The sequence below is a fragment of the Pinus tabuliformis genome, chromosome 7, assembly GCF_031772625.1.
Source record: "Pinus tabuliformis cultivar Carrire ecotype Pingquan chromosome 7, CPIR1, whole genome shotgun sequence".
Lineage (NCBI taxonomy): Eukaryota > Viridiplantae > Streptophyta > Pinopsida > Pinales > Pinaceae > Pinus > Pinus tabuliformis.
Genome location: NC_142293.1, coordinates 347,023,650 through 347,095,738, shown reverse-complemented (window position 1 = coordinate 347,095,738; position 72,089 = coordinate 347,023,650).

Here is a 72,089-nt window from a genome sequence, read left to right as displayed (position 1 = left end):
TTTGTAGATTATTTACAGATATTTGGGTGTTCTATGCATATTCATATACCAAAGGACAAAAGAAAGAAGCTGGATCTTGTTGATGGTGCTGGACCTGCCAACATGTCAAGGGGATCTCCCCGGTAAGAAGTCCAACTTAGACCTCAGACCGTTTAGTGTAGGAATCCCAATAGTGTGTCGTAAGGTAATGCCTTGACCGCGATGTCGCATATAGGCAAGTAAGATAACGCTGTCAGTAGCAAGGGTGTAACTGATGCAGTGGGTCAAGGAAGGTGTATGATAGGTTCTAACACTTCGAAGGGAGAAGAAGGTGAAGGTGAGTTCCAGGTTGAAAGGGATCAGTCCCAACTCGGCTAGGAACACACAACACAAAAGGACATGCACAGCTTCCGGTGAAGCAGTCCACTTGGATGCAGAAGTCACATCATACAAGGTAAGATAACATGTACAACACTCATGGACTAGTCTGAGAGGAGTGCAACGGTTGTTACAGAAAGGTTCATGTGAAAGGTTTGTCTGATGTCTGGCAGAGCAGTCGACACAGACGGTGACAACATTAACAACATATACAACACATTAACAACAAGATTCATATAATTGCATATGAATTAGTTCATACACAAGTACACAAGTTAAACAACATATATCATTAAAGCAACCAGAGCATTCCAACAACAATAACAACATATGCATGAAAATGTGTTGGCTCTTATTATATAAAGAAGTGTAAGTATCAATCATACAATACATCCATGTAAACCTACTAGCCCCAACAGTGGAACGTTACAGCCACATCTGCCTACTCCTCCAAAGAGATGTACTAGCTCCGTGCAGTGGAGAAGCCAAGGCACATTACAATACTATCCAAGTCTTCTTCAAGATAGTCTTAGTAGAAGCTTGGCTGACCAAAAGCCTATACAATGAGTTATGAGGGACTATTTATAGCAAAGGGTGGGGTGACCCTTGACATTCCCCTTTGTGACAGTTCAACTACCCTCATGACTCTTCACCTACTCTATGACTGTTACATCCAACCATTGACACTTGACTTACAGTTGACATGACTCAACATTACAATGCACAAGTACTCATGTGAGACAACATGGCTTGAGAAAGCCTCGAAAGACATCACTGACACTCGATCCGCTGTGATGAGACCAACTCTTTGACATGCTTGTGATGGTGAAGGTGGTGAGCTGTTGCCAAGCTTGGTCGTCCATGATGGTGTGCAGGCATCTCATGGTGACATCTTGCTAAAGCAAAATCTTGCCTCCATTACAACCAGTGCATTGGTTTGGTCCCTTCATATAACTCATCTGCTAACATGCACATGGTCTTCTTGGGTATGTTTGAACCAGAAACACACTAATGCATAGTGTCCCTGCTGATCTTCAAGTGTGTGCTGGTGGTCATGCACATCAACTTTCCGAAGTACATGTTCAACCCCAGTTGAACTTGCTTCTTGTCTTTGCCTTGGTGAGTGTGTTGAATGGGTTGGATTGCATGCGTGCGCTGAATGACATGCATGCGACTGAATCCCGTGCATGCGATCAATGACACTGCCCACCATGTCTGCTTTGTGTCAGCTGCTGGGATGGATCCTTAACTTGTACGGGCGCAGTTTCATTCGTGAGTGCATGTTGCGCCCACTTCATAACTGAAGTCTCCAAATTTGCTTTCATCATCAATGGACCTGCTTGAGCTTGCAACCTTGTTCCGCCTTTGTGTTGTCAACAACCCTCCTCTTGCATTTGTTTCATTTGGTATGATGTCTTCAGCTGTTGTTCATGATGTTGCTTGTTGTGATGATATTGTTGTCATATCTTGATGTCCTTGTCTATGAAAAATTTGATGTGATCGTGGGTAGGCAAGTCCATGGACACTTGATCGACTGCATCCCCAAGTGTGCTCTAAACGGTGTCTTCGTCTCTACTCTCCTGGAAACCATTGTACCTATACTGCTGAGAGGCAGATGAACAATTGGGATACCTGGAGACATGGAAACACTCATGGTAAGTAATATGTCAGTCGAAAACCAAAATGAAAATGAGAATTGACTTGCAACATACCTGGGTGCATGATTATGAAGGTTGCGCAATTTCGGCCGGGAGGTTGGGAGACCGACTGCCAAGACTGCACAAGGCACAATCTATGCTACTAGGAGACTGACTGACTGTTGGAAATGTGCAATGCACAGTCCATTTTGGCCACTGACCGCTAGGATTATGCAATTCACAATTCCAACTGGGAAGGACTACTGGCCCAAGGACAAATTTGTGCAATTTCTTAGGCCAAGCAGCCACTATCCTCCAGAAATGCGCAAAACAGTCCTGGAGGCTAGTGTTGGGTTGAACGCACAAACGTGGAAATGAAGGTGAGCCTTCCCTCCCTGGATTGCGCAATGCAGCCTTGGTGAAGGCAAAGTCGGACCAAGGTTGGACCGACTCGCTGACGAGCAACTGGAAGCAACTAAGACAATAAATGCATGGTGACAATAAGTGATAGTAGAAGTGATTGACAATGCATGCAAAACATGAATGAAAGATTAAGCAAACAGATCAACATGCATGTGGGTGAGGCAGCTCGCCGGTTGGGCGAATATCCATGAAAAACAGTTTCATGCATGCGACAACATTGAGATAGCAACAAAAACTGAAACAAAGCTAGGACAAGCTATTATATATGTAAATGACAACAAGCGTTCAAAGAAATCAAGAAAATAGTACTCCCACAAGTGAAAACACAAAAAGCGACAGAAATGCAACACAAGGCATGGGAAGCGGGCTTACCCCAAAACAACTAAGTTGAATGTGCCGACTGCTCCTAGATGTGAGGAATGAGCTCTACAGTGTCTGGTTGATGCGTTTTGATAACATCGAGGTTGTGATGTGCATGCCACGAATCTAGGGGAAGCGCCACTTGGTGGGAGGTTTCGGAATTGCTCCTTGCATGTAACCTCCAACTGCTAAACATAGATCCCTGAAATAAGGGATGCCTTTGCATGCTGCCTTGGGAGAAACATCCCATGTATGAAAGTTTGTTTTTCTCAGTCCCGAAGGGAACCGGTCAACTCAGCTGCACATGCAAGAGACTATTGGAGAAAAAATACGCATTTCTGGCTGGGAGCTAGGCTGACTGCCTAGGAGTTCTGTGCAATTTCTGGGCAGAGCAACTGACTGCTGCCCAAATTTGCACAAATCCTGGGCTGAACAACCTGTTGTTGGGAAAATTTGTGCAAATCCTGCTGGCAGGTTTGGCTAGCAGGATTTCGCAATCTTGGAGCCCAGCAGGCTGTTAGAGAGGATTGCGCAATTCCTGGAGGGAAGGCTAGTTGCCCTCCATAAATGCACAATTTTCAAGGGGAAGCTACTCAACCTGCAGCTGGACCAAGTCTGGGTGAGTAGCCTGTGAGGGGAATGGATCAACTGTGATCGATAGGCTGCCTTTGTGTGAGGAAAACACTTGAAGCTTGAGTACTTGACGAAGCAATACAAAGTGTTGTGTAAGGTTAGTAAGGAGGCTCCAAAACAGGCTAAGGCAAAATTTTGGAGGGTGGTTGTAGCCACTACAACACTTGGCGACACACTGGTAGAACTTAAGCTCTCTGAATGGACCTTGTTTGTGAAAAGCAAGTCTAACACCTCCGGAAGTATTGTTCAACTCTCAGCTCATCTTGGCTTCACATTAGCTTGATTGTAAGATGTAGCATCTGCTAGACTCTTGGTCAATTGACACACATTCCAAACCAAGGCAACACAACTGTTTCTATTGGGGTTGAGGGGTATACAGGTGCACAAGCAGTATAGTTGTCAAAGTCTTAGTTTCATCGCTGGTGTTGCTCCATTCCCTGTAGGCCTAGACAGTACCTCGGTGGAGTCACATAGGAACACAAGCATGGCTCTGCTACCAGCGAGCCTGGTCAGTACCCGGGCAGAGTTACTTGCATCACCTCCTTGCATAGGAAGCCTTTCTCTTCTTTCGCCTTATTCATTTCTCATTTCTCATTTTTGAATTTTCATTTTTTTCATTTTTCACTGTGCATAACACTTATTCATTTTAGAGGCGGAAGAGGGATCCCAACTTATTGAGATCAGAAGAGGTTGTTCCAGAAGAGAAGTAGTTTATTGTATCTCTAACATGCCTGATAAGGTTTTCCCCCTTACCTTACTCTACTTGACTGAGTTGACAAGGGTTAACCCAAAAACAATCGACTAGAGAAGGTGACACTAGTTAGCGTGCAAGAGTTGTGTTTACACCAAGGTTCACTTCGAACAATACGTATTTTCCTTCGATGTATCATGGAATAAAAGTAACAAGCTCATCATACAGAGGCAATATGATAGATAACCAAGTAGTGATAGCTATACAAGCCCTCTTATACTTTACCCAGCTCGCTTCAAGAGTCATACATGGTTTCATGCAAAACTAACCTATGAATGAAACAAGCGAACGAACTAACAATCAACAAAGCAAATCAAGAGTAGAAGCAAAAATGAAAGCGAAGAAAGTAAACAAATAAGCAAACAAAGCACGTAAGTAAACAAGCAGGCAAGCAAACAACTGAAAGAAAATACTACTCCTACTCCTATACTAATGGTACATGGACCTGATCACGTGAAGTGATACTTCCAATGCAGCCATCGGCGCATTGGTAGACCCATGTTGGTGAAGGCTTGGTTCGCAAGCAACCCATTTGTGTGAACCAGCAAGAAAGAAAAATATAACAATGGAGACAACCACACTTTGTGATTTAAAGTGCCCATGGGACATAAGTGAGTGCATGTGCATGATGGGCAGTCCACGGACTTATCATGGTGTTGTGTGACACTACGTGCAACTTTGAAGCATAACCACACTCTTGACTGTGACATGCAAGCAAAAGAAAGAAACAAAGGTAACTTGCGTCGTGCATGAGTACTTGAAATGTAAGACTCCTCCAATGCATGAGCAATGGGATCGTGTAGTTCGAGTGGAGGGAGTAAAATTTGAGTTTTGCATTGATATTGAGTGCATGCAGATGAGTGATGAGGAGCCTTGAGTGTTTGAACAATTTCCTTATTAGAAACGAAACCAACCTCAGGAAAGTGAGGGCATGACATAACCATTAGCTTGGGCTGAAGTGCCTCGACAGCCTGTGGGGTTTCGACTTCATTGATAGATTGATATTTATAGACCAGTGGCTTAGACAGATTAACAATGAGTGAATCAAAATCGTGATCAGATGATGAGGTGAAGAGATCACGAAAACCAAGATCAGAAAATTCAGGATGTTGGTCGGCATCCTCATGGTTTGATGAATCACATAGAGGGGTAGATGAGGAGGAAGGATGTTCACCCTCTGCGTTTTCGGAAAAAGCAGATGAAATATCAAGTGGATTTCCAATGAATGTTTGGCCCTCTCCGTTGTTGGATGATGGGATAACATACAGTATGTCCTGCGAAAGATCAACAATGGGTGCATTCGTGGATGAAGACACACATGCGAAATCATGGATGGCGGGTTCACCAACGATGTTAGGAAAGAACAGAGGGGGCTTAGACGGAAGGGAGTCATTCTTCACCAAGTGTTGATACTCAAGATCCCACTCATACTCTTCATGAATGACAGTGCATGTTGGTTGTGCAACACCAACTCCGTCAATGGGTTGTTCCTCGTTCACAACAAGTGAAGAGTCTGAAATGGATGAACACAAGACAACATCATCCGGAGGAACACCCGAGTACGAAGACGAAGGTCAAAGAAAAGAATGCATATGAGAACTTGAAGGACTCACAACCAAATCTGTGCAAAAATTGAGTGAAGTGATGTTGGGAGAGTGTGAAGGATGAACAGGTGTGTGAGCATGATCCTCAACATCATTGGGAAATGGTGGAGCTGTTGAATGAGAGGAAGGTGGACAATCAGTCAAGACAGTGACCGCATCCACATGAGATTACGCAGCTCCATCAATGAAGAATGTTGAGCAAGGTTTGATACCAAGCTTCCTCTTAGGACAGGCAGATTTATTAAGGCAATACTTGAACCAGTCCCAAAGATAAGAAAATTTCATGTGGCTCCTCGGAGCTTGAAACTGCAAGTCACAGAAGCACTGCCAAAAATCAATAACAGATTCATGCAGAGCCCTTTGTTGCTGTAACAGTTTCCGGTCAAGATGGTCTGGATCAAAATGATAAAACATGTCTTCAATAAGATCACAAAAGTTCTCAAATGAGTGCACGGTGTCAGCTGGTAGGCTGAGCACCCAATGAAATGGAGATTCGCGAAGTGTGTATGCAAGCAGCAAACCGACCTGTTCATCAGAAAACTCATCTTCCTCATAAATCATGGAAAGAAAGTTATATAAGTGTTCAGGCCAGGCCACTTTGCCTTCACCATCATACATGTGAGTGGACAAGAGATCGAAAAGCTTCCCTGAGATGGAGACATCTTCACGATTCAAAAAACACCTCAGGGGAAGAAGAGTGCAAGACTCCATGAAATATATGCAAAGGTTCAAAAATGGATGACCGTACACAGTTTGTCATCAGGCCCTCCTTCTAGCGCAAAAAATGTTAATGGTGCTAGACCTGCCAACATGTCAAGGGGATCTCCCTGGTAAGAAGTCCCAATTAGACCTCAAATCGTTTGGTGTAAGAGTCCCAGCAATGGGTTGTAAGGTAATGCCTTGACCGCGATGTCGCACAGAGGCAAGTAAGATAACTCTGTCAGTATCAAGGGTGTAACTAATGCAGTGAGTCAAAGAAGGTGTATGAGAGGTTCTAACACTTCGAAGGGAGAAGAAGGTGAAGGTGAGTTCCAAGTTGAAAGGGATCAGTCCCAACTCAGCTAGGAACACACAACAAAAAAGGAAATGCACAGCTTTTGGCGAAGCAGTCCACTCAGATGTGGCAGTCACATCATACAAGGTAAGATAACACGTACAACACTCACGGAACAATTCAAGATGAGTGCGATGGTTGTTACAACAAGGTTCATGTGAGAGGCCTGTCTGATGTCTGGCAGAGTAGTCGACACAGATGGTGACAACATTAACAACATATACAACACATTAACAACAAGATTCATATAATTTCATGTGAATCAGTTCATACACAAGTACGTAAGTTAAACAACATATATCATTAAAGAAACTGGAGCAGTCCAACTACAATAACAACATATGCATGAAAATATGCTGGCTCTTATTATATAAAGAAGTGTAAGTCTCAATCATACAATACATCCATGTAAAACTGCAAGCCCCAATAGTGGAACGTTACGGCCACATCCACCTGCACCTCCAAAGAGATGTACTAGCTCCATGCAGTGGAGAAGCCAAGGCGCGTTAAAATATTGTCCAAGCCTTCTTCAAGATAGCCTTAGTAGAAGCTTGGCTGACCAAAAGCCTATACAATGAGGACTATTTATAGCAAAGGGTGGGGTGACCCTTGACATTCCCCTTTGTGACAAAACTACCCTCATGACTCTTCACCTACTCTATGACTGTTACATCCAACCATTGACACTTGAATTACACTTGACATGACTCAAAATTACAATGCACATGTACTCATGTGAGACAACATGGCTTGAGCAATCCTTTCAAGGCATCACTGACACTCTGTCTGCTGTGATGAGACCAACTCTTTGACATGCTTGTGATGGTGAAAGTGGTGAGCTGATGCCAAGCTTGGTCGTCTGCGATGATGCGCATGCACCTCATGGTGAAATCTTGCTGAAGTGAACCCTTGCCTCCGTTGCAACCAGTGCATTGGTTCGCCCCTTCATCCAACTTGTCTGCTAACATGCACATTATCTTCTTAGGTATGGTTGAATCGAAAACACACTAATGCATAGTGTCCGTGTTGATCTTCAAGTGTGTGCTGGTGGTCATGCACATCAACTTGCCGAAGTACATGTTTAGCCCCAGTTGGACTTTCTTCTTGTCTTCACCTTGGTAAGTGTGTTGAATGGGTTGGATTACATGCGTGCACTGAATGTGATGCATGCGATTGAATCCCTTACATGCAATCAACGACACTGCTCACCATGTCTGCTCTATATTGGGATGGATCCTTAACTTGTGCGGGCACAGTTTCATCCGTGAGTGCATGTTGCGCCCACTTCATAGCTGTAGTCTCCAAAGTTTCTTTCATCATCAATGGACCTGCTTGAGATTGCAACCTTCTTCCGCCTCCGTGTTGTCAACAACCCTCCTCTTGCATCCGTTGCATTTGGTATGTTGTCTTCAGCTGTTGTTCATGATGTTTCTCACTGTGATTCTACTGCTGTCATATCTTGATGTCCTTGTCTATGAACAACTTGATGTCTTCGTGGGTAGGCAAGTCCATGGACACTTGATTGAATGGATCCACAAGTGTGCTATGAGCGGTGTCTTCATCTTTGCTCTCCTGGAAACCATTGTACCTGTACTGCTGAGAGGTAGATGAACATATGGGATATGTAGAGACATGGAAACACTCATGGCAAGCAATTTGTTAGCTGAAAACCAAAATGAACATGAGAATTGACTTGCAACATACCTGGGTGCATGATCATGAAGGTTGCGTAATTTCGGCCAGGAGGTTGGGAGACCGAATGCCAAGACTACACAAGGCATAGTATGGGTTGTTGGGAGACTGACTGACTGCTGGAACTGCGCAATGCATAGTCCAGTCTGGCTGCTGACTGTTGAGATTGCACAATTCTAGCTGGGAAGGACTGCTGGCCTAGGGAAAAATTTGCCCAATTTCTTAGGCCAAGTAGCCATTTTCCTCCAGAAATGTGTAAAAGAGTCCTGGAGGCCAGTGCTGGGCAGGAATGTGCAAATCTGGAGAGGAAGGTGAGCCTTCCCTCCCCAGATTGTGTAATGCAGCCTTGGTGAAGGCAGAGTCCAGGCTAAGGTTGGCCCAACTCTTCGACGGGCAACTGAATGAAACTAAGAGAGTAAATGCATGGTGAAACTAAGTGATAGTAGAAGTGATTGACAATGCATGAAAAACATGAATGAACGGTTCGACAAACAGATCAACATGCACGTGGGTGAGGCAGTTCATCGGTTGAGCGAACGTCCGTGCAAAACAGTTTCATGCATGCGACAGCAATGAAAACTGAAACAGAGCTAGGACAAGCTAGTATATATGTAAATGACAACAAGCGTTCAAAGAAATAAAGAAAACAATAATCCCACAAGAAAAAACACAAAAAGCAACAAAAATGCAGCACAAGGTATGGGAAGCGGGCTTACCCCAAAACAACTGAGCTGAATGTGCCTATTGTTCCTAGATGTGAGGAATGAGCTCTGTAGCGTTCGATTGATGACTTTTGATAACATCGATATTGTGACGCGCATGCCACGAATCTAGGGGAAGTGACACTTGGTGGGAGGTTTTAGAATTGCTCCTTGCATGTAACCTCCAACTGCTAAACATAGATCCCTAAAACAAGGGATGCCTTTGCATGCTGCCTTGGGAGAAACAACCCATGCATGCAAGTCTATTTTTCTCAGTCCTTGAGGGAATCGGTCAACTCAGCTGCACATGCAAGAGAATGCTTCACTGGTGGGAGCTGGGCTGACTGCCTAGGAGGTTTGCACAATTTCTGGGAAGAGCAGCTGACTGCTGCCTAGATTTGCGCAAATCCTGGGTTGAACATCCTGTTGCTGGAAAAATTTTCGCAAATCGTGCTGGGAGGGTTGGCTAGCAGGATTGCACAATCCTGGAGCCCAGCAGGTTGTTAGAGAGGATTGCGCAATTCCTGGAGGAAAGGTTGGTTGCCCTCCAGAAATGTGCAATTTCCAAGGGGACGATGCTCAACCTGCAGCTGGACCAAGTCCGGGTGAGCAGCTTGTGAGGGGAAAGGATCAACCGTGATCAATAGGTTGCCTTTGTGCAAGGAAAACACTTAAATCTTGAGTACTTGATGAAGCAAGACAAAGTGTTGTCTAAGGTTGGTAGGGAGGCTCCAAAACAGGCTAAGGCAAAATTTTGGAGGGTGGTTGTAGCCGCTACAACAGATCCTTCCAGTATGAAAGGTATATTTGTTGGGTATAGTAACTCATCGAAAGCTTATAGAATCTATATGAAAGATGGACATCACATTGAAGTTAGTCATGATGTCATATTTGATGAGATTATAGCATTCAAGAAGTCAAAAGAACTTTCTATAGATTCCGATGATGAAGAAATTCTGATATTTGAAGAGGAAGTTGACAACGAAGGAGAAGAATCACACCATGAAGAAGAAGGGCCTAGTGAACCTGTTCAACCTGTGGTCATTCCAGAAACAACGAAAATACCTAATTGGTTGAAATCCACACTACTTAATGTCGAAGGTCATGGGGCAGCATAAGGATCATTTAGAGAAAGTAAGAGACCCAATAAATATTATGGGTACGTTGCATACATGAAAAAAATAATAGAAGCAGAACCATCCACCTTTGAAGAGGTTGTAGAACATTGAGAATAGAAGGATTCCATGAATGAAGAGTATCAATCTATAATGAAGAATGGAGTCTGGGAGATTGACCTAGGTCTGAAGACAAATCTTTGGTTACTTCCAAGTGGATCTATAAGATCAAGCATGCAACTGATGGAAGAATAGATAAGTATAAAGCAAGATTTGTGGCTAGAGGTTTCTCTCAACTTGAAGGCATCGACTATGAAGAGACATTTGCTTCAACACCAAGATATAGAACGATTCGATCATTAGTCCCTTTGGCAACATCAATGGGATGGAACAAACACCAAATGGATGTCAAGACTGTGTTTCTGAATGGAACCATAGATGAATAAGTCTATAAGAACAAACCTTGGGATTTGAAGTCAAAGATATGAAGGCATATGTTTGAAGATTGAAGAAAGCATTATATGGCCTCAAGCAAGCACCAAGGGCATGGTATGTTAGAATGGATGCATACCTACAGAGAATAGGCTTCACAAAAAGTTTTGCTGACTCTTTTATATTAAGTTTGAAAATAATGAAGCTATAATTATTCTTCTGTATGTAGATGATATTATCTTAAAAGGTGTAGAAGGTCGAATTGAAGAATGTAAGAAGAAACTAGCAACAAAATTTGACATGAAGGATCTTAGGCTGATGCATTACTATTTGGGACTAGAAGTCTGGAAAGGACTGAATGAAATCTATTTGGGTCAAGGAAAGTATGTGATTGAAATTCTAAAGAAATTCGACATGATGGAATGTAAACCTATGACCACTCTGATGATCACAAACTTGAAGAGACCAAGGAGTTCTGAATCAAGCCCTGTGGATCCTTCGAGGTATAGACAACTTGTTGGCTCATTGATGTACTTGGTGAATACTCAACCAGACATATGTTTTGTGGTTAATGTGCTCAGCCAATTCCAAGTGGAGCTGAAGCATGATCATTGGATAACAACAACGCATATTCTGAGATATCTGCGAGGAACCATCAACTATTTTCTAAAATATGATATAAGGTATGATGTCCAATTGATTGGATATACATATTCTGAATGGGGAGGCAGTGAATAGGATGGAAGAAGCACTACGGGAGGATGTTTCAGTTTAAGATCCTCCATGGTCTCATGGATGAGCAGAAAGCAAGACACCATTTCTTTGAGTAGTGCTGAGGCTGAATATGTTGCAACATGTGAAGTAAGCAGAGACACAGTATGGTTAAGAAAGATGCTATCTGACTGTTTGAAGGATAGATGAACCCTATAATGATACCTTGTGATAACACCAGTTGTATTTGTTTGTATGAGAATCCAATGTTTCATGGAAAGACAAAGCACATCAACAACAATTATCACTATATTCGAGAGCTAGTACAAAATGGTGTGCTGCAACTACGGTATATCTCCACTGATGAACAGGTAGCTAACATGTTGATGAAATCAATTTTGAACAAGAAGCTTGTATACTTAAGGGAAAAGCTTGGTTTGGTTGATTTGACCTCCCTAATTGAGAGGGTGTTAAAATTGGCAACTAGGGCCAAACTCCATGTGGGTCATCTTATTTATGGCAACTGATATTTTTCTTGGACTCCTCTCATCGAGAGGTGTAGGATTGATTTAAATATCATCCGATTTCGATAAGTATTCATGGAGATATGAATTTATTTGTGTTATGGGACAATTCGTCAAGGTCAGTCAACAACTAAACTGCCCCCACTTGTGCTCCACATTTTGGTATAAATACAAGTGCTTTGCAAGTCATTTGTACACACACCTCCCTTGAAATTTCTTCTTCTCCACTTGTTTTGGGTTTTAGTGGAAAGAAGAATCTCTAAGGGATAAACATTGTCCTAGAGGATGCCCTAAACGCTGTCCTAGATGATGACCTAACAGCTCTACGCATGACCTAGATCTAGGATGCTGTCATATTGTGAAGAAACAACCCTAACCTCTACGTTGTCAAGGAAGACAACCCTCACATAATACGTTATCCCAAGGGTGACCCTAACTGCAGTTATGGAGATGCCCTAAATACAAAGCCATGGAAATGAAGGCAGAAACCCTAACCGCAGGTCTAAGGAGAAGAGATGCCCTAAACTTAGTTTCTATGCTGCCTAATGGATATTGCACCTAAACGCTATCCTAGAAGAAGTGCTATACACATGGAATTCCCTTCCTGTCATGAAAGGAAAATCCCTTATCCTATATGCAGTCATGAAAGGAATACCATTTCTGTCATGGAAGGAATGCTCTCACATGTAAATGATGAGATAAAGAAGCCACACCTTCAGCTATCCTTAACGCTATTCTAAATAAGGATTCTCTATTTGCTGTTTGGATTAATCACAATCATGAATGATAGATGCAACTCTTATGATGAATGTTGTAACATTATAGACATCATAGTATATGACAACAAGATGTACAGTGTAGCAATGGTACAACAATGGGACAACAAAGGCTACATGGTGCAACAATGGGACAACAAAGGCTACATGGTGCAGCAATGGTACAAAAATGGTACAATAATGGGATAGAAAATGGCTACATGGTACAACAATGGGACAACAAAGGCTACACGGTGCAACAATGGGGCAACAAAGGCTACATGGTGCAACAATGGTACAACAATGGGACAGCAAAGGCTACATGGTGCAGCAATGGGACAACAAATACATGGTGCTGCAATGGTACAACAATGGGACATCAAAGGCAACTTGGTGCAGTATGGTGCAACAATGGGACAACATGGTAATAATGGTAATATAGCAGTAGAAAGAATGTATTGTAGCAGTAGGATGATGAGGTATTGCAACAATAGGATGATGAGGTATTGCCGCATGCATTTGGATGTAGCATAGTGCAACAGTACAGTGATGGGTATAATCATGATTAGTGAAGCATGATGAGATGAAGCATAGTGATGATGGGTGCAACATGGTGCATCACAGTGAGGTGCATCACGATGATGAGGTGCAACACAATGATAGGTGCAACATGGTGATGGAGTCACCTTGGAGAATCAATTGAAGCATCATGTCTTCAACTGAGTTCAGCTATCACATGTATAATCTTATTAGAGATGATCTATGCTCTTATTTAGATAAGTCAAAGTGTTGACTTCTGTTGCAAATGTACTCTCTCTCTCTACTGAACTATCAAAGAACATATAAGAATAATTGATCAAGGGTTTCCCCACATTGGGGTTTTTCCCTGGCTAGCGCCACATCTTGTGTCCTCTTGTCTTGGCTTGTCTTTTGCGATCTATGTTTATGTTCTATGTGCAATTTACTTTAATGCTGATGTGATTGCTAATCTGGAAAATATATTAAGCTAACTATGAAAATTGAAAAAATTACTCTAAGCATAGAACATACCTAAAATTAACAGAGGGAAAGGTATACACTACATTTTTGTCTTCACTTGGGAAGAAATAATGGAGGATTGGGTAACCATCTGGCATTCGAGACTCTTTGAGAATGTGGTAGGGCATTTAAGATAAGAGTAGTCGTGGACAAATATTCTTTGAGGATTAGCTATCCAAGATAAGAATAGTCCAATGGAAGGTCATACTCTGTGAACACCCAGGTGGAGTATATACCGTGGGATACAATGATGAATGGTGTATATACATCATTGGTCTCGCCAAAATTGTGCTCTGATCTTGTGGAGAGATAGAATTGTTAGTCAAGGCCTTGCTATGTGAAAATGCTAGTTAATATGATGCTAGAAGAATGGGTTACGAATTTGACTCTTCTTATGAGATCTCTTCAGATTGAGAATGACCATGTACCTCTTATGAATACCTCCCTAGTTAAGAGGGAGTGTTGGAAAATGTGTAACTAGCTTCGATCTTCATAAATGTGAAATATATTATTGTAAATATAAAATGAAAAATAAGTTATTATTATTATTATTGGAGCATGGGTTTCATGCTCAAGTTCTTTTATTTTATAGGTCAAGCACCCATTGAGTGCTTCTAGGGTTTTTCTTAGGTATAAGAGTCATTGTCATATATTGAAGACCCTATGGGCACATTGTAAATTGTAAAGAAAAAATCATTTTGTCTTTAAAGTGTAAAAATACCTCCAAGATCAAGTTGGCCTAATGAGCTGTCAAGTCGACCTACATGAAGAGCCACGTCCACCCTTGAAGAAGCCTATATATAAAGGAACTCATCATCCACTTGGATCACTCACTCACTCATCTCTTATTTGAAGAATAAGAAGAAGAAGAAGAATTCGAAGAAGGAAGTGCGAAGAAGTCGAAGTGTTTCTAGGTCTTATCTATTTCTCTTGGGAAGATCAAAGTTAGGGTTTCTACACTAGGATCTATTATGGTTCGATTTTGGAAGCAAAAGAGAAGGGAAGGCAAGCGAAGGTCTCTTATGGCATCTTAGTAGCCTTAAGACTCAAGACAAGGCAAGCGAATTAAAGATGAAGGCTATTAGAGGGAGATAGAAGTCTCCTAGAGAAGCAACAACAGTTGCAGCAGTTGCTGGGGAGCAGAATTTCATATCTATTGGGAGGTTGAAGATATTGTAGTAGGAGGTCGTGGTAGACTTAATATTGGAGGGTATTTTTCTGATTCTCTAGGTTAGGTTATTCATCAATTGAAATATCTAAGAAAAGAAGAGATTTACGGGTTTTACGCTCAAGAGGAGGGGTTTTTCCCTTGGTTTGCAGCCTATATACTGTGTCATTGTTCTTACTATTTTGATAGATGTTTGATGTATTGCACATTGGAATAATAACGAACAAAGCTAATAAGTAAAATATAACACAAACATTTATCAAGTTAAGAGAATTAACATATTCATTTCCCTATTGAATTCTCAACACAAATTACTGTCATATTCATAAATAAGGAAGTACTTGTTAGTATTCACTATCCATGCCTATGCCCCTTCCTCAGATTCACCATTACATGCTGGGGGTTTGATTTTATTAAACTCCCTTTGAAGTTATGTTTTTTGTCTTTTTTCCAGTTTAGATGGTTTTCCCTAAGAGACATTATCATATTCGTCTTCCTCTATTCCTTTATCACCTTCAGGTTCTGGTGTAGGACTTTTCTTGGGAATATTATCCTCCTTCCACCTATGTGATTCTACTTTATTTATGTTATTAGGGGTTGGGGCTGAGTTCATTTGATTTTTGCCTATCAATTAAGCTCTTAATTTTTCTTTCTTGGCATCTCATCAGTCGTTCATTATTAACTGTCATGGTGGCTATTTCTGCTCTTAAATTCTACATTGTTTCATACAACATTGTAGACATGGACATGAGTTCTTCACCTACTAGTCGCGCCTACATTTATGGGTTAGGTTCTGGTAAGGGTGCTAAACATGGTCGTGTAGGTAGTGTTTTCATGTCATCGATTCTTCTCTTCTCCCTCTATGAAACACAATACATAGTTTGTTATTATCTATGTTTACACTTGAGTAGGCCAAAGTGTTGTAACATGTCTTTTATCTAATACCACATATAACACCCCCCTTTTAATAATGATAAGTTAACATAGTAATTTTTATATGCATGTAACTTTATTGTAATGAAGAGGATTACTTTTTAATCCTAGAAAAAACTAAGTCAATTACACGTCTTCTTTGTACATTACATATATTTGATTCCATATATGTATGCCTTTTCTGATTCTACCTCTGGTATATCCATGGAATTTTTATTCAATTCTACAATTCTTTCTTGCTTGCTTTTAGCTTGATTTTAAACATTACTTTCTTTTCCTCTATTATTATCATACTAGGATGATCCACATGCCTAAATATAATTCTTGAGCAGTAATCCCCTTTAGGTTCATGTGGATATCCTTTAAAGGGTGCATATATATGTTTATACACTACCCTAGACACTCAATATATATATATATATATATATATATATATATAAACTTTTTTTAATAAATATTGCAAATCAATTGTATACCTCAGATGTATGAAGGCCAAGCATGGAGTTTGTCAATATTCTATATATAGTCTTAGTAACATTAACCCCTTCAGATTCTTGTAGTCCTGTTTAATCTGCCACTATTTGTATATGTGGTTCCAAGGTTTTGATATATATCTCAAGTCTCATAAATGTTTATGACAATTATTGTATTGCAAAGTTCGCTCTTGCATGTGTATAATGTTTACATACCAACTGTCATATGAAAAAGGCATTTAGTTGCCAGTCCATGGGATTGGTTGTCATAATATATGATCAAGATTTGTTATGTTGATTGGATGGTGAGGATGGGTTATTTGGTGGTTAGGGTAACCACCCACCCTCGTCCCTCCGGTGATCCCTCATTCTCAGCAATACTCCTAGAGAAAATGCTATGTTGTAGGTTTCCCTCGATACCATAGGGTTTCTTTTTTCTTCAAGTATTTTGTGAAATGTTTCAACCTCCAGAATGTGAATCTCATGATTTTCGTTGATGGCACAATAGTTTTCCCTCAGCTGGCTCGCATACGAGACTGCACTAGTAGTTATCTATGTCCTTTCTCTTTGTTTTCATAATTATCATCTCTAACCAGAGTAATAAATTTTGGTTGTTCTCAAAAGGTATGGGTTTAGTCTTCTCAACTTCATTGTTAGGATGGCTATTGTATACACCAATATTTGTTCTCCACTTTACTTATGAGCTTGAGGATATGCGTTTGGCTTAACCCTTTCAAGAATTTGCTCGACCTTTGACTTAGTAGGTGTGTGTCCTTACTTCTCGGGGTTTCTTATTGTAGTTATATTTATGGAAGACTGCGACTTCCATTCGATTTTTATAACCAAGCCTCACCAATATATGGTTTTTGTTTCCTATTTGCATTTTTTCAATGGTAGAGGATGGTCATCACTCTTACTACTTCTAGGCCAGGGTCTAACTTATAGTCGTGTTATATTATGCTCATTTTCCATTCTTCCTTTTTAAAATGGTTACTCGGGCTCATTGCCCTTATTTTGTGACAGGTAAAGTGATGTTGTCTTATTATTTAGAGGGTTACTGGTTTAGAAGAAATTCATATCCATTTTCAGATTTTAGCTAATGGATTCACTGCTCTTTCTAGGTTACCGTGCACAACTGTATAACATGTTGGTTACCTTTGCCAAAAATGAACACTAGCCCTTAGGGTTTGGGTTCGATTCGAGTCATATTTGTGTTAAATTGAATGTAGTTTTCACTTTTTCATTATTACATCACACACACACACACACACACACACACACACACACATATATATATATATATACTTTGTGGATAGAGGTCATGGCCTAAGGCACTGTTCGGCAGAGGACTTGTTTATTCCAAGTCTTTCAATATTCACAGGGTACTATTTTTTTGGGTGTTGTTGTGCACTGTATATTTTAATGCAGTAATGAACAAAACAACAAGTTTTAACTTTAGAATGTATTGTTTTTATTATGCCCTTATTGTGGCTCATTGGTTTGAATGGTCTGTATCGTTATTATTTTCCTTTACCTTATATACAAGAACATGAATAGTTTTACAATGATACACATTGTCTTAAAACCCTGGCAAAGTAGTTATGGTTATCAAATTTGTTTTGTTTAAATTATAGCTATTACCAATGTTCTTATGTAATTGTTGTTTAGTTATATCTAATAACTTTTACTATTTCAATCAATTCTTTCTACATATGTGCCATCTATGTTATTCTAATCTCTTGCAACTACTCTGTCTAATTTAATTTTTTTTTACCCTTTCATACTAAATTACTCAAATTACTAGATCCTTTATCTATACTTAATCATTCAGAAATTTGAATGTAAACTTTCTTTTCACACAAAACAAAAAAAAAAACTTTCTTTTCACACATGCCTAAAGAAAATTAACTTACTTTTCACACAAACCCACATAAAATAATGCATTCCAACATATTCACTTATCTGGTTGCTAATATTTATGTTTGCGAAAAAAACCACAATGGGTAAAAGATGCTCCTCCCAACCAATGAGAACAAATTTCCTCTAACCAGATCTACACTGGAGGTGATTTCACATCCAAGAAAATTACCCTGATAGTGGCCAACAACATTTGAATTTCAAAATAAACCCACCCATCAAATTTAATGATTTTAACACCTCCCCAACCCATTTTCACAATTTCAAGAAAAAACCTTGATGATTTTGTAAACTTTTAAACTGTAATTGATGGGAAAAACACCTCATGGCAAGCGATTTTCCCATCGAATTCCATGCCTCGTGGCCAAACTTGGTCCAATACATGATTCTCTTTTGGCAGTGTCCTACCTTCCTTTGAAAACGTCCTGTTTGAGGAAATATTAGCTTAGAAACTAATTATTTGGGTCTCCTCCAACAGGCTCCAAACAAACAAGGTTGCTTCAGGATTTTCCCCTCACCCCTCAACCAACCTTTTTTTCCATTTTGACATGTTCTATCTCTAAGGAGAGGAAGTACAGGCAAGTAATTGCCTCTGCCCATGGAGATTCTTAGGCCTTTCCTAATTGTCCTCTAATTGTTTGGGATGTGAAACTCTCTTTAGGATCTTTTCTTGCATTGTAATTTCACATGGTTAACTATATGCTATTTTTTATGTTATTATTAAAACAAAAGATAATTTATACACATTAGGTTTTCATATTTGACCCTCAACATGGGTCCCATAGTCTGTAAAAGTAAGTCTGATAGCAAAAGTAAAGATATTTATAGGTTACTGGGGGTATTACATCTCTCCCCCTTAATCTGAACACAATCCTCAATGTTCCCTGGACCTTATAACAGGTTGGGATATGCTTCACACATAAAAGTTTCATCTTCCCAGGTGGCCTCTTTCAGGCTGAAGTGCTTCCGCAACACTTTAACATCGGTGATTACTTGCTTCCATAGCATAGTTTCTCTCTGATCTAGTATGGATCAAAGAGGAATTCTCTCGACCTACATCCACAACCATTTTGATAACTATTAGCTTCTATTAATTGCCATTAAGTAAACATACACAATTATTTAAATTTACATTATCTAACTACACATTTTGCCAATCAATAACATGCTTAGGATCATGTACATATTTTTTTAACAAAAAGACATGAAACACATTGTATATACGTATGTGACCTGGTAAATCTAGTCAATAGGCCACAAAACCGATCCTTTGAGTATTTTGAATGATTCGTAGAATCAGGGGATTAATTTCACACAAGTTCCCCATCTTAAAGTGCTCTTTCTCTTTCTCTTGCTCTTTCTCTGTAGGTTCGTCTTTTATCTGCACATGTTTTCTGCTGGTCTTGGGTATCTTTCAAATTTCCTCATACCTTCTTCACGGTCTGTTCCATTTCTTTTAACACGTGCGACACCAACACCAATCTATCCTCTGGATAACTCCAATTAAGGGGTGTCCTACATCTTCACCCATATAATACCTTGAAAGGGATCATTCTTAAAGAGGCATGATAGTTTTTATTATACGTGAATTCTACCAAGTGGATGTATTCTTCCCATTTGATAGGTTTTTGCATGACATACAATCATATCATGTCCTCCAATGCTTGATTTACCCTTTCCGTTTTCCCATCATTTTGCGGGTGATAAGTGGTGGTAAATTGCATCTGGGTACCGAATCCTATAAATAAATCTTTCCAAAAAGCTGAAGTAAATTTTACATCTCGACAAGAGATTATTGTCTTAGGTATGCCATGTAAGTGGAAGAATTCCCTCATAAATATATCAACAATTTGAACCGCCTTATAGATAGATTGTACTAGAATAAAATGTGTAGTTTTACTTAATTTATCTACCCCACCATTATTTAGTCATTTTCCCTTTTTGATTTGGGTAAACTAGTGATGAAATCTATGGTGATAGTTTACCATTTCCACTTAGGGATGGGTAAGGGGTGAAACAGAACAACTGGATGTTAGTGTTCTGCTTTCACCTACTGACACTTTAGAAATTTCGCTAGGTATTCAACTGCTCCCTTTTTTATTCAGCTGCTTACTTTTTTATGACAAGCAAAAAATAATCCTTTCTTACAACAATGATCAATTTTTGATACCGAGGGTGGTCAACATAATGGATTTTATGATATTCATCCAAAATCAGTTTTTTTTTTTTTTTGATTAGGTACATATTTTTTTTTATAAATCAACATGCCATCACTGTTATTATCGTATCCTAACTACTTCTTAGTGTTGTTTTTTTGCTTAATTTTCCGTTGTAGAAATTGATATCCTAAATTCTTTAAGACTGCAACTTTAATCTAATCTGAAATATCATATTTTACTTGACTAAACAAGATTTCATAGATAAAATTCACCTTCCTAGTTAGAGAATCCACCACCCAGTTTCTTTACTTTTCAAATGCTTAATGTCAAACTCGCTTAGAAAAGTGGTCCACTGCCCTTTCCAAGAATTAAGTGTAGGTTGTTTGAAAAAGTTCACTAAGCTACTATGATCACTCATCAAAGTAAACTTCTTTCCTAAACTATAATGTCACCATACATTCAAAAGTGTGAATCACCGTCGTTAACTTTAAGTCATAGGTTCAATACCTTTTCTCATGTTCCTTCAGTTTTCGAGACTCGTAGGCTACCACCCCACCTTCTTGCATCAACACTCTCCCTACTCCTTGGCAAGCATCTATACAAACAACAAATTATTTTTCAGGGTTTGCAATTCTCAAAATAAGAGTTGCAGTCAACAATTGTTTCAGCTAATCAAAGCTATCTTAGCATGCCAAGGTCTAATTATATGGTCTATGTTTCTTTTGTAATGAGGTGATGGGGTTGGCTACCTTTGAAAATCCAACTATAACGTGATGGTAGTAGCCTGCTAATCCCATAAAGGACCTAATATTCATGACATTCTTAGGAACAGGCCACTCCATAATCATATTTATCTTTTCCAGATTCACGACTATCCCTTTTTGGGTGATCACATGCCCTAAATATTGTATCTTGTCCTTAAAGAACTCACACTTACTATATTTAGCATACAATTGATTATCACACAAAGTTTGCAATATTATATGCACATGTTGCTTATGCTCTAGACTCTTTGAATAAACTAATATATCATCAATAAAGATTAACATGAACATATCTAGATATGGGTGAAATATGTCAATCATCAAGCACATAAATGTGGTTGAGGCATTAGTAAGCCCAAAAGGAAAGGCCACGAACTCATAGTGCCCATATCGTGTCCTATATGCGGTCTTACATATATCTTCCTCTTTCATTTGTATTTGATGGTATCCCAAGCACAAATAAGTTTTAGAAAATACAGTTGTGCCCTTAACTTGCTTGAACAAATCATCAGTTCGAGGTAGTAGGTACTTGTTCTTAATTTTTAATTTATTTAATCGTCGATAATCAATGCATAACCTCAGGGAATTGTCTTTCTTTCTGACAAAAGCACAAAAGCTCCCCATGGCGACACATTGGGACGAATGTACTTTTTGTCTAACAACCCTTGTAATTACATTTTTAACTCAGTTAATTCTAGAATGCTCATGTGATATTAGACATCGGTATGGCCATCGAGACTGCTCAATTATGAATCAATGTCTCATTTAGGGGGCAGCCCAAGAATCTCCTGAAGAAATATGTCTATGAAATTATGAATAATAGGGAGATTTTCCAAGTTTGTTGTCGTTTCTTTAATATGATATGGAAACAAATATTAGATATAATATATAACATTTTTAAATTTTATATTAACAATTTTTATTTAAAAATTTTGAAAAAACTTTATAACACATTCTGGATTTTGTTAAAAGAACATGGTAAACACTTGAAATATTTAAAATCTAACCTTTATAATATCTTTAATCAAATAATATCAAGGCAAAGAATTGAACTGGTGACTTCACCGGGGCAGGGAATTGAACCGTTGACTTCACATCAAGGAGTGTCTTAAGAGAGCACCCGATCACCATCTAATCAAGCACTGTCTTAAGAGAGCACCCATCACCATCTATCAAAGACCCGTGGACATATCAATAGTGATTATTAAATATCACAAAAAAAAAGTTTACTAAATAATTAGTTTTGAATTTCTTAATATATTATATTTATAGCAAATTATAAATAATTGTTAAAATAATATTATAGGGAGATTAAATTGATTCTATAAATTTTGAATCTAATTATATTGTATTATTTAAATATAATTGTAATAAAATATTGTTTTTTTAAACATAATTTTATATTTTTTTAATAGTTATAACTTCACCGATATTAAAATTATATAAAAATCTTGTGAATGAAATCATTACTAACCAATCTCAAAATTATACCAACCTAGATCCATATTAACTTAGGATCTACCAAGTTCCCATAAATTTCATTTCACTTTAAAAGAGCTTTGAATCTCAAGAAATTCGATCCCTTTGTGCCGGGTTAGTTTAATTATTAATTATAATTATAAATTATAAATTATAAATTATAATTATAATTATAAATATAAATATAATTATCAATTTTATGTTTTTATTTTTATCAATTTTATTTTGACCAAGTAAAAATGTTAAAAATTACATCTCTACTCTACTGGATTTAGATGTTTACATAGGAGTTAAGTTTACGCTGAATTTCAAATATAATTTTTTTTAATAATAAAAAGTGGATAAAGTGAGAGAAAATCTTCCATAAAATATAATATTAAAGTATTATATTTTAACTAATATTTATTACTGCTCTCACTTAGTCAAAGGTTCTTTAAATAGTTAAACTTAGATTTCCTAATAAATTATATAATTAATTATAAATAATTGTTAAAATAATATTATAAAAAAATTAAATTGATTTTATAAATTATGAATTTAATTATATAATATGATTTAAATATAATTATAATAAAATATTGTCTTGACTATAATTTTATATTTTTTTAATAATTATAACTTCACCCAAAAAAAAAACAAACTAACTTGTAGTGAATTCACTACTAACCAATCTCAAAATTATATAAAAATCTCTTCCATCTCCAATGATCTCATGCTAGAGTCGATTAAATGCATCCAAAAAAACATGAATATGTAATTAATATGGTACTTGTTAGGTTTTTTGGGATATATTTATGAAATTATATTACAGTTAATATATTTGATATTTTAATAGAAAAAGTTTTATATAATTTTCTAATTACTAATAATTATTTAAATTTTTAAAATAAAAAATCAGATGATATTTAATAATATTTGTTTAAATTTATTCCCGGATGCGGGTGCTCTCCACGTGTAGAAGACCAGTGGCTCGTCACATGGGCAGGTGTCAGCCCGGACGAGCCACGCACAACCTGGCCGTTGGCTTCATTAAGACGCCGGAAGGTGAATTCAAGCGAGGTTTGATGCAAGTCTTGTCTGCATTCATTGTTTACCTGCAACTTGGAGTGATGGCGCTTCATAAGCTCGATACCCCTGCCGCTCTCCGGTATTCCCTCGAAGTGTCGGGGCAAACGCTGGCAGAGAAGGAACATTCTCTGGTTCTTTGGTGGATTTCTCAGAGGAATTCCTGCTTGGTCGTGAATTGGACAATGCAGCGTGAACGGCCCAGAATGAGTAGCCGCCGAGGAAGTTCACGGGGTCGTGCCTCATCTCACCGGCCTGCCATCTCGCCCTCCTCCTTAGTGGAAACAACCTCCAACCAGAACCGGAGCCAAGGCAGACCAGCAGGCCGTGGCAATGTGCATGGGTGGGGAGAAAGAATGGACTGCGGCCATACAGAGCATCCTGCGGTCAGATACAGAATTCCTTGCACTCTGGCGAATACTACTCTCATCGTTTCTGTTTCTGTTGAACATTGTAGCAATTTCAGAGAACAATTGGAAGACATGCATGGTTACCCTTCTCAGGTTCAAAGGACGGCACCCATAGTAGATATGCAGGTGCCAGCTGTTGATATGCAGCGCCCTACAAGAGAAAGCATCCCCCCAGCTACTCAGGCTACCTGCGCAGGCCCCAGTGAACCGGCTCAGAGGACTCTGCTCTCCGACTTGGAAGAATCTCAGAAATCCAAATGCAAAGTGGAGGATGAGCCACACACCACAGACGATGATTAACTCCGCCAACAGTTCGCTCTTCGCTGCCTGGAAAGGAAAGCTTCTCTCTGTGTCTGTTCGTCTTTTCTGTTCTTAGTGTCTGTTCGTCTTTATGTTGGTCCATATGTTCTCTGTGTCGGAAATATGCAAAGTCAAGGGTCGCAATGTTAGTAATGTTCGTCATACAATCTAATTTTTGTACCTGTTCCACTCTGGATATGTCCGAATATGAGAAAATGCCATTCTCTCTGGAGACGCAGGGCCACAGCCCTGTTGTAAAACTGCTGTAGTTTTTGCCTTTTTGTAATATAATAGCATAGCCTGACTTAGAAAAAAAAAAAAATATTTGTTTAAATTTATTTACTAATTATTTATATTAAATTATATTATAAAAATAATTAATAAAGCTTTTACTTTTTCCTTTAGTTTATCCCCATTAAAAAATATTAAATCAATCTTTACTCTTCAAATTCTGACCGCTTTAAATTTGATATGTGTAGGTATGCCAGATTCTATTTGTCATATCAATTTCCCAGCAGTACCAGTGCAAGCAAAGCAAAGGCCGTTGCCAGTCCTGCCGGTAACATTAGAGCCGATATCAACTTACAACACTTACCAACAAAAATACATGATGATCAACAAGTGACTATGAATAAAATTTATGAACAGAATTAGCATGCCAACTAGGCACTAATACCTCAGGTGTACCATATAGCAATATTTCCAATTTCTTGTTAATGCCTGAATCTCTCCATAAGTGCAGTATTTTGGTTCGGTCGACATTACACAAAATAAAATGAATCCTAGCAAGGCCAGCTAAGCAGTAATACGTCAGGCACAACAGATAGTAGTATTTCCACTTTGCCGTACTGTGTATATGAGTCTTTACTTGAGGGCAACAAATAAATCGCTTGTCTGACAAAAAGCATATTTAGAGGTCAATATTTATTGGAGGGTTAAAATTTTTATGGTTCAATTAAAGATAAATTCTCACCAATTTTGTTGTGAAAAAGGGGTTGGAAAAGGTCAAAAGAAGTGTGGGAGGAAGTGTGGGAGGCAAAGGTACGTATTTTTTGTTTTTGTGGAAAAGTGGTAACATAAAAGCATGTCATTTTAGAAGGTGAGGCCTTCAAAGACAGCAGGGAAATATGCAAATATTCTGGCAGCTAGCTCTTGGGATAATTTATTTAGGGAGGCGTTTGTCTAGGTGCGTTTATTGTGAGGCTTCACAAGAAAAGAGCCAAATGGGTGCATTTATTGTGAGGCTTCACAAGAAAAGAACTAAATACCTCAACTAGATGAGGAAGCAATCGGTCCCATAGGCTAGCCTAGTGGACTTTAAATAATTTTCTTTCTTTCTAGTGAGTAAAAGTGTACTTGCATTAATTACATCCTAGTGAGAATGGTCTTGTCCACAATCTGCATTAACTGCATCAACCACAAGTTACGCGAACAATGGAGTCACCAAAAATTCGCCGAGAATGGGGATATGGGCATGGTGTATGTTATGGGCATGGGTATGGTGGCGCTGCTATCGGGTGTATTGTCGAGAAGCTTTATTGTGAGGTTTTACAGGAAAAGAGCCAAATACATTAACTAGATGAAGAAACACTCTGTCTTATAGGCTATCTTTAGCCTTGTGGACTTTAAAATATTTTTTTTCTTTCAAATTTTCTTTTCGAAATTTTTTAGTGAGAGTGCTTAGTTTGAAATTGTGAGCACCCAAGAGAAGCCTCTTGGACTTCAAAATATTTTTCCTTTTTTCAATTTTCTAGTGAGAGTGCTTAGTTTGAAATCTTAAGCATCCAATAAAAGCAGCCTTATAGACTTTAAAATAAATTTTTTTATTTCAAATTTTCTTTCCAAAATTTTCCAGTAAAAGTGCTTAGTTTAAAATCGTGAGCACCCAATAAAAGTGTACCTGCGTTAACTACATCCGAGTGAGAGCGGTCTTGTCCACAATCTGCATTAACTGCATCAACCACGAGTTGTTAAGCCTGCGGGAATAAAACAATGCATTCACCCGAAATTCGATCGGGAATCCAGTATATGGGCATGGTGTATGTTATGGGCATGGTATAGTGGAGCTGTTCTTAGGTGCATTCTTGAAAGCGTTTATTGTGAAGTTTTATAGGGAAAAAGTCTAATATATCAAACAAATGAAAAAAGAATCTGTCCCATAAATTATTTTTAACTTAATATATATATATATTTATATATATTATTTTTTTAATTTTCTAATAAAAAATACTTAATTTAAAACCTTGAGCACCTCATAAAACCTTGACCACCCATAAAAATGTACCTGCATTAACTACAGCTTCTCCACAATCTGCATTAACTGCATAAATACGAGTTGTTACAGTGGTTACGCCTGCGAGAATAGGAACAATGGAATCACCAAAAATTCACCGGAATCGGGGATATGGGCATGGTGAATGTTATGGGCATGGGTATGGTGGAGATACTACGAGTGCATTAAAGACATGATAGCAAGCCCGTTATTTGTTTCTCAATAAATTTTCACATTATTATCCTTTTAAAAAATAAAAAATTTCTCCGTATCTAACTTCAACTTGAGTCACATAAAAATTAAAAAGTCGTAGTTTTCAAAAAAAAAAAAAAAATACACCAAAACGACGAATCTTAGATGTCACAGCGACATAACAAAGATATTGTATATTTATATAAACTTGTTGTTTAGCTCATTAAGTAAATAATTAAATTGAATAGTAGGTATCGTTTCATGATTTGCTGACAACCATCCATTCTTAAAATGGACATCGCGTAAGCCACGGTCTGGATTAGATCCATAATCATGTTTACAATCATCATATAATCCAATGAAGCTTTTAAAGTGGACAACCAATAACTGACATGTTTTCACTGTGACCTTTACTTTACCAAAGAGTGCTCCGCACACCACACTAAATAGATAAGGATATGACAATGTTCACGATGAAATATATCATGAGATATGGACTCAATGCAACTAAAGTCCAAAAACATGAAGATAGGGATGGGGTGGTATAAGGACCAAAAAAAATGAACTCATAACAAACTTTTTCAAATGAGCTGCCCACATAATCAAATGTGATTTATCATAATAGATAAAAGAGATTGGGTATGTGGGAAGAAAGGGAGGGGATATCCACTCCACTTTCTTGGCCCTCATTATGGTTCTCGGAAAAAGATTCTATCTAATTCGTTTATAAATGTAATTTACAATGTGTTTTAAATTTATTACAATTAAGTTAAAATATGTTATAAGTAATATGGAATTTACAAGTAAAATAGGTCTATATTTTATATATATTTTAAAAAATGAGTTTTGATTATGTTTTAATTTTTTTTGTTTAGTTAAGAGTTTATTTTTTTTTGGAAGTAAGGAAATAGGTTAACTCTCTAAGATCTATAGACATTTGGTAGGAGTGAAGTCTGCCCTCTTATGGACCACCCATGGGTAGCTCTAGGTAGCGTGATTTTACTTGAATAACAATGATGAGTTAGCCTGTAGCGTGGTTTTATTTAAATAACAGTGATGAGTCAACCAACAAACAATGATGGTTGTCCCATTGTTGGTTTGACAACCAAATTATGATATGGGCATGGTTTTACTTAAATAAGAGTGATGAGTCAACCTACAGACAACAATTGATGGTTGTCCCACTGTTGGTTTGACAACCAAGTTACGATTGGTTTTCCCATTGTTTATATATATATATGGAAGTATGGAATTGAAATAAGAAAAAATGAAGATTAAACATATGAAAAAATTGAAAATGACCAATGTTTTTCTCTATATTTTCTATAACGTTTATGTAAGATTTTTAGTAAATTTATGTTTTTCAATAAGATGGATACAAATTTGTATATAGAAGCATGAGGCTAGCTTTCAATTTTCATGAAATATTCACAAAATTATCTTAAGGTAATCCGTAAAATGTCGTGCATATTCTATTGGAAAGTTTGTTGCAACAAAATTGACAAAATATATTGAAAATCTAAAATCTATATTCCGAGGGTTAATTTTCCTTAGATTCCTAGATTTATTAAATTATTGTTTATTGTGTATGCATGCAAAATACAAAATGCGGAAAATAGAGAACAAATACAACAATCACTCACAAAACCACAATAACACAAGATATGACCCGTGAAACCTTTTCGAGAGAAAAACTAGCTAGAAGGTGAGCTTGCTCTACTCTCCTTTTTTTAATGGAAAGGGTACAAATACAAAGGAGCAAGATCTGTGGCCTGTGGGATACTACAAAACATAAACACTCTCTATTATGCCTTCTCTCTATCCACTTTGAGCTACTTTGCTCAACTATGGAACAGAATGCTCTAGAATAGAATCAAACCCCTTTTCCTCTAAGTGGCCCAATTATAACACAACCTGATAGCCTACCAGTGGTTAAGTTTGACTTCATCAACTCTCAGTTAAAGTTACAATATTGACTCGTATAGATTCTTCTTTATCATGTTCGCGTGGCTAGCCCATTTTCAATGAGTAATGGGGATGACGTGGCATCCCCTCGAATCATGGCAGTCAAAATAGGAAGGTCAACTTTTGGGTGGCATAACATTTGCATGCATATTATGTTTGAGGTATTTCTTGCACATTTAGAAAAGCATCTAAGTGTAGAATAGTGCCAAGGGGTCTGACATAAGTGAAAGTTTTTGGTCCCCAAAAATCTTTAGGAAATGCCTCAAAATTCCTCTAAAAGGTTTAAACCCCAATTTTCTAGTTTGGGACCCACTAATAAAAATTGTCATGTGAGTTGATTCCTACAAATTTTCCTCTCTTAAAGCATCAATATGGATGAAAAATAATATAAGGATCCCATCCAAATCATACCTCCACATTTTGCAAGTCTTTTGGTCCCCAAAATATTTCACTGAATGAGGTGAGGAAAATTTTCCTCTACCTTCTCCCTAGAGTACCATTTAGCCTTATTTAGAAGTTATCCTTTCAACACAATTAGTTAAAGGTCATGTTGCCCTTATCTTGTACTTCTACACCTCTTCTACAAAGTTATATCCTCTATCAAATTTGCCTCAACATTTGGTATTAAATCCTCTATAGAAGGTAAGAATTGTTCCTCTTCCTGATCCAACATTGAAGACTCATAGAGTTTCACATTTTCTACATTCACCACTGAGAAAATGGGAATGTATGCGGGTAGATTGAATCAATCAATGTTATATCCCACCTATTCCAATATCTCAAAGGGACCATATCCCATAGCCTTGATTTTCTTACCATGACCCTGTAGCCTTTCCTTGTTCAGTCGTAACCATACTTTGTCTCCCATTCTTAATGACTTCTCTGTTCTGTGTTGATCATGCCTGTCTTGTAGTTTTCCTATGAATTCTGTAGTGTCTCTTGTACTTGTAGATAGATCTACTTGATCTTCTCAACAATTTTTTCTACTCTTAAGGCATCCCCTGTAAGATCCTCCCTCACTCCTCCTTGTTGTCCATATGTATTATCCAAAGGTGAAGGTGGAAAATATAAAAAACAAGTTTCAAATGGGGACTTACTATCGAAGTGTGGGCTGCTCTATTACGAGAGTGTTGTATATATAACATATTTTCATCCCAAGTCTGTAGATGCTTTTGATTGTAACCCCTCAAAAGGTGCACCAAAGTCTTATTGACTACTTCTGTTTACATATATGTTTATGGATGGAACATTGTATGCCTCTTCAACATCATATGAATTTTCTCCCACAATGTGGTCCAAAATGCACTGAGAAATATTGTGCTCCTGTATGAAATGATGTTCCTTGGGATTCCAAAGTGCGCCCAAACTTGTCTAAAGAACAAGTTTTTTACTTCTTTCCCACTTATGGTCTTTTATAGGGCATGGAAACACACATCTTCCTGAACCTATCAACTACCACAAACAAGTAGACATGTCCCTTCCTATTTGTTGGTAAACCTCCCAGAAAGTTCATAGAATTTCTTTCCTAAGGACGAGTGGCTATAGGTAAGGGATGGTATAGACCTTGTTTCTTGTTATTCAACTTGTTAGTACAAAAGGCATACATCCTCTCGTGAACCTGACTACATCTTCTTGCATCCTAGGTTAGCACATATACCTCTATAAGTTGGCCACTATCTCCCCTACACCAAAATTCCCTGCAATTTTCTAGATATCTTCTTCTCTGACTCAAACCTAGTGATACCCTGACTTTAAGTATAGCTTGGTGAAGTATTTTGCTTATTGTAACTAGTCCAACAAATCATCTATCCGAGGTTGGGGGTACTTGTTCTGACATGTATTTTTTTTAACACCTTAATCAATACAAATCCACCAAGTCCCATCATTTTTTGGTGCAATTATGATGGATGACCCACATGGTGAGGTACTTGGTTGAATGCCACCTTGTTCCAATAGCTACTACAAGTGATTCTTCACCTGGTTAGCTTCTATAATGGACTGTAACGCTCCCTCCCACCCCTTGGACTAATCCTAGTTGAATGGGAGGTGTTACCTTTAATCAATCCAACCTCCATGGTCTCATTATGAAGACGGGGTTACAAGATTTCTTCTTTCCCCAAAGTGTGTGGAACTCACTTTGGACAATTCCATCACATTCCGCTCGTTGAGAGATTTATGACAATATAAATTTTCCATAGTCTGACCTTTGGATTGAAAGTTGTGCCCATTTAGCGTTTAACCTTACCACATCAATGAGGATCAACCACGCGACACCCATGTGGCATTGCCACCTCAATCAAGGCCCAACATGGTGCTTCCACGTCATAGTGCCACAGTGCCACTACACTATCGCACCACAACCCAAAGAGTTTTCTACTCCAAACATTTGTGGCACAACATGAATATCTTCATCATGTAATAGGGATAGTCTCCATCTTGCAAATTCCTTCTCCTTCGCAGATTCTTGTCAACCTGCGTGCAACCTTTGAAATGCACTCCAGAATACCTCTGCAATCCTGAGCTCTAAGGTGATGTGGCTCCCAACCACATGTATTACTGCGTTAGTACCACATGCTAACCCCAAGTTAGGTGGTACCACAAACCACTACCATGTGTCACCTAGATGCTACATCAACCTACCCTCCACATCACATGATCCTACTGTGTCGTGCTGAAATCATGTGGATGTCAGGGTGACATCATCTTGCCATGTGGCATCCATTAATGGTGCCACATATCACCCAAAATATGATCACTTGGCCATCTAAAGGGCCATAGCTATATGCCATGTGTCATGTGTCAACATGCCATGTTAGTAATCTTGCCACGCCACTCATACATCTCATGTGTATCCCACATGGCACCCACCACCTCAACATGCCACATAAAAAATCTTGTCATGTCCCTCATACATGTCATGTGTATCCCACGTGGCATACACCACCTCAACTTAGGTCAAGGGTCCTGAATATTTGTGCTAAGTGATACTTTCTTGTTTAAGGATGGATAGGGTTTTCTGTTGCACCCTCCGTCAACAACGCCAATGCACCCACTTGGAAGAACCCACTATCACACCTTCATGATGCAATGATAAAATCAGTGGCAGGTGATGGGAAGTTTCCTATCCTACACCTTTTTTCAACTATGCCAACTCCCACTTGGACCTTATGGAAAACTTTGTGTGATGTGACATGGATTCCTCATTAAGTAATGGGAATTTTGCCATCTAGTGCTCTCATTATCTCTACACCTTCGTAGTTTTATTATTCTTCCTTAATGAATTATCAAGGTCCATTCTGCCTTAATACAAGCATGTTCTTTGCAAACCCAAGCTCAAAGTCTTAAGGACTTCAACGACCCTACATAGCCATTCTTGGAACATGTAATGCAAGATTCAAGTATTGGACCGTAACCCTAAAAAAAAGGCAACAACGCATCATTCACAACATAAATCCACACAACCTCTTAATATGCCATATGTAGCACTTTAATAATAGATTTCATTGTCTCTAAGATACAAAGACTCCTTTTACATTATAACATACAACCCATGGATTTACACAGACCACAAAAATTTAACGAGGTTTATTAAACAAACATACACAATATTGACTGAAAGCCTTCAATAGCCTTTACACAACAATTGTTCAATATATTCACACATATCATATAATGGAAATCATACAAACCATAATTATTTGGTCATGTCAAACAAGCAAACATAAGAATGTAAGTAACTCTGCCATTTAGGAGCATATCAGTATCATAGGGATCTAAAAGTCCCTTACAACAATGAGAACCATTCACATAATCATCACATTGCAATACACAAGAATGCATATTCCTCATTGATAGAAATGATAGATGCATTATCATGTAATAACATTAATCATCATTCATATTGCATCGGCTTGCACATGACACAAGCAAGCAACTTATCTTAGTAGCTGGATGACTGAAAATTGAGAGAGGGACTTCAACTCTCCTCCCTGCCAGAGGCCAACTTCATTACTACCCTTTCTTGTAGTTAACCACCCTCGATCCAAATTCAAAGCCTGAGGATTAAAGTGTGCAAGGGAAATTCACACGAGTCAAGTCACAACACATGGGATACGAAAGCACACAGTTCCTCCACTTGACACCTAGGGGTCCATAGAGCACAATGTCTCCACCCAAACAACACTTTAGGGAATCTAGAACACACAATGCTCCACCCAAAAATCACTACAAGAATCCAGAGCCCATGGTGTCTCCACCCAAAGTGACTCCACCTACAATCCAACAAGAATCCAAAGCAAACAATGCCTCCACTTGATAGCTTTCACAGGAATCCAGAGTCTAGCTTTGGGTCTCCACCTTTTAAAACGACAAGAGAGTTCCCAAAGTACTGAGTGTATCCACCTACTAACCAGGAGTCCAGAGTCAATTTTTTCTCTACCTTCTTGACACCACAACTTCTTCTTTCTCAACTGTCATTCAAATAGCTTCCACACCTAAGCTTACATTAATCTTCTTCAAGTGCTTCACATGTACTACTAATGTGTAGTCCTTCTTAATGCAATGCAACTATCGTTCTTGGGTATTCTCATGCATTCCTGAACATGCTTGCACTTTCTCTTATCACTCTGCATCTCCTCTTTGAATAATGTTTGAATCCCTTTTTCCTCATTTGTTTGTTTTGTTGCATGTTGACTAGGGCCAATACGTCCCACGAGACTAGATCATTCTTTTCTCAGGTGCCCATATGCTAGTTTTAATGCTTGTAACTTTTCCTTTAATTCATAAGGGATATAGGTGGCCAATATATGTAAGCTTCCAAGCTTAACTATTCCCCTAAGAAATTACCAAGTAGCTTCTCCTCCACAGACTCTAAATCCATGTCCATTCTTAGTCTAGTCACCATTTATAATTTACATCAATTTCAATAATAGTATTTACATTAAGGGTTAAAAAAGGGATATTACAAACCCCACCCCTTATAGGAGCACCATCCTCAATGTTCTATACCCAAAGATAGACTTTACAATGAGCTTTATATACAAACAACTCTCTTTACATTTTATTACTCAATAAACAAAAATGGGTATGACACCCTCATTTGCTCAACCATTTCCCGGGTGGCTTCATTTGGTCCAAAGTGCTTCCATTGCACATTTATCTACTCAATTACTTGATTTTGGAGCGTGGTATTCCTCCAATCTGGGATGCACATTATCTATAGATGGAATTCTCCACTAGATTCCACTTGTATCACAAACTAATCAATAACATGAATAACATTATGTACACACTTTTTAAGAAAAGTATTATAGAAAACATCATGTACCTTCGCTACGGGTGGCAAACCCAATCTACCACTCTTTTGTTGATCTAAAATGGTCCACAAAATCTTGGTGCTAACTTAGCACAAGATCTGATCTTTAACAAACTTTTCCTTGGTTTGATGTGGAGGTAAACATGTTCCCTGTAACACCCTCCTCCCATATTTACCCAAGTTAACTAGTCCACTGGAGTAAATATGTGACGAAGAGTTACTATGATATGATTCAAATCCTCATGTACTTTTAAGGAAGTGGAATCGACACAACAAAAAACAAACTAACCTTTCTTAGGAGCTATAAGACCTCCAAGGACTAACCAACCACTCCAAGTGCTCAACCGATGAGTTAGCTTTCTTTTTGTTGAGCTAGAACCCCGATCGCTCCCATGACAAGCCCTCCAAGCGATTGAAACTCTCTAGTCGCTCCCACAATAAGGCCTCCATGTGACTCCAACCTTTTCCAGGTAGTTATGTGCAAGAAACCCCGAATTCAGAGCCATTTTTTTAGGGCTAGGGCTTAGACCTCTGCCTAGAACTTGATGAAATTCTCAGAAATGATAAGTAATAAGAAGACAGGGCCTCTAATATGAAAATTGAATAAGGACCTAAACTCATCCTAACCATGACATGCCTTTCGTCAAACACATCATAAATATGTAATGTACAAGTCATATAAATACATCTGAACATAGGGACCTCATACTTATCTGAGATTCGTTAAGAAGGTTTGATTCCCTCTCATAATAGTTGCATTATCATCTATTAGGTCATACATTAATTAAAATTTCATTTACTAATAAAAACATAATGAGAGCCATAACCAAAGTCTGTCATAAACCATGCTTATAACCATCATATAACCAACATAATAACAATGATAGCACAACCATTAAAACCACATAATAACAAGTACATTTACACATGGAACACAAGAGGAAAGAGCTCTTATTAACATATGCAAAGGCCAACCAAGTCAGGGACTTCCACATACCACCCAACCATAGATTGGGCTTAACCAAATATTTCATTCATCCAATCACCCTCGTGCCATATTCCAAGCATGAATGTGGGACTCACAACAAAACTAACTAGGGCTTCCTCAGGTTTTACCGTATATCCCTCCAATACCCGTCAAGGATTCCTAGGCCTGAAATCCTCACATATACAACCAGGATTTACCGCAATCCCGCCAAGGGATTCCTAGGCCCAAACAATAAAAATACACTACTAGGGTTTATTGCAATCCCACCATATATTGGTCCAGGGATCATTAGGCCTATATAAGCATGGATTCCTTTCGACCTCTCCATCTAAACCGTGAAGGAATTTGTCTGTCTCCACCCTCTAGGATTTACCGTATATCCCGCCATTTACCGATCAAGGATTCCTAGGCCCAGTGAGGGTACACACAACCAGGTTTTACCACAATCCCACCTTTACCAGTATAGGGATTCCTAGGCCTTGTGATTTTTCCTACGACAACCACACTCCGTTTTGAAACAATCCAGAAATCCATCTCAACCAAGTAAGAGAAACCTCATCACACCATGGATATCCGTAAATGGTAAGGCAAGGATGAAAACCACTGTCACACCTCACAAAACCGATGCCAGTGACAACAAGAGAACCAAGAACACACATGCATGCCAAAGCTAGCAAGGAAATTATACATGCAACTCAATACCCACAAGTAATCCCATTGTAGCTGCTTGATCCAACTCTTTCTTGCTTGATCTTTGCTTCCATTTTCTTTCTTGTCCTTCCTTTGCCTTCCTTCCTCCAATGCTAGAGTGCTCTGAGAATTTTCTAAGTGTGCAAGAGTACGAGAGAGTAGAGAGAATAGAGAGAGCTCCAAAAATGAACTGACAAAGTGTTGTGAACTAATTCTCAAAAGCCTTTTTATTAATGAGGCCCATATTTTCTTCAATTTCCATTATTTTTCCTTCATTTTCCTCCTCACGTGCAACCTATGTCCTTTCACATTCCTTTTCTCCTAATTTCCTTTATTTTCATAAATAAAATGCCAATTAATGGCTCTTTTACTTTCAATTCCTTTGCTAATTTTCCCTTAGCCATATTAAACCAAATGAGCAACCATTAGGATGTTTTTCCTAACATTCAACTTGGAATTAGTGTCCTGTTAGAAAAATATATATTACAGAGCAATGGAACACATAAAATATTGCAGAAATATAAACACAGAAAACACATAAAACAAGAGAGACACAAATATACGTGGTTCACCCAATTTGGGCTATGTCCATGGAGAAACAGCCAGTCCTTCTTTTATTATATTATCCAGCAAACTAAAGAGATACAACCTACAACAAACCCACTGTAACTCCCTCTTCGCTCTCAATCTCCTCTATCTTCCTCACTCAGAATACAAATCTACATAGATGAAATACAATTCCCTCATATATAGCGAGGGGTTGCCTTCTAGGGTAAAAAACCCTAAATTAAACATAACTTCTACCGTTAGATCTCCACCTAATGAACGACCCAGATTGACTACGACATTACAACATTTTACAAGGAAAATTTACATCTATTCTTAGCTTCGGGGGCGTTGCCCCCAATCTCCCAAAAGGTCGCAACGCCATCCCCCCCCCCCCTAGGACTCCCCTTGCAGTGAATATTTTATGGGCGGCATTGCCGCCCCATTTTGAACTGTGGTCCAATGCGGCGATGCCTTTGAATACAGAAGATAATCAGGCTCCACACCCAACATGTCCCATGACCTTGGTTATTATTTTTCATTTATTAACTTTATTGCATGGATTTTTAACCTAGGGTTGTTACAAACCCCTCCCCCTTAGGGGAACAATGTCGTCGGTGTTCAATGAAACCTACAACTAGAAATACCATAAAAAAACAAAACATACTGCCCATGGAGCTTTATAACTTAGCTCGATCCAATCTTTACAATGAACAATCTACTAAAAAGAAAACTAACATGACAAACATAACAACATGACACCCATACAACTTATTAGAGATTTATAACATAGATCATGGCGATATTTACATCCATATACACATATACATATACAAAAACTGCTTTATGTCAATCAGCAATAAGGAAGGGTACATACCCTGCATCTGATCAACCATCTCCCATGTAGCTTCATAGGGCCCAAAGTGCTTCCACTGCACTTTAGCCTGCTCGATTTCTCGGTTCTGGAGCATGAGCATATTTGTCTTCAAAATACATTGAGGTTCCAAATGGAATTCTCCTTTTGGCTCCACCTTCAATACAGACCAATCAATAACATGATCAACATCCTTTACATATCTTTTAAGCAATGAAACATGGAAAACATCATGGAATTTCATTGTCCAAGGCAATGTAAGTTTGTAGGTGACTGGTCCAATCCTCTCAAAGATCTCGACAGGCCCGCAATACCGAGGTTCCAACTTTGCACATGACCCAATCCTCAAGGAGCTCTTCTTGGGCTTGATGCGAAAGTACACATGTTCCCCAACTTGAAACTCCTTAAACAACCTGTATTGATCTGCATAGCTTTTTTGCTTGTCTTGTCTTGCCTTTATATTCTTCTTGATAACCTGCATTTCCAGTTCCATCTCTGCCAACATGTCCTATCCTATAAACACCCTATTCCCTGGATCACTCCAACTAATAGGAGTATTATAACTCCACCCATATAGTGCCTCAAACTGACTCATCCTCAATGACTCTGGATACCCATTGTTGTAACAAAAGTCAACCATGGGAAGATACTCTTACCACTTCTACTATTGGTGCATCACATACATCCTCAACATGTCCTCTAGTATCCCATTGACCCTCTCTGACTGTCAATTTGTCTATGGATGATAGGTTGTGATGAAGGCCAACTCAATACCAAACCTGCAAACAACTTTTTCCAGATTCTGCAAGTGAAATTGGCACCTCTATCCGACACAATATTCTTCAAAAAACCATGCAACCTCACTATCTCCCTGATGAAGGCTCGTGCTACATCACTAGCTGAATACATACCTGGAATGAAGTGTGCTACCTTTGTCAACCTTTCCACCACAACCATGATGGAATCATGATGTTTAGATGTCCTCGGCTAACTTGTAATGAAGTCCATGGAAATGACCTCCCATTTCCACTCTGGAATCAAAATCAATTGTAGTAAACCACCTGGATGCTTACACTCTACTTTTACCTATTTACAATCCAAGAATCCAGCGACAAAATTTGCCACCTCCTTCTTTAGATTCGACCGATAGTAGAGCTTCTTCACCACTGTCAACATCTTCTAGTATCTTGGGTGACCTAAATATAGTTTAGCATGAAATTCTCTCAGAATAAACTTCTTCAGCTCACTGTTGTCCGACACAGATCTTTCCCTAAATATGACCAAACCATCTGTTGTGAGATGATAGTCCACACCCTGATCACCTATATCCTACTATAACCTATTCCTAAGCCTTCTATACCTATCATCTTTCCGTCCTGCATGTAAGATCCAATCTTGTAGATTTGTCCCATAAGAACTCATAATTGTTATATGATTTACCTATACTCTCCTTCTAAGAGCATCTGCAACCCCGTTTTCCTTTCCCTTAATGTAGTTGATCTCAAAATCAAACTCACTAATCATGGCCAACCTTCTAGCTTACATGACATTAGATTCAGTTGGTTAAACAAGTATATCAATCCACTGTGATCACTCATCAGTACAAAACTCCTACGAAGAAGATAATGCCTCCACATCTTCAAAGCATGGATGATCGCTGCCAGCTTAAGATCATGTGTAACATAATTTTGCTCGTGCTCATTCAATTTCCTTGATTCATAACATATCACCTATCCCTCCTGCATTAGGACTCCACCAAGTCCTCTCTTGCAAGCATCTGTACATACCACACACTCTTTTTCCGAATCTACAATCTTTAGAACTAGAGCATTTGTCAACAACTGCTTCAACTTATCAAAACTTGCTACACATTCCTCTGTCCATTCAAATTTATTCCCTTTTCACTGCAATGATGTGATAGGATATGAAATCCGTGAGAAGTTCCTAATGAACCTCTTGTAGTAACCTGCTAACCCCATAAATGACCTTACCTCATCCACATTCCTAGGAGCTTCCCATTCCATAATAGCTCTTATTTTTTCCAGATCCACTACTATGCCTTCCTTGGAAACAACATCTCCCAAGAAATGTACCTCTGTCCGAAAGAAACTACATTCACTAAGCTTGGCATACAACTTATGCTCTCTTATCAGCCTTAACACTGCTACTAAGTCTTCGACATGCTCTTCCTCATTCTTAGAATATATCAATATATCATCAATGAACACAATAACAAACTTTTCCAGATAAGGATGAAACACACTATTCATCAAGCACATAAAAGTTGCTATAGAATTTTTCAAATCAATTGGAACTACAATAAACTCATAATTTCCATACCTGGTCTGGAAAAAATTCTTGTAAATATCCTCTTTTTTGATGTGTACCTGATGGTATCCTGATCTCATATCAATCTTAAAGAACACTACTGCTCCCTTCAATTGGTCAAAAAAATCATCAATCCTTGATAACATATAACTATTCTTAATGCTTACCTTATTCAATTGCCTGTAGTTAATGCAAATCCTCAAAGTACCATCCTTCTTCTTTACGAACAACATTGGGGCACCCCAAGGTGATACACTGGGCCTGATGTATCCCATGTCAAGCATTTCCTTTAACTTCAACTTCAAATCTACTAACTCTAGTGTGCTCATCTTGTATGGTTCCTTTGATGCTGGTGCTTCCCCTGGTACCAACTCAATGGAAAGGTACACTTCCCTGTGAGGTGACAAATTTGAAATCTCTGCGGGAAATACATCTTGAAACTATTGTAAAATTGGGTACCTGCTCAATTCCTTCGCATCCTCAACTGCGCTTTGCCTTCATATCTATATCCATTCTAACTGATGTTTCCTGCTTCTTACCTTGCAATATCCTTTGTTCTCCATTGTCGTCCAAGCATTCAATGGCATTGTCATAACAATCCACCTTGGTCCTCTGAAGATACAACCAGTCCATACCGGATGATGAACTCTTTTCTTTGTACATGTAGCCAACTGCACTAACCAAGATTCTGCATGCACTTCTTTATTTAAACCACACTTATCCACCACTTTCGGATTAACATAACTATAATTATATCTAGGGCCAATCAAAATAGAAACAACTTGATCACAAAGCTTATGACCCATCTCGATAATAGATGCCTGGTGATACATCTGCATGTATCCAATGCTACATAGATCCGTGGAATGCTCTGCCCAACATCCCCAACTATCTGCGCTTCCTGTGCACTGTATATTTGATGCCTACCACCCCAATTCTATGGACTATCCTTCTTGAGATGATCCTTACCACATGTCCAACACTGCAATTGTCTCCTACCATCACCTCTGTTATGTTGTTCTACAAGATGAGGTCCATTAATCTTCTTGTAAGGTGAAACATTTTCTTTCTCACCTGGATCCCGGGGTCTTGTTCTTTTCGGCTGCCATTTACCTTTAGTCTTGTCTTTCCCTTTCCAACCTTGTTGAGATTCTATCTTGCACTTTGATTGCTCATAACAATGCTTCAAATTCCTAATGAATTCTTCAAGTGACCAAGGCTCATCATACTCAATCCACTCTTTAAATGCTAATGGTAATCCACTAACAAATATTTGAACTTTGGATTTCTCATACTTAAGATAAAATACATACCTCAACAACTCTGGGAACTTGGTCATATACTCCTCATCCATCATCGATCCCATCTTTAGCTCATAAAATTCCTTGGATTTACTATCCTAGTACCTCTCTCACAAATATTTCTTCTTGAAAAGTCTCTTGAATTTATGCCAACTCAACTCTTCTGTCTTGATGTCTCTAACATGCTTCACATCTTCCCTACAAATGTTTGATTTCCCTTTAAGGTTGAAGATAACTATTATGGCCTTCATATTCTCTCTGTAATCATGTAGATCAAAGAAATTCTTCATCTCGAGTAACGATTGTTGGTCCAATTAATCGTTCCTAAAAGTACTAACTTATTGCTACACATTAATTTATCAACCCGAGGTTTCTTTTTTCTATTTCAAGGTTATCATCACATTTTGTGCAAGAGAAATGCAGATATGACTAGTTGCTATGATCTTATTGAAAATAAAAGCTGCAATATTAAAGGAATCAACTCAAGATGAAATCTCTAATTATCGCAAACTATTCAAAATACTAATTGTTACAGGCTTCTGAAGGAAACAACAAAAGAAAACATACTAAACAACAAGGTGTTTCTTAGGGAACAACAACTACATAATAGAAGGACAATACTACAAAATCACACTGTTGAAAGCGATTAAGTAAACAAAAAAGCAATCTATGATAATCTGCAGGAAACCTGATTCAAAATAGAGCATGCAATATAACAAATAAGCAATGAGAAATTAGAAACAATTACGCAAATAGAAATAGCTGGAATAGTAAAACCAAACACCAAACTAATGATACAAAAGAAGACATCATTGTTTCCAGGATCGGGCCCAAATCCGGAACCGAAATTCCTTATGAAGAAATCAACACAATAGACTAAATCTGATTAATCAACACTTCCATTCGATTGCAGAAAACCAGTTACAATTATTGTAATCGCAAGTCTGAGCTTGTGTCAAAAATAATACTACAACTTGAACAATGCCTTTCGAGGTTCAACACCAGTTTTTATATCGTACCAGTAAAAGATAAAGATCATAGAATATATTTTTAATAATGAGAGATCTTGAGAATATAAAGATTCTCAGGATGCTCGTTTAAGTTACAAATATCTTGATGCATTTGGAGGACCGGGTCGAAAGGTCATCTTTAACTAATTTGCTCCAAAAAGAGTGTAACAGCCTGAGGATTACACGATATCCCACGACCATTCCAGGAAACAATATCAAAGATCGATGTGTCAATATATTCTTGTCCAATAATGAGGATCCATTTGGTAGGAAACAACACTTTAATGATAGAATCCGTTCATAAAATAATGAAATAATAAATGCATATAAAATGCTACTAAATTCCATACTACACAAATTAACATAGCCTAATCACAAGAAAGACTTGGAAAATAATATGAAAATTAAGAAATTAGGCAAGGAAAATATGAAAAATATGAGGCCCAACATCACCCCCCAACTGACCTTTTTTCATGACCTCATGTAAATAACTTATTAACATGTAGGACACTCAAGGAGTAATCTTCATAAGCTTCTTCTCCTCTATGTATGAACCCATTTATTTTTCGAAGCTCTGGAAAAGCCACTGACTTACATGCTTATGATAAGTAATAATCATATTTATAAAATGACTGGGGGCACTAGATCATGTGTCATCGATACCTGCATCCTATCCAGTGGATACCTATTTCTAATAACAAGTGAACATAGTCTCCTGCTCTAGTCATGACATCGAAAGTTGTGATAACCAAAAGGTTCTCTGTTCTTGACTTCATTAGGTGATGCCTTCCATATTTCCTTACCTCCACGAAGAGCCTCATCTTTGATGTCTTCCAAATATTCCATCCCTGAGTGCACGCCATCATATTGAATTTGTGCAAGTGTAGGGGCAACACCTGGTTTCTCTATAAAAATACCATGACAAATTTGTGTGCGAAAGGGGTTATTAGGTTCCCCTCTAACTCAAAGATCTAGACCATTCTCTCTTCTTTGGAAGGTATGATAAGCATTTTCCAACTTTATGTGGTCCCTAGCAAATGATATAAAATCCTGAAATTAAATATCTCCAATGAATGGGATAGGATTTTCTTCAACCCGCTCTTCGAAAAATAAATTATGCATATACAGCTCATGTAGAAGATACTGTGTATACTCATCCTGTCTTTAGAAAGTAGAAATAAAATCCAATACATTTCTGAACTCATGTGGTTGTCCAGATTGTATTGCTTTTAGTTTAAGCATGAGATATTGCTCAAGCAAATAAAAAGCACAATTCCGAGATGGGGACCTGCATGCCAAGGCATCTGAATAAATAGAGCAAATTTCCTTCATTTTCTTCGCAACTTTCTTAAGGTTGTCCTTTAAATTTTGTACTTTCTTTTCAAATGCTCTTAATTGTGCATAGGTCTCATCTTCTATTGATTTCAATGCTTTAAATCATTGAAGAAACTCTTGATGTTCCCTCCTAGGCACTACTTCTCCTTGATATGTTGCTATGGTTTGCTGTTGTTCCTCCATAGTTTTATGTAGGACTCTAATGGATGCTTCTACAATCAAGGGAGTATAGGGAAGCAACTCTTTTGTTTGTACCCCTCTATCATTAAAATTAAATGGTGGGTCAGTTTGAATTCCTATTTCAATAAGGGTAGGAGGAGCGTCCATCCTCTGTTCCTCAGGATCAATTTAGGTTCCTATGTTAGTAGTAGCAAGAACAAAGTCTGTCTGAGTACTAGATTCATTAAAGACATATATAACATAAGTCTAGAATTCCATTTCCCAAGTTTCTTGCTTTCTCTTAGGCCTCTTCACATAATCTCTATGAAACTGCTTACTATCATGTAACCAATTCTTTAGCTATTGTACTTTTCCTTGCAGTTTCTTATTTTCTTCCTTTAATTTATCAATTTCCTTCTGAAATTTCCCTTTTCCTTTATTTCTCCCGTCTTTAGTACCTATGGTCATCTGAATAAGACTGCTCACCAAGGTTGTTGGGGAGGAAACAAAAACTACTGTCGGTAAGTTGTCAACTTCCCTTGTCGTCACTTCAGTTCCAGACTTCAGGAAGTCCTCATCAGGAAAATAAATTTGAGGTTCAATTGAAAAGCTAGTGCCATCATCTCATTATTCATCAATCAAATTTTCAAGAGACCGTGGAGTCATTCCCTTTGAAGAGGAAGGTTCTAGTAAAGTAGTAATAGAGCCTCTAGAACACCCATGAGACGAAACAACTTCAGGATCTTTATCTAATTCCAGGATAATAGTAGTTGCAGGGTTGACAAGATAAGTTACATTCAGCGAATTCGGTGAAGCCCCCTGGTCGAGAGGACTGTTAGAATGAACTACAAGTTCTTATATTGAAGTGTTTATGGCTTCTCTGAAATTCACAGTATCCAGTAAACTCTCTATCCCTTCTAATGCTTGGGCTATTACTATTTCTTGTTCCATATGTTCTAAAGATACACTTTGAGCTGATTTTTCTTCTCCTTGAGTCAAATTTTCTTTTGTTAGCTGCTCAAGAGGGTTCAAAGAACTCTTACCCGACTTCACAAGTCTAATTGACCTCCTTCTTCCCTTAGGCAGTGAAGCTAGAACTGACACCATTATTTTCTCTGCTTTGCTGAGTTTTTTAGGTTTTACAATTTGTTCAGTTCCTTCTGAGATATTTTCTGTCACAAGGATTTCATTTAAATTTTCCTAATTTCCCTTCTTTGGTTGCTCATCACTAGTTGAAACATCCCCAGACGTTCCAACAATAGTTTCATTTTCCAAGGGAATGCCTTGACCATTGTCAGGGTTTCCAAGGAACCCTTCCGAAGTCTATTAAACTTGGATAAGACTTCTTATGATTAATAGCTTGATGAGTCCATGGTGACTTACAATCGAAGCTTGGTCCTTGGACCTCCTTAATCTAGTGGCAGTATCATGCAATACTAAATTAAGAAAGTATGGAAGTTTCAAAGTTACCTTTTTCCTTATGGATGCCATGAGTTTGAGATGATGCCCCCTTACCACATCACACCTTCCATCACATGTGATGTTTCACTAGAAAATCCCCGCTACTTCCTTCCATGGTTCAGGTAATGAATTGGGGTTATACCCCTTACATTTTCTAATCAATTCTTCATCAATATTCAAGAAAATAATGGTCGTGTTATGGAGAGAGGTGTGTATCTCGTACCACTTTTATCCTTCCATCGAAAACCATGTTACTTATGTGATTGCACTTTCACCTACTTGTACTTGTACATTTCTCACCACTGCTGTGCCATTGTTCAAACTCCTTGTGAATTCCAATGCTACCTCACTGTCAAACCCCTGTAACCATTATAAATACTCTATCCATCTGGCTTGAATCAAGATATTGTGTACATGTTCTGAAACCTGTAACTGCGTAGGTTTGTATTAGACTGAATGCCCACCCATTGTTTAACTGTTCAATAGGATGCAGTCTTGGAACTGGAAACAAAAAATTCACAATATATGATAATAGTAAATTTGTATAGAGTATAGAGGTTCAACGACATGCAATGGAATTCGAAAATGTGAGTAATAATCATTTGTCAATGCCAACTCGCCCCACCAATAAGAGTAAAGGACATCCATGACCATTAATCAAATTTTGATAAAATGGCAGGTTTGAAGGATAATGGTGTATTAATGCAGTGCAATAAAGTGACCGTCAAAAGTAAAGATAGGAACCAGTGTATATCTATGACGTATGAGGAAATCATTAAGATTTTTATGACTCGTGTGCATTAATGATAATGCAATTTATTATGACCCACAGAGGATGCAAACAAAATAAAGGTATGTGGAAATTTGTAAAAGGAATTAGATGGATGGAAGCAATAATTGTATCAAGTACATCATTAGAGAAAATAAGGGAGATTAATTTAAAATGATGATTTTCCAAAAAATAAATAAATTCTAGTATGTAGAATTATAATGAAATACTCATAGACAACCAAGCATCACCACTTTCTAGGAGGGTTTTAGGAATGTCCATTTTAAATTTAACATTTTATTAATTTTGAAGGAAAAAAATAGGCAAGGGATATTGTAATTTTTAATTTTACTTCAATACGACAGACATGTCCTCTGTTGCTAGTAGACATCCATAGCCTCGACAGGGTTGTCTTTTTAACCCCTTGAGATGCCATTTGCCCATTTACTATTTTTTTTTCAAATTTTGTTGTTATCTATATATATATATATATATATATATATATATATATGTTTTTTCAAGCATTTATAGAAGGCCATTGTTCTGGCATGGTAACCAGTTAGCAACAATGCCATTCACTAGAGCTAATGAGGTGAACAAGCTGACTCGTGATGAGACCTCTTGTCCTTTGACTTAAAGGCCAAAGGCCATTACCTTGGCTTGGTAACCAGAAATGGTAATGTCACTCCACTAGATCCTATGATCATGGTAGGCCGGTTCGTGATGAGACCTCCTATCCTTTGTTAAATTGTAATTTTTATTAATAGGTTACTTAGTAAATGGGGTGGCATGTCAACTCCTTAAGAGTTAGGGATGGTTTAAAAAGTATTATAGTAATTAATTTTCTAGCTTGCTAATTTTGTCCTCAAAAACTTATGATCGTTTATTGTTGAAAGATTGGAGTGAAAATATATTCCTTAATTGGTGATGAGAGGAATGAATTATAAGCATTTTTGTAATTTTTCTACAACGCTAAAAAAAATTAAGAATCATGGAAATTTCAGAATTCCGATAATGATTTCTCATAAAATATTTTCTAATGATAGCCACAAAACAAGTTAGTTTTCCACCATCATATGAGGAGAAGACTAAGAGAATTTTCCTTGCCCTAAGGAAATAAAGATATAACTAGGCTAGGAAATGATAATCGCATGTTAAAAATCAACATCTGTAATTAAAGGAAACAACACTGTGACTAAGGAAACAATAATAATGATAAAGGAAACAATGGCTGTGACCGATGAAACAACAAGCGGGATAAATAAAACATTAGTTGTTACTGAGGAAACAATAACTATAACTAAAGAAAGAACAACTGTGACTAAGGAAGCAACAACTGTAACTGAAGAAACAACGACTTTGACTAAGGAAACAACAACTGTAATTGAGGAAACAATGATTGTGACTAAGGAAAAAATAACTGTAATCTGAGGAAACAAAGACTGTGACTAAGGAAACAACAACTGTAATTGAGGAAACAATGAATGTGACTAAAGAAACAAGAATTGTGATAAAACTATTAACGATTTTTTAATTCTTTATTTTTTTTTTTTTTTTTTTTAAATCTATCATAAAGAACAAAAGAAATTTATTTACATTATGTACAAAATAAAGACGATTTCTCAGAGAAATTTACTTGGTTGTGGCCACGGGGAAATTTCCCTAGTCAACTACAACCTGCAAATTGGCATCATTGTCAATTTCGTGAAGAAAATATTCTCAAGTGGCCGATGGTATAGACGGAGCTGATGCCCATTGGAAAGGAATGAAATTTTGGCATTGTCAATTGTAGTAAGGCACATTATTCCATAGTCATAAAATTTGGTAATTTCCTAAGGGCTAAGCCATATTGTTTGAAGTTTACCTGGAAAGTCGTGGAATCTAGAGTCATATAGCAACGCCCAATCTCTATTGTGAAAGTTTTTCTTTCTGATTAGCCTATCCTGTCATCTAGCTCTCTGTTGTTGAATTATGGCAGTACATTGTAGAGCAAGAAGACGTATTTCATCCAGTTCGTTGAGTTGTTGTAAGCGTTGTTTCTATGCTTTTGTGAGATCCAATCTGATTTCCTTGGTGGTTATGAGAGTCTTAACTTCCAATTCAATTGGAAAAATGGGATCCTTACCAAAAACGAGTTGATAAGGTTAATAACTAGTAGTATTGTGTTAGGTTGTCAGATAGGCCCATAAGGCTTTTGGAAGCTTGGCAACCCAGTCTCAGTGATTTATAGATACTGTTTTAGTTAAAATCGCCTCTAAGAATTTATTAGTGCTTTACACCTACCCATTCGCTTGCAGATGATAAGGAGAAGTGATTCTATGTTTAATATGATAATTTTGCAGTGTGGTTGAAATTTTATGAGCAGTCAACTGTGATACCCCATCTATTATAAGCTCTAGAGGCAACCCATATCGAACGAATAATTCGAACATAAAATTGATGATTGCTTCTTTTGTGGCCCTTAGGAGTGCTACTGCTTCCACCCATTTAGTAACATAATCTATACAGACTAGAATGTATGCTTTCTGATTTGAAGGTGCATTAAAGGGGCCTACAAAGTCCATTTCCCACCTTTCAAACGGTTCCGATACAATTTACAGCTAGAGGGAACTTTCGTCAGATTGAATGGGATGACCCATCCTTTGGCAATTATCGTAACTCTGGACATATTTCTTTGCATATTTAAATATTGTGGGCCAAAAATAACCCATCTGTAATACCTTGTGTCTGGTTCTCCAATCAACAAAGTGACCCCCACAAGGCTCATCATGACAAGCCCTGAGGATATCATAAATTTCATCTTCTTTGACACATCTTCGAATTTCAAGGTCAACCCTTGTATGAAAAAGGTAACCGTCCATCCATGAAAAGTGTGCACTACGCTAGATAATAAGCTTATTTTCCCAAGATGACAAATGCGATGGTAATTTTCTTACTGCCAAATAATTTTCTACATCAGCATACCAATGTGTTTTGACAGTTACAACAAACAAATGTTCATCCAGGAATTGGTCTTCAACTAGGGAAGAATTGATTGTAGATGGAACTCTTGACAAAAAGTATGCAACGAGATTTTCTTTTCCTAGCTGATCCTTTATGGTAATGTCAAACTCCTGCAACAATAATAACCAACGAGTTATTCTACCATTGGTAACAAGTTTGTTAGCTAAATAACGAATGGCAGAATGATCAATGTACAAAAAAACTAGATATCCTGTTATTTAATGACGAAATTTATTTATAGAATAAATAACGACCAAAAATTCTTTTTCTATCACAGTATAATTCAACTCAGCTGATGCAAGGTTGTTGCTGATTGAATAAATGGAATAAGGTTTTTTATCCTCTTTTTGTTTGGGGAATGATCCTATCACTGTATCTAATGCATCCAAGGATATATGGAATGGTAGATTCCAATTTGGTCCTCGCAACACAAGAGCTATTGAGACCAACCTTTTTAGATCTACAAAAGCAATGTCACATCTATCAGTCCACTCAAATTCCACATGTCCAGTCAATATATACAAAGGTGCCACAATTTTTGAAAATTTTGCTATAAAACGATGATAATAACCAGCATAACCGAGGAAACTACGTACCTCTGTCTGTGTTCGAGGAATAGGGAGTTTAAGAATCACCTTGATCTTAGCTAGGTCCACTTGAATGCCTTCAAAAAAAATAAAATGTCTCAGAACTATGCCCTCTGTCATCATCATATGACATTTTTCGTGACTGAGGCATAAAATGGAAGCTATACATCGTGCAAGAACTTTCTCAAGATTATGCAAGGCTTTGTCAAATTCATTACCATAAGGGGTGAAATATTCCGTATATAGTTCAAGTCCCTCACTAATGAAATCAGAAAAATATACTAAGAATTACCCTTTGAAATGTGGCTGGTGCATTGCACAACCCGAATGGTAAGAATCTATATGAAAATGTTCCCCATGGGAAGGTGAACGTGGTTTTATCTTGGTCTTCAGGGGCAATCTGAATTTGATTATATTTGCTCAACCCATCCAAGAAAGAGAAATATTTATTTTCAGCAAGAGTGTCAAGGACTTGATCCACAAATGGAAGGGGAAAATGATCCTTCTGTGTGGATTTATTTAATTCTCTATAGTCGACACAAATTCTCCATTTTCCATTCTTTTTGGGTACTACCACCAGTGGTGAAACCCACTGACTATCAGAAATAGGATATATAAAATTAACATCAAGAAGTTTTTGAAGTTCTTGTTTTACTATATCTCTGAGGTGTGGATTTAGTCTTCTTTGAGGTTGATGAATGGCTTGGGCATCTTTCTCAATATAAATATGATGTGTGCATAGTTGTGGATCGATGCCCTTCATATCTGAATATTCCCAGGAGAATGCTTATTTGTATTTTTGAAGAATTTGAATAAGCTTTTCACGCCGAAGGTTGTTAAGATTGGAATTAATGTTCAGGGTCTTTCTAGGCTCAATTTCAATGGGAATGCTATTGTGAACTGCAGTCATGGGTATATGTTCAATGTTAAATTCTTCTAGCGAAACTCCTTGGGCTTCTTTTGTTGAGAAATGGCAACAAGAAATTCCAGTTTAATTTGTCCTTGAATTAAACTGTGAATTAAATTTGAATTCTATTCTCATAGCAACTTAAAATAGTTAAATTAAGTTTATTAAACTTACTTAACTTAGGAAATTTGAGTTGGAAGTCTTTTGGAAGTCATGTATATGTTCTCCCTACTTTGTAGGAGTCCAGTGTGAGTTAATTGTGAGTTGTAAAATAGAAGACTCAGTTTCATGAGTCAGTTCAGTTAAATTAGTTCTCAAACTGATTGAGAGAACTAACAGTGAGTTAACAGCCAATGGTGACACTAATGAACTCCACCGGTGCTACTCTAGTTAACTGAATATTTACTCATCAGAAACTCATGCATGTCAATTCTTTGAAAGACCCACTTGAGAATAGAGTGCAGGGACATTGTACTATTTGTTTTAGATTTTCCTGAGTTGCATTGATAGTGCATGCAATCATGAACTGATCCTTGAGGGATTGCACTATATTTAGAGGCTTTATTTCCCTTTAAATACAAGCTATCCTTCATAGGAATTACACATTGATATAGAAACTTGGAGAGCTTGTGAAGAGGCTAAGATTTGGCCTTGAGCTTTCTTATGAGTTCGAGATTGAATTTGCTGAGCGTTGGGATTGTTCTAGAGATAACAAGCATTGTAATTTCATCTTGATTTTCCGGATTAATACAAAACATATAGTGGGGTTTTGAGCTGTGGCTATCCCTAGATATTTATTGTGTTATGTGCCTTTGATTCTATTCCTCTATTTATTATTGCTTGCTTGATATTTATGGGCTTCCGCTGTAAAGAGTAGAATTAGATTCTTGTCTCTTGCTTTAGCAAATTTCATTAGTTTGTGAATCTACAAGATTTTCTACATGGTATCAGAGCTTTGGGCTGAGAGTTTTCAGAGAAGATCTGAGAATTTCTGTGCAAGAATTTCAAAAACAAATTGAAGATCTAGATTCCTTGGGAAAATATACCCAAATTAAAAAAAAAAAAATCAGCCAAATCGGAGTTCGGATGAGGGAGATATCGTTGGTTTAAAATTAGCTCTCTAGAGGTGATTTCGAAGTTTTGAGTTTCTGGGTTATAAGTGAAAGTCAAATTTACAAACATACTTCAGGATCGGTAGATGACGTTCCATGGGTTGAGGCTTGAGTATGCCTTGGAAGGAAACTCGAACTTCATAGCCTGGAGGGACAGGATGGAGGTTGTGCTAGAGGACAATGGCTTGAAGGAATTTTTTGAACAAGAAATTCCTAAGCCAGTAGCTACTAATGCATAGAACTTGGCCGAGTGGAAGAAGTGTGTGGTGAAGGCAAGGTGGATAATCCTTGAGGGAGTTTGAGATCATATTATCTTGAGTCTCCATGGAAAGGAAACCCCGCATGCTATGTGGAAAACATTGACGAACTTGTATTAGAATAACAGTGATAAAAGGAAGTTGGCAATGAAGGTAAACTTCGTAAAATCAAGATGGAGAAAGGCGAGACGATTCCAAAGTACTTGAACAAGTTCACTCAATGTCGGGATGTGTAGTGAAGTAAAATTATAAGTGTGGACATGAATGAATTCCTCTAGCCCAATAATGGGTCTAGCCACAACATATACATTCTATGGAAGATTTCCTTAGGTTAGAATCAATCAAGAGGGCCTACCTCTTGGTTGCTTATCCTGCTTGATGATGTCCTCTCTTGATCGCTCCAACAATTTCTCACTTCCTTCTTCAAGCTCCTGAAATAAGTAAACAACAACAACACACAAACATAATAATAGATAAATTGCAATTCAACCTACTTAACAAGTCAAGAAGCATTAAGACATGATTATGTAATATTACAAACCATGTAGGAAATCAATCGATAGTTGCATATATTAATATCAAAGAGAGATTACAACCATTCGTCTTGACGTTGCAGTCTTCCTCTGACAAGACCGGGTTCCCACACACTTCTGCTAGAACTCCATGATGGCTTCAAACAACAATAGTTTAAAGGCTCTTCCCTTTAGGCTTCACTCCAAAACCAAACAAACTTCTCCCTCACACAACTAGATGGCTACAACTAGTAATAGCTTGCTTGTCTAATCCAAAACAATATACTCACACTCAGCCAAAACTCTAACTGTAACTAGTTTGTGCTTGGGAAGAAGGGAGGTTTATATAGGAAATATGGATGGGAGATGGATCCTCTTCTCATGGGAGAAGGACTTATCCCTCGAGGTAGTTCCATAATTATAGGGGAAAGGAGCCCAAATTTTCATCCTCGACCCCATCTGGCCAAACCATTTACCAGACTTCCGTTATGGAGCTTCTAGAGTTGGAAGCTTTGGCTCTAATTTAGAAAAAATTCCATAATAGGACCGGCGTGACTGGAACACAGCTCAGTCGCAGTGGTTGACATGAGGAATAGTGCTAATATCTGCACATCGGCATGGGGGAGATAAAGGCCATTAGCACTGGTCTTGTAAATTGCGAAAAACAGAAGTTTCAGGGGAAATGGTGCAAAAGGGAAATGATTTTCTCATGAATAGGGACATAATGGGAGTTTCTCCATGAAGGAAAAGCATGCGGGGTTCATTGTAGAGGTCCTCCAGGATCAAGGAACGGGGAGAAAAAGGACAATGAAAAATGTTGTGTAACATATGACCCCTAAAGCATGAAGGCCAAGCTGGAGTGAGGGATGAAATGCTTTATAAATCAGTGCGGGGAACCGGTCTGCTGTCGGAAAAACCTGCAAGCATGTACATATACACATACATAAACTGAGATCTCTGTCAAATGATACATGAATCATGGCATGGACGTAGCCATACAGAGAATGATCATGTAAATGGATCCAGGTATGGGTGCAACCATTCGTCAAAGAGGATCATAATGAAACCAAGGTATGGTCGCAACCATCCAATAATGAGAAGGATCACATATGATAACTCATGGTCTGGTCGCAGCCAGCGATCTGAAAGAAACATGCATATCATCATAACCATGTCGCATCAATTCGCAACCTAGAGTTTTGTGATCTGAGTCCAGGGTCTTATGCTCCAACATGACCTGATCAAAGTACAGATTCTAGCACGTGAATAGATATGTTGACGTCGAACATGCTAGAAATTCGCTTGATTACCAGTCAATGATGTAAATTGTTAACAACTGTGAGAGAAACCACCAATAATGACAATGGTCCTCTAGGTACTATCAGCGCAATTCACGAAATGTGAATATAGGAACTGAAGTCGAACACCCGTGAAATTGCTCGATCAAAAGCCAATGATGTGAGCTTGTCATCGAGTGTGAATAACTTGCCATTAGGGCATACAAGCTCTAAGGTACTGGAAGGGAGTCTCTTGGTCAAATTCCTAGATAATGAGTTGAAGTTGACGGAAAGTGACTGTGTCGAAGGAGGGCAACAATGAATCCCACATCATCGACGTGAGACGAGAGGATGAAAAATGGTTTTGGATGATACAGAGAATCAGAAGTAAGTGTAACTATAGAAGGACAACTCTTGAACATATCAACGACACAACTGGAAGTTTGGCAGCATTTGGATCCATAGGATTGGTGGTCATGATGACATGTCAGAGATCAAATGGAAGGCAAACATTAATGGCCCAAACCCAGGAAGGTCAATGATGCAAAGGAGGATGTCCCAACCTGACATGAAGCAAAAAGTGTCATGTTCAAGAGTGAGCTGCCGACATGACTGATAGATTTCCAAATTTCCCCCCCACCATTTCTGGTGAGTACCCCAATTATTTTTTAATCTCAAGCTTGAAGGGGATAGCATATGCTTGCACTGTAAGTTCATCCTTCAGACAAATCCGACCTAGTAAGTTTAACAAGCCCTAGCAAGAAGAAGGTCATGTTCGTCATGGTGACAAATCCAATGTCGTTTAATAATTTAATGAGTCTGACAAAGGTGTAACTCGGTATCTTTTTCATGTTTAGAGAGTTTGAAAAAGACACATAAAAGAAAACTCCACATGGTCCCTTTTCGTACATTTGTGTCTCTCAAGCCCAAAAAGGTAGAAAAAAATACTTGAGAGAACCACTTGACCATTTCAATCAAGGAGTACCTTTTTCGTAAACAGTGCATCCCAGCCCGAAAAAGGGGTAAACTTATACTAGGCGCATGACGTTTCACATCCATTAACAAGTTTGAAACGACAAGGGCTCGACCATATTTTCGCTTTTAAAGGGTCAGAAAAGAGCTGAAAGCGGATCCCCCGTTTTTATTCTCTTTAATGAGTGAAAAAGGGAAAAAATACTCGGAAATCTTTTCATATGAGTTTAACGAGTCGAGAAAAGAGTTGAAATGTGAGTCATCATCATCGTCGAACATCCATCACCTATTGCTGCACAAGTAAGGCAAAGCGTATTATCAAGTCCTTGAGGTAATATAGGTCAAAAATATTTACAAAACTTGATATTTTCATGAAAAAATGAATAAAAAGGGGGAAAGTAAATATATTTTTACCATTTACCATTTTACCTTTGCAGTGAAGACCTTTTACCCACTTTTGCCCTAATTGTTCTGGAGCAGATTGTGGGAGATCCAGGAGGTCAATCGACGAGCCGTCAATTCCAAGTAACAGCCAAAGCCCTGAGCTCCATTTTCATGCCATTCATTTATGTTTTTAGCCATTTTTTGGACTTTTAGGGAGGTTTTTGAGAATTTTTTTTCCCTTGGTCAGCGTGATTTTCGGGCACATGATTGCGCTGACCGAGGGTGATTTGCATAATCGTCCGCACCGACCGGTGCGACTGTTTCTAAAATAAACGCGCCGACACAATGGATAGGGAAAAACCATTCTCTCTCAAAATATGATCATTAAAAATTGAATTTTATGTGCCAAAACTGATAAATGACTCAAATTAATGTCTTTTGCAGGAGAGAAATTGCCGAAAATGGTGGATTGGAAGGAAAGAGAACACGAAGATGTTGACACCTAGGCATTGAATGATCCAAATTGCCTGGAGGCTTTGAGGGCTTGCGGGCTCCTCAATTTTTTCCTTACACCAGGGATGCAGGCCCAGCCTGAGTTGCTTAGATACTTGTTAAGCCTTTGGGACATTAATCACGAGATTTTTGTCATTGGGGACCAAGAGTTGGAGTTGACAACATCAGATATCTACTTCATCATTGGACTGTCTCGTAGAGGTGAGCCAATGAACTTGTATGGGTCACGTTTAGTCGGGGCAAGCATATCTTCACTGCTTGTCGAACACTACCCTGAGGCCCTGAAATCGAAGAGCGGGAAGATAAAGATTTCTAGTGTGCAGGATTTGACACTGAGGGTGCTTCTGTTGACTATCAACAGAGTGGTGGGGTCCTAGGCGGAACATGAGACTAACAAGTCGAAGTTCCTTTACGCTATTGACTGCACAACTCCTACGATCTTCAACTGGGTAGAGGCCATGAAGATGAACATCAAGCGCCAGTTACCCAAGGCCAAGGTGGGGAATTTGAAGCAATCTGGCTTCGAATCAATACTTGTGACCTTTTTCCTGGAACGAGTGCCACTGTTCTAGTATCAGTTGACTGAGGTTGATCCTCCTATGCCACGCAATCCGCAGATGGCCCGTTAGAGTCGTCTGATGCCCAAGATCACTGGGGGTCAGCATATGTCATACCGACCAACATTCTTATCATGGCTACGATGACAGAAGATCATCGTGGAGGACTAGTCATACAACGACACAGATTTTCGTGGAGATCCATATATGCCCTTACCAGATGGAGAGGACTTTGATGACGAAGGTAAAAAATCAAATTTTTGATTTTGATATTTTTTAATGTTTTTGGTATATGCATGCTTATAACATTTCTCTTGTTTATGCAGATGTTGGACCAGATCGGTTAGCTGGTATGTCCCCAATAGCTAGGTGCATCCCCCGCCCTATTGATGCTATCGCCCCTTATCAAGAAGGGAGTGATAGTGAGGAGGAGATCACGAGGAACCTCGAGGGATTGACTCATGGTATCTCGCAGTATGCTCCGATAGGAGACATGCCCTGGCGGTACCAGAGGCACACAGTGTGAGTCTTAGATCAGATCCACCAATTGCTGAGTTGTGTTGCACGAGTTGTCTCGTGCTACCATGACCACCATGCTGAGTAGTTCCTAGGTCCAACACCTACATATTTTTTTAGTCCTGCGTGCCATGGATGTACGAGGCCTGCGAGCTGTTGATGTTATTATAGACACACATATTATTTTTTGGGGTTCTAATGTATCAAACATTCTCATATATATATATATATATATATATATATATCTGTTATATTTTCCTGTCTATTATGGTACAAATGGTTTGTCTTATCTTTTATATGTTTCGTAAATGTCTATCCAACACGTAATTAGCTAATGCATCTGTCAATGTATTCATGCATCTAGGAATATGATGATATGTAATATAATCAAAATGTCTTTCCAATAGATGGATATGGAGATACATTCGTAATATTTGAGGGTTCCTGACGGAATATTGCCCATTGAGTTGAAGGACGACAAGCTGTGAATCCAGGTTGACAACCAATTCCCTCATGCCCAGAGCGATGGCTTCTACCAATAGTTCGATGACCGCACTATATTCAACAATGTTGTTGGTTGTACGGCCCAAGAAGATACCTTGAAGTTCAATCAACTCAGCATTAGGGTCATAGATAACCCATGCCGTGGATGATAGGTTCCAGGTAATACTTCAAGAACCATCAGCGAAACAAGAAAAGCAAAGCAAGAAAAGCATAGTAAACAAGAAATTTGTTTGAAGACTATCACACAAAACCACGCTGTACCAAAATGAATCACACACTAATGTACATAAATATCCATGCAAGATGACCTAAGCATAGTACTTTTTGAGGTAAAGTCCGTTTCGGGGCTTATCGAGAGGATTTCCTTCATAATCAACAAGCTCATAGGCTCCTTTATGAAAAATGATTTTTACAATATAAGGTCCATGCCTCATAGGTTCGAACTTGCCTGCCCCCAGCTTATTGTTAGCTTGGTCATATAGCAGGACCAAATCACCCTCAGAGAAAGCGCGAGGGGAGACCAACTGATTGAAATGGGATTTGACCCGTTTCTTTTGTGCTTCGATGACCAAGGAAGCGAGACGACGAATCTCATCCAGTCGTTCTAAATATAATAGGCGTTCCTCTTGAGGTGATGTTTTGGGGAGGAGTTCGACAACTAACTTGAGCGAAGGAATCTCGCATTCAATTGACAATGTTACTTCCAGACCATAGACCAGTTGGAAAGGTGTGAAAACAGTGGCATCTTTGGTTGAAGTTCGGTAGGCCCACAGAGCTGAAGAAAGCATGAGATGCCAATTTGACTTGTGCATCCCAATAGTACGCTGAAGCATGGTGACCAAAACCTTGTCCATGGCTTCAACTTGGTTGTTGGCCTGAGGGTAATATGGGGTCAAGCCATCGTGGTGCAAGCCCAATGCAGATGTTAGTTCTGCCATCATGTAATCTCTGAAATGGGAACCATGGTCTGTGATAATGGCTTGGGGTACGCCGAAGCTAGAAATAACATGGTTAAAAAGAAATTGAGCCGCCGTCTTACTATCTGTAGAATATGTAGGCATCACTTTGGCCCATTTGGTGAAATAATCCACAACGACAATAATATAGCCATGCTCCCTGGTCGAATGAGGGTGACATGTTATATAATCAATACCCCATTTGGCAAAGGGACCAATGGTAATGACGGGGTGTAGGTTGTTGGGTTGTGTTATATTCTTTCCACTACTAGCCCACGTAGTTAACCAGGGGGTTAGAGGGGGGGGGGGCGGAGCCCCCCTTCGTTGCGCCGATTGTGTAGCGCGGGGGGGGGGGGGGTGGGGTCATAGGGGGTTTGAGGTGTACTTGTAACCCCACTTTATGGGGTACAGGGCAGGGCCCCGGAAAATTTTGGTTTTGGACCCTGTGTTAGGATGGGTGGACCCACCTATGTTTTTGTGCATGATTTTTACACATGTTTTTGGACACGATGGTTTTCGGTCCATGTTGGACACAATGGTTTTCGGTCCATGGTATTGGATGCTTCGGCATATATAAATATGTATTATAACATTGAAAGGAACATAATGAAAAATCAAGCTGGTAGTTCCGGTTTTGGGATCCAGGAGAAAATATCTGTGTATATGTGTTTTATGAGTTATGCTCTTGCATTGTTTATTTTCTGTGTTTTAGAATTTGTATGCAGGTAATTTCTGTACGGGGTTAAAACCTACATTTGGTATCAGAGCTATTTTGGCTTCAAGGGAACGCCTTTGTTGCTGAGGGGTTTCACTCGGGCTTGTGGTAGATCCCGTTTAGTGGGAGATCTGCAAGATCGATTCTGGTGGTGAAAGAAAATGGCGAGCAGTGGAAAGATAGAGATCGAGAAATTTAATGGTCAGAGTTTTGAGTTGTGGAAACTCAAGATGGAGGATCTATTAGTGGATAAAGATCAGTGGATCGCAATAGATCCAGGTACTAAACCAACGGGAGTGTCCGATGAAGAATGGAAGAAGTTGGATTGGAAGGTCGATAAGCGGGGCCATAGGGAGGAGCCCATCCTTGCTGGTAAGGATTTTGGCCCCATAGTGGGGGATTTTGGCCATATGGCATTTGAGGCTGCCCCCATTGCGGATTACCTTGACCATAGGGAGGAATTTTACCTTGAATACCTTGAAACTGTCCAGGCACAGGTCGCTGATAGGCAACGTATGGGTTAAAAGGCTGTTGAGCCTGTTGACCTTAGACATATGGATATGGGACCTGTTGCCCTGGAACATAGGGCTGTTGAGCCTGTTGTCCTTGAACAAGAGGGTTCTGGACCTGCAGTCCTTGGGCATAAGGTTGATACACTTGTTGCCCTTGGACGTAGGGGTTTTGTACTTGGTGCCCTTGGCTGACAGGATTCTGAACCTATTGACCTAGGACAAGAGGATTCTAGGCTTGCTGCTGCAAGACTTGACCTTGACCCTGCCCCTGCAAGGGTTGACCCTGTTGATATGTATACAAGGGTTGCTGTTGCCCTGGTTGGTTTTGCTGTTGCAAGGGTTGACCTTGCGGTTGCAAAATTTGTCCCTGGGTTTGCAGAGGTTGGCCCTGCGAGGGTATGGGTTGAGAGGTATGTGGAGCATATTGCATCTACTGCTGCGCAGTCTGCTGCAAATGTTGTAAGTATTGACCTTGCGGTTGTTGCAGGTGACCTTGCTGTGGGATAAATTGCCATTGTTGTTGCGTGGAGAGACCCTTTTACAACAAAGGTTGCCCTTGCGGTAACAAAGGCTGCCCTGGTTGTTGTAAAGGCTGTCCTTGCTATTGCAAGGGTACTTGAACAATGCCCGGGAAATTACCGAACTAAATCTGGCCGTAGCTAGGCTAGATGTACTGCCCAGATTGGAGGGTGTAAGGTTGATTAACCAATCCTTGAGAACCATATGGAACATAAGGATTTTGGTATTGAACTTGAGCCCCATGACGCTGCTGATACTGAACATTGCTTGATCTAGACGGACCAACGGGATTCTGAACCTGTTGGTATTGGACATTGCTTGATCCAGTAGGGTTAGAAGGGTTATAAATAATACCAGAAGAGGGCTGGTTTATACCAAGCATGTAAGCTTGTGAGCCACTCACATTAGTGGCACCTGACATCATAGAGACATTTAGGTTCTGGCCCCCAGGCGGTGGCACAACCTGACCACTGACTAATGGAACAGAAGGACTGACAAAAACAATCTTTGAAATTGTTGGTTGTGACTGATGCATAACTGGGATCGATGATACAAGAGTATTCAGAATAGTGGGTTGCATCGAGGTGAAGTAACGACCTGTTGGGAAGTCGTGTTCGTGATGAACGGACCTGACGCCTGATGCCCATACAGAATTATGGTAGAGTGATAAGGCACTAGGTGTGCCTAAAACTAAGTGCCCCAAAGACACATAGCCGGGTGGCAAGCTGGCGGGAATACCTTCCGAATAAGGGAAACCTTCAAGAGGGAACTGCAATTTCAATTCTTCTCCCTCAACAGTGTGTGGAGTAGAAACTTCAGACTCATCCAGAGAAGTGAATGGAGCATTGCCTTCGGATTCCATGTTTGAATATAAACTATGATGAATGGAGCAATGCGTACTAGGGGATAGTTCCAAAGGAACACCTGGCTAGTCGTACAGACTGTAAGGATGCTGTGGTGATATCTCAACAATGTCAAATAGAGGGTTCGAAGGATAGATAACCAGTCCAAGCAGACCGTTAGTGGTCGGCGAGTTCTCTAGAGTTCGAATGGGATTGTCTGGAGATTCTAGGCCAAGATCAGTAGATGACCCTGAATCAAAAGCAGGCAGAGGACGAGATGACAATGGTTGAACACTCAAAACAATTGCGAGTTCAACATTTTGGTCCTGCAGTGACTCTAATAACTTAGGAAACGACTCCTCAGACAATATTTCAAACGGAGGAGAGGAAGAGGAATTGAGTGAACTAGATGGTTCAGCCACGATGACCTTGTCTTAGTCGATAGAACAAATAGCTTCAAGGCTTTAAAATGTCCTTTTAAGGGAACTCATGATCTGGTCAAAAAGACTAATAGGATGTTTTGGATCATGGGAAATCAATTATTAAGACGCATAAAAGACTGATGTTCTTTCATTTTTTAAGAGTCAAGAAAGAAACAAAGATGACTCTATCACTTTCGATTGGAAATGAGCTCGAAAGGACAAGTGCTTGAATGATATTTTAAGTTTAATGAGTTAAAAATATCAAATGACTACTCTGGATGATCTAGGTAAACAGGATTACTAGGCAACCATGAACTGTAGAATACCTCTTGGCAAACCAAGAAGTATAAGAACGAAATCTCCCCGAATGCTGTGTTCGGTGTATCATGTTCGCAAGGCGGCCGACTCGACTTCCTAAGGATAAAAGGATTGCAGCCTAGTGGGGTCTCCCGTTATATACTTGATGGTATGGGGAGCACAAATACGTACTAGCACTGTTTAATACCAAAGCTAAAGACAGCTGCTAGGTTTAAAGACGCCGAAACACGTCTCTAGCCTAGACTTTCTAGACATGATCATTAATGTCAAATGCGCCTTAGGTTAATTGAATTCATTTTAGAGTTGATCTTGAGTTAAGTTTCAGTTTTCAGGTCTTAGCAATGCTACTCGAAAAACCTAAGATACAACTAAATGGGACAAGACCCTTTCAATTCGATGAAATGCCTACACTAGAGAGGGTAGAGACTACTCAATCAAATGCAAACAATCAAGAAACTGAAAACGAAATAATCTATCACTACTTCATTTTTCAAAAAATAAACTAATGAAAAATGCATTCCAATTCCTAGTTTCCTGACAAGCACTTATCCAAAAGTCCTTTCAAAAACAAAAAAATTCGCCTTCCTTTTTCAACTGATGATGCAATTCTAGTCTTTAAAAGATGCAAATTATTGTAACATAATAGCGCAACAAGCTAGAGTTTCATACTTTCTCACAAAACAATGAAACAAACTTTTCACATACAATCTTTCAAAGAATTTTTTTTGAGACAATGAGCTCTTCAAGCAGATGAAAACACGAAAAGAGAAGTTCATTCAGATCAATGAAACAACGACTTTACCAAAAACAAGGACAACAATGTAATCTATGCCAAAAAGAGATGTTCAAGCTAATAAACGAAACTTTTTCAAACTTGTGCAAAAAGGGGCCAAAGTCATAAAAGGACCAAAAAGAAAATGCAAGGAGTAAACACACCTACAATCGGACTTAATGAGTCCACAAGCTGCTGAATGGGTGACTAACTAGATGCCCTAGTGTCACTGGCCACTCGATGAATCAATCAATCAAATAGAAAGATGACAAGCCGAAAAGCAAGCAAAATCAATTCAAAAAGTAGCTTTCTAATCAGGGAGAAAACAGTCAGAAAAAAAAAAAAACTCACGGGTTCAAAAACACAAGAGAAGAACACACTAGCCAAGATTGGGGTCAAGCCCTAATCTTCACTTATAGGCATCGACGTGACTTCCTAACTGACAACAAGCACCAGAGGCTGGTCGGCATGACTGTTCCTCAGTAATTTGTGTTGACCAACATGACTGTCAGTGGATTAAACGCACTGGCCGAGGTAACTAAGGAAATTTTTTTTTTTTTTTCAAAATAGGGACTAGATCTGCTACTATGAATTTTAGACTTAGGCCAGTAAGCAGGGGAAAAGAAACGGAACCAAAGGGAAAACGTCAAACTAGAAAAGTTCTCACGAAATCCAAAACAAACAAAAGATGTGATCCCCAGTGGAGTCGCCAATTTGTGGTGTAGTAAAATTATAAGTGCGGACATGAATGAATTCTTCTAGCCTGATAATGGGTCTAGCCACAACAGATACATTCTATGGAAGATTTCCTTAGGTTAGAATCAATCAAGAGGGCCTACCTCTTGGTTACTTATCCTGCTTGATGATGTCATCGCTTGCTCGCTCCAGCAATCTCTCGCTTCCTTCTTCAAGCTCCTGAAACAAGTAAACAACAATACCACACAAACATAATAATATACAAATTGCAATTCAACCTACTTAACAAGTTAAGAAGCATTAAGACATGAATATGTAATATTACAAAACATGTAGGAAATCAATCGATAGTTGCATATATTAATATCAAAGAGAGATTACAACCATTCGTCTTGACGCTGCAGTCTTCCTCTAACAAGACCGGGTTCCCACACACTTCTGCTAGCACTCCATGATGGCTTCAAACAACAATAGTTTAAAGGCTCTTCCCTTTAGGCTTCACTCCAAAACCAAACACACTTCTCCCTCACACAACTAGATGGCTACAACTAGTAATAGCTTGCTTGTCTAATCCAAAATAATATACTCACACTCAGCCAAAACTCTAACTGTAACTAGTTTGTGCTTGGGAAGAAGGGAGGTTTATATAGGAAATATGGATGGGATATGGATCCTCTTCTCATGGGAGAAGGACTTATCCCTTGAGGTAGTTCCATCATTATAGAGTAAAGGAGCCCAAACTGTCATCCTCGACCCCATCCGGCCAAACCATTTACCAGACTTCTGTTACGGAGCTTCTAGAGCTGGAAGCTTCGGCTCTAATTTAAAAAAATTTCCATAACAGGACCAACGCGACTGGAACATAGCTCAATCGCACCGATTGGCGCGGGGAATAGTGCTAATCTCTACACATCGGTGCGGGGGAGACAAAGGCCATTAGCGTTGGTCTTTTAAATTGGGCAAAACAGAAGTTTCAGGGGAAATGGTGCAAAAGGGAAATGATCTACTCATGAAGAGGGACATAATGGGAGTTTCTCCATGAAGGAAAATGTTATAGACATTTTTGTGCCTTACAACATTGAGCATGAAATGTCCATAATCTAAGGGATCCAAAGTCCCTAAACATGTTGTTCCTACCCCTAGAGGAACAAGGCTAACAAACCACAGCAATTCACAGAAGTTCTCCACCTGAAACTGCTCAAAAACAAGTCAATTCAGGATCATGTCAACTGCTCCATTGACCATCTGCGCTGAATGTCAGTGGCTCCACTGTCTACCTGCGTTGAATGTCAACTCCAACACTAGCTACCTGCGCTGAGCGAGTTTGGACATGTGGCAGACTCATTCCTCAAGGTGTCAGAAGCCAGGAAGCTTCCAAAATGACACTTGCCTCAGGGAATTCGACTGGTGATGAGTAAGAGGTTCCAAATCTCCAAGTGGAAGCAAGAACCTCCATGTGGACTCAAGAACTGATAGAGGGAGAGGACACTAGTCAGATCTCAAGCTGACTCATCCTCTCTCCAAACATCTATATATGGATCTCTCCTCCATGAGATCTAGAGGCTGGAATTTTGTTATTGCAAAGAATTGTTGTTGGTTTGAGACTGGAACTATTGGGTGCTTAATGCTTTGAAGGGGCTGAAGATAGGAATTCCATTTGCTGGGAAGGAGATGCTGGATTGGAGCCCTCTGGGTTGTATCTCTTCCTGAACCTTGTTATTCATCAATAAAGCTATCTTGGTTTCTCCTATATGCTGATGTTTTCTTGATGTATGATTGCATTAGTGTATTTGATTTATTTTTAATCCTGAATCATTTATGAATATGAATATTTGCCTTTGTGTTGTGTTCTTCTCTTGTCGCAAGTAGCTGTTCTCTTGTCGCAAGTAGCTGTTCTCTTGTGATCTCGCAGGAATCAAGTAGCTGTTCTCTTGGACGTGCGAGGAGGCAAGTAGCTGTGAACACCCAAAGAGAAGAGGATCTGGATCGAGGGACGAACGGAAGACACCGGTAAGTCTACTGATCTCTCTTCTTTCACATTTCATAAAGGAAGAAACCAGTATAGCTGTACTCGTTTGTTGCTAAGGCACTGTCACACCTTAGGTGGATAGGATCGTCCTGCATAGGCATTTTTCCCCACAACAAATTGGCGACTCCGCTGGGGAGGATTTGTTTAGTCATTTTGTTTGTGTTTCTATCATTTGTTTGCATCATAGACTTGACAACAACAGTCGAACTGCATCTTTCCCGGATGCAAAGTAGAAAGTTGCTGCTTTGATCCAATTGCTGGACTTGTCTATGATCTAAAAAATGGATTCACAAATGATTTGATGATCCTTGTGATAGATCTTAGTAGCCTTCAAAGCATCCCTTTAGTTATACCTTGCTTGTGTTTCTGATTTGGCCTGAAACTGTTGATTTTTGAGCAATTTGTGACCCAGAACCCAAGAGAAACGAGAGTTTCTCCTTCAACGCAACTGTTGTGAAGGTAGTCTGCATTTCAACGCAGGTCCCGTGAAGGTTACCTGCGCTGAATGTCAAATCCTCAGTGTTGAGGTTGCGCTGAACCAGTTTGGCCTTATGCAGCTGGGGTTCTTTGCTTTCTGTTGCCCTATTTTGATCTCTGTTTTTTGCAGCCTTTAACCAGCATAGGTACCAGTCTGATAACTCCTTTTCTTTGCTTACATTCCGCCTCCTTTTGTACAAAAAGACTGTGAGTGTTTTTATGTGTTTGTGGCATCATTTACAGTTTTCCTTTGCATGAGTGAAATAATCATCTTGTAGCCTTTGATTCAGATCTGATTGGTTGTGATCTTAGAAGAGAGTTCATTGGCTGTTTGCAGATTGATTATAGATTTACTTTTGCTTATTGGTTTGAATTTGTCTCTTTTAAGTGTGAAAACAAGTCTTTATTTCGAAAATCGTTAAGTAGTGTAATCTCTTCTACCCTCTCTGATTTCGAAAAAGTGAACTTGTTTGTATTGATCATTTAAAAGCAAATTCAAAGTTGTACAAAAAGCTTTCTTTGTAGGCATCAATACTAAGAAAGCGGAAAACAAACACCTGCATTGTGCATTTGCATTTGATAAGTTTGCATGTTGGATTTAGGAAAAGTGCATTAGAGTGTGCTGATTGCTCTTTGAGAAAAGATGGTGTCTTTCTTTTCCCTTAGTAGCTAGGATTTTCAAAGTTGAAAAGATATAAAGCTTGCTTATCATCTTTAGACTACATTTAGGAATTTGTATCATACATCTCGTGGTGAACCTTGAAAGGCAAACTTTAAAAAGATCAACCTAAAATAAATTGAATGAACTTAACAATGCTTTGTAACATAACGCACAACATAGAGGTCTAGGCTAGAGACGTGTTCCGGCGTCGTTAAGCCTAGTGACTGTCGATCTCGTGGAAGGTGGGTGATTCCTCCTGAGGGACGATAGCGCTAGTACGGATTGTGCTCCCACGTACCGTCACGTATATATTGGGAGACCCCTATAGGCATATATCCTTTATCCTTAGGAAGCCGTGTCGGCCGCCCTACTGATCACAATGCAGTGAACATAGCATTCACGAAGATTGACCGCCCATACCCTAAAAAGTATTCTGTGATTTTGCGAAAAGTTTGGCACACCCTCTGCCTAGAACTCCAGAGCAGTTTCTTTTGGCCTTTTTTAGACTCTATAACAGAAAAGTTCCATCCGAGCATTTGTCACTTCGGGCTCGTTAAAACATCGAAGGAGACTAGAGTCATCTTTAGCTTTTTCTCGACTCTTTAAAAGTGAAAAAGCAAGTTGTGTCTAAAGCGTCGTTAACAATTTATTTTAAACGGAACAATCACCCTTTATTCCCGCGTTGATCTTTAGGTTGAAAAGATGGAGCACACCAACCAAGGAATTCCCCTTGGTGGAAATCCTAGTCCCTTCTCCTCTTGGGGAGATGTTGGTGCGCCCCACATGGCCACATTGTCGATTCCAGGACTGACAATTGGCCTACCAGTCTGGCTCTTTTCAACCAATGTCGTTCAGAACACCACCATTCCTGAACAGTCGAGTCAACAGTTAGATCAGACAAGAGTTGCCTCCCAGCCTTCTACTTCATCTTCCTCTCCTCCTTCCTCTTCGCTTGACGGAACTGGTAAATCAAAAAACCGAGTTCCTAAGGAGAAGAAGGAGAAGAAGAAGAAAGAGAAGAAGAAGAAGGAGCCTAAGGCGACTGGGGGCAAACAAGTGTCATCTGACAAAAATCCACACACAGCACTCGCAAGGCATAAATCGCCATGCGTCATATGCAAGGGAGACCACTTCCATAGAGATTGTCCCTGTATCCCTCAAATACTAAGGGACTGGTCTCCCCATTTGCACAATTCGGTAGCATCAACCTCTGATAGCCATGTTGATTGCTCACCGTCAACTAGTGGGAGTGAAGCCCCAGGACAGAGAGGGAAAGCTAAATTTCTCTGCAGACTGTGTGAAGGCGATCACGCCATCCACCGTTGTCCCTTCTTAGACGAGGCAAAAAGAGTTATGGAAGATTGCCCGATTTTACGAGCGCAACTTCCTCCTGGATATCAAAGACTCCTGCCAAGTCCTTCGCTAGTTGAGAACCCGGCCGGCCCGCTCAGGTGGTCAGCCGAAGCACCTATCATTGAAGATGAACCGTCTGGATCCATGCCTGACGAAAGTCAAAAGGTTGATACGGCAGTTGACCCGGTTTTGCCTTCAGAGGCTCTATCTTCGAATGATACCATCACAGAGGAGAATAAAGATGACACCGTCCAAATTCTCTTCATCAGCACTGACTCTGATGAGCATGGGGGCAATGCCCCCATTCCTTTATCGCAGGAAGGAAGTTCGTCAGAGCGATACCCGGCCATTTATTCGGTCCCACCACCAAGAAACTTAGTTGTGTCCTTTGACTGGAACCAACTAGGTAGACCCCGCTTGCCAGCTAGCATACCATTCAGAATTATTGTCCAAATATACAGAATGGTAATGGCTGGTACAGTCATTGATGAAGGGGCATCTGTGAGTATCCTTTCCTCTATTGCTTGGAAAGCGCTTGGTTCGCCTGCGCTTTTGCCTGAAATGAGGAATCTATCAGGCTTTGATAAAGGAACCAGTCGACCTTTAGGGATCCTCCCCAATGTGCCCATAACATTGAAAGGGAAGACCGTTCAAATGAACGTGATGGTCGTTCAAGGACCCTTGGATTATAACCTACTCCTTGGACGAGACTATATATATTGCATGGGAGCCATCGTCTCATCACTCTTTAGAGTAATGTGTTTTCCGCATGAAGGAAGAATGGTCAAGCTCGTGAACCAACTTTCATTCCCCGGATCACGCATCGCAAATAGTCATATACCATCCCTAAATGGTCTATTCACGCAAGAAGTGTCTCAACCCACGGTCCGTCCTCCTGATGAGCGCGAGTAATCCGGGAGGATATGACTGGAACCCAGGGGGCATGCGTCCTGGCCTGCTTCGGCAGGGAAACTTTGGGTATAGGGTAGGTTTCCGCGGGAGAATATGACTAGTCCGTACCCCGTCCGTCTAGGAAGAGGGTTGTTCTAGAATAAGATTCTTTTGTCAAAGTTATGTGAGTGAAATAAACTATTTTTCACTCACCTTTGTCTATTTCGGTAGACATTGCCGAGGAAGTGTTTTGTTTAAACTACTAACGAAACAATCTTTGGGTAACCTGAAAGAGGTAAGCCTCTCTCGTTAAAACAAATGTTTTGGCGGAAGTGAAGTAGAGGTAACCTTGAAACTCTGTTTTATACCTGGGGGCATGCAAACCTTTTGGAGTGCAAGCAAAGAACGATTATTTATCTGTTTTTTGGATTAGTCGTTTCCTAACTTGCATAAAGAAAGGATGTGGGGCAAAATCTAAATGTTGCCGTTTTATATGAGACTCTCTTATCATATGACTGGTATATCGAGCAGTTTTAGCACACAGTTCATGCTCGTTAAAAAAATAAACGCAAGATCCGAGCAGTTTTAACGCGGACTTCAGGCTCGTTAAAAAATAAACATAAGCAATGAGCAAGTGTTTCCACCAGCGTTTAAGCTCATTTTAAAATAAAAAATGAACCTTCCTAGTAAATAACCATTGTGTATGTAACCTTATCTGCCATAAAAGCCTTGGTCGTGTTTGCACCGTCACCTCCACTTTTCATTTGGCCGATCGTTCACCTCCATATGATTGTTTACCCATTTTGAGGAACAGCTGCGAAGAGTGATTTCACCTAGCCATCCTTGTGACACTGCCGTGATTGGAAAATTCCAACCTGTACCTGGAATCAGCTGCTATCCCTGTTTATCACTCGTTCCTCAAAAGACGAGTCTTCTTTAAGCTCTTTTCAACTGACTCGTAAAATATGAAAAGATTGCCGAGTTTTGGCCTTCCAGCTCGTTAAAGCGACCGGAAGAGCTATCCCTCCTCTAGATTTTAATCTTTTTGGACCTGAGGGATTATTGCACAAAAAGATCGAGCGCTTGTTTTGTTCGGCTCGTTAAAACTATCGAAAACTCATCCCTTCTGTATTGTTTTATACTTTTTCGGACTTAAGGGATTAGATGACGAAAAAGGAATTTTGGAGTTGACTTTATGTATCTTTTCAGACTCTCTAAAAATGAAAAGGACTGAGTTATCCTTGTCGTTAGACTCGTTAAAATCATTAAATAGCGACAAACTTGTCTTTAGACGAGAACGAGTTTCACTATCGCTAGGCTCGTTAAAACATAGCGATGGGCTTGCCCGAAGGGCAGGTTATAGAACAAGCATATGTTATCCTCCTCAAGCTTGACAAAAATAAAGAGGTACTAGTCAGCAATGACTGGGGAAAAATTGGGAGAAACTAAAGAAAACTTTGATGGTAGCAAGTCGCTCTTGAACATGACACTTTTCCTCCGTACCACAATCGGGTTGGGTTGTTTCATTCACCGGTCACATCCATGGTCTCGCCATACCATCCATACTTGGGGTAATGCTACCGATCCATCGTATCAGTGTCGCCATATGTTCAAGAGAAGTTGTTCAGAAAGAGTCAACCGTGTCCCATCCACTGCCATACATTATCCTTCATCCATTCATGACTGCCACCCTGAATCATATGTCACAGATCGTTTTCACCTCCATTAAAATCATTAGCTCCGTTCCGTGTCACTGATGTGGGATTCATTAAGGCCCTCCTTTGACGGATCGCTTCTTGTCGACATCAGCTCATTATCCAAGAAGTGGATCTAGGAACAACCCCTTCAGTACTTTGAAGCTTGCATGCCACAATGGCAAGTTTCTCACTTTCAGCGACAGGTATACATCAATGACCTTCGACCGAAAGATTTTGCGTGGTGTTCGACACCAAGTCCTTTATTCACACCACGTGAATTGTACTGCAGTACCTTGAGGGTCATTATTATTATCGGTGATTCCTCTCGCGCTTGTTAACGGTTTACATCATTGACCAGTAATCAAGCGATGTCTTTCCATGTTCGACTTCAGAAAAATTCTCACATGGATCGACTTGTACTTAGAGTGAAGATCGAACGAGTTTGAAGACCCCGGATCTAGTTTCATCCATCCGGGCTGCGATATATATTCAGGAAAGATAAAGACATTGACATGTACATAATTGCAGCAGATAATCATCCTACTCAAAGGATGATAATTTCATCAAAATTATCAGTCTATCATCAGACGATTGTCTGTTCTATGTACAGAAAAATGAACTTATAAAGCTGAGCATGGGAATGCCCGCCTCAGCTAGATCATGAAAGCAGTATGAAAAATAATGTATTGCATTGTATTGTATTACAGGTCTCCTCCCAGCATTGGATGAACTTCGGATCCCCCTGATAAAGCATTTCGCCCGATAAACAGCCTCATACTTTAGGGGGCAACTGTTATAGACATTTTTGTGCCTTACAACATTGAGCATGAAATGTCCATAATCTAAGGGATCCAAAGTCCCTAAACATGTTGTTCCTACCCCTAGAGGAACAAGGCTAACAAACCACAGCAATTCACAGAAGTTCTCCACATGAAACTGCTAAAAAACAAGTCAATTCAGGATCATGTCAACTGCTCTATTGACCATCTGCGTTGAATGTCAGTGGCTCCACTGTCTACCTGCGTTGAATGTCAACTCCAACACTAGCTACCTGCGCTGAGCGAGTTTGGACATGTGGCAGACTCATTCCTCAAGGTGTCAGAAGCCAGGAAGCTTCCAAAATGACACTTGCCTCAGGGAATTCGACTGGTGATGAGTAAGAGGTTCCAAATCTCCAAGTGGAAGCAAGAACCTCCAAGTGGACTCAAGAACTGATAGAGGGAGAGGACACTAGTCAGATCTCAAGCTGACTCATCCTCTCTCCAAACATCTATATATGGATCTCTCCTCCATGAGATCTAGAGGCTGGAATTTTGTTATTGCAAAGAATTGCTGTTGGTTTGAGACTGGAACTATTGGGTGCTTAATGCTTTGAAGGGGCTGAAGATAGGAATTCCATTTGCTGGGAAGGAGATGCTAGATTGGAGCCCTCTGGGTTGTATCTCTTCCTGAACCTTGTTATTCATCAATAAAGCTATCTTGGTTTCTCGTATATGCTGATGTTTTCTTGATGTATGATTGCATTAGTGTATTTGATTTATTTCTAATCCTGAATCATTTATGAATATGAATATTTGCCTTTGTGTTGTGTTCTTCTCTTGTCGCAAGTAGTTGTTCTCTTGTGATCTCGCAGGAATCAAGTAGCTGTTCTCTTGGACGTGCGAGGAGGCAAGTAGCTGTGAACACCCAAAGAGAAGAGGATCTGGATCGAGGGACGAACGGAAGACACCGGTAAGTCTATTGATCTCTCTTCTTTCACATTTCATAAAGGAAGAAACCAGTATAGCTGTACTCGTTTGTTGCTAAGGCACTGTCACACCTTAGGTGGATAGGATCGTCCTGCATAGGCATTTTTCCCCACAACAGCAAAGCATGTGGGGTTCACTGTAGAGGCCCTCCAGGATCAAGGAACGGGGAGTACAGGGACAGTGACAAAATGTTGTGTAACATGATGAACTTGGAAGTGTTGAAATCATGGTTGCTGAGGAGGATATGGTGAGTCTTTCTCTTCTTGGATCCCCAAAGAGTTGGCATAGTTATCACAACCATGTCAATCATCGGGAGAAGCTTGTAGATTGGGAACAACTATGGTCAGATTTGATGTAGGATGGGATTAGGAGGAACACCATGGATGGCTCTTCATCAAAGACTAATGATGAAGAGAACTATGCCTTAGCGATTAAGGTGAGGAAGGGGAAAGGTAAAATTTCTCTTTCTAAATCAAATTCTTATCATGGAGGTAAGAAGAAGGACATGACAAAAGTTAAATGCTTTCATTGTCACAAGATGGGTCACTTTGCTACAAATTTTCCATTGAAGAAGTCCAAGGAGAAGTCCTCAGGAGGAGCGGTGGGTGAGGCTTTGACCTCCCAATTCGAATTGGAATTTTCCCTCATTGCATGCATGGTGTCTTCAATGATGGGAATTGTCTAGTACTTAGACAGTGGAGCTTCTTTCCACATGACTGAC